Source organism: Labeo rohita, chromosome 17 (genome assembly GCF_022985175.1).
Source record: "Labeo rohita strain BAU-BD-2019 chromosome 17, IGBB_LRoh.1.0, whole genome shotgun sequence".
Classification (NCBI taxonomy): domain Eukaryota; kingdom Metazoa; phylum Chordata; class Actinopteri; order Cypriniformes; family Cyprinidae; genus Labeo; species Labeo rohita.
In genome coordinates this window covers 35,401,118-35,469,495 of record NC_066885.1, presented here as the reverse complement: position 1 = coordinate 35,469,495, position 68,378 = coordinate 35,401,118, and the positions used below count along the sequence as shown (strand labels likewise).

The 68,378-nt window shown below is 41.0% G+C and overlaps 4 protein-coding genes across 5 annotated transcripts; 2 read left to right on the top strand and 2 right to left on the bottom strand.

The window, feature by feature from the left end:
- Window positions 1–14,049: 14,049 nt before the first annotated feature.
- Window positions 14,050–36,597, bottom strand: LOC127180263 (proline-rich membrane anchor 1). Its single transcript, XM_051134278.1, has 5 exons — window positions 36,277–36,597; window positions 35,682–35,829; window positions 32,080–32,221; window positions 28,529–28,655; window positions 14,050–18,476 (listed from the first exon to the last, which is right to left on the bottom strand). Exons 1-5 carry the CDS (start codon window positions 36,279–36,281, stop codon window positions 18,374–18,376), a joined length of 525 nt encoding a protein of 174 aa, XP_050990235.1. The 5' UTR covers window positions 36,282–36,597; the 3' UTR covers window positions 14,050–18,373.
- Window positions 36,598–44,142: 7,545 nt separating this feature from the next.
- exd1 (exonuclease 3'-5' domain containing 1) lies at window positions 44,143–53,901 on the top strand. Of its 2 annotated transcripts, none has more exons than XM_051134276.1 (11): window positions 44,143–44,396; window positions 44,474–44,542; window positions 44,681–44,714; window positions 44,815–44,867; window positions 44,960–45,027; window positions 45,114–45,200; window positions 45,776–45,880; window positions 45,956–46,036; window positions 46,370–46,513; window positions 47,957–48,139; window positions 53,471–53,901. In XM_051134276.1, the coding sequence occupies exons 1-11, from the start codon at window positions 44,261–44,263 to the stop codon at window positions 53,624–53,626; spliced, it is 1,116 nt and encodes a 371-aa protein (XP_050990233.1). In that variant the 5' UTR covers window positions 44,143–44,260; the 3' UTR covers window positions 53,627–53,901. The 2 variants fall into 2 exon arrangements, with proteins under 2 accessions (XP_050990233.1, XP_050990234.1); XM_051134277.1 differs by having other exon boundaries at window positions 53,346–53,612.
- A 5,282-nt stretch (window positions 53,902–59,183) lies between these two features.
- Window positions 59,184–60,673, top strand: LOC127180132 (protein FAM181A). The gene has a single exon (XM_051134097.1). The coding sequence runs from the start codon at window positions 59,610–59,612 to the stop codon at window positions 60,411–60,413; it is 804 nt and encodes a 267-aa protein (XP_050990054.1). The 5' UTR covers window positions 59,184–59,609; the 3' UTR covers window positions 60,414–60,673.
- Window positions 60,674–61,161: 488 nt separating this feature from the next.
- asb2b (ankyrin repeat and SOCS box containing 2b) lies at window positions 61,162–67,862 on the bottom strand. Its single transcript, XM_051134096.1, has 8 exons — window positions 67,189–67,862; window positions 66,201–66,328; window positions 65,771–65,926; window positions 64,619–64,864; window positions 63,772–63,943; window positions 61,969–62,521; window positions 61,706–61,859; window positions 61,162–61,383 (listed from the first exon to the last, which is right to left on the bottom strand). The coding sequence occupies exons 1-8, from the start codon at window positions 67,323–67,325 to the stop codon at window positions 61,187–61,189; spliced, it is 1,743 nt and encodes a 580-aa protein (XP_050990053.1). The 5' UTR covers window positions 67,326–67,862; the 3' UTR covers window positions 61,162–61,186.
- Window positions 67,863–68,378: the final 516 nt, after the last annotated feature.

The following is a 68,378-nucleotide window of genomic DNA, read 5'->3' as shown; positions in this document are numbered from 1 at the left end:
CACAAGTGACCATTCTAGTCAATCAACGTTCTGCAGTGAGTGTAGCTCCACCCATTTGGTGCTCTTTGCTGTGCTAGGTACCCCAACGGAAGGGTACCAAAAAAGTGGTATAGTACGGTTCACTATTTTGGTACCATTCACAACTTTTGACAATGGAAACAGACATAATTGCATACCGAACTGTACCGTACTGAATCGTACCGCTCGGTAGAAACGAGCCGTTACTGGATGCTGTGTGCGTCTATAACTGAAACTTGGCAGCCACAAGAGCAGAATACATCACCCATATTCTCTTTTATACTTTATTCACTGAGAAACAGAACACACGCCGCAAGAGCCAGCTGACAACGACGATTGTCTTCCATTTGTTTTTGTTCTGTAGTCACGTTTAATCTCACGAGTCTCTGTAAGATCTCGTGTCACTGTGAAATCGTTCCTATAATCAGCAAGTGTGTGGTCTTGCGGTCTAGTCAATCATCTAGTGTGTGCGTTCAGAGGATTATAAGGCTAAAAATCGGAAGGAAGGTCGATCTCCAGGAACAGGGTTGAGCCGCGCTGATCTAGTGTGGCCCGTCTAAGATCTTAGTCTCGTTTCTGCCTGCTCTGTAGGCATTGGCCTATAGCTCTATAGACATTTTGCCCTGATATGTATTTTCAGCTGTTGCTCCTTATATCGACAGGTGTGTGTGTCTTTTTCCAATCATGTCTAGTCAGTTGAACTGGCCACATATTTATCTCAATTTAATCAAAGTGTAGAAAACCTAAATTTCAATCATCATAGCAAAGATTCTGAACACTTGTGTCATCTTTCAGTTTTTCTTTTCTTTTTAATAAACCTGAAAACTTGCTTTGTCTTGTTTTGGGGTGTGGAGCGTAATACATAAGACTCCAACATGACGGAGGGCTCTGATAACAACAGCACAATCTGCAGTGCCAATTTGTGGAAAAAGTCTTCGCGTTGCCTTCCTTCTGATCCCAGCGTTAGGAAAGAGTGGATGAACTTCATTTATAATGAAGTTCCTGACCATTTCAGTAAGAACTCTGTCCTTTGTTTACTTCATTTTACCACAGATTTGTTTGCAATTACCCATAGTTGGTACGTTACCCAATGTATATCACCCAACGCTCGTTCCCTTATCTCAGGGAACCAAAGTTATGTTAGTAACTGCAGCGACAGAATTCAACGCAGGATTTTCAAAAAGATTAAAACTAAAAGACGATGCTGTGCCGCCTACATTGGATCTGACAGTGATGTTGCAATTGTGAGTAACTGTTTTCATTACGTTGTCTCTTCATACAGATCTTTCAATATGTACCGAGTTATTTATGTGTTTTAAACCTACATCACAGTGGCGTCCATCTATGAGGAATGAATGTACACTGTTAGTCAATCATAGCAGTGGGCGTTTACTTTCGAGTCTACAATCCACCACGCCTATTCTGGCAGAGCGCTCTGCTGAGGGGGGATAAAAGCAGGACAGATAAAAGCCTATTACTACTAAATTATGTTTTTTGGTATAACAAATTTGATAACATTAAAAGTGGACCTCAGAGAACAGTACAAAACAAAACAAAGGCAGTTCATGACCCTCCTAAAGTCTGAATTACATTAACAGCATAATTTGTACATTGTATGGATACACTGCAAAAAATCTGGACACCTCAACTGCACCTTTAAATCCTGTCCATGAATACCACAAACAGAATGGGAGAAGGGACAGCCCTGGAAGGATGCAACACTTACCGGGAATAAGCTTGATTTACTACAGAGAATGCGGACACATCTGTCCCACTGGACACATAGTGACCAGATGGCACACAAAAGCGGCAGCAGGACCCCATACACCTGTAGTGTCCCCCACAAGACCACCTGAGGAACACGGTCGGAAGTCTTCTCTAAGTCCAAAAACACATGTAGACTGGATAGGCAAACTCCCATGACCCTCCAATATCCTTGTTAAGGTAAAAAGCTGGTCCACTGTTCCACGCCCGGGACAGAATCTACAGTGCATCCGGAAAGTATTCAGAGCACTTCACTTTTTCCACATTTTGTTATGTTACAGCCTTATTCCAAAATGAATTCAATTCATTAATTTCCTCCAAATTCTGTGGACAATACCCCATAATGACAACGTAAAAGAAGGTTGTTTGAAATATTTGCAAATTTATTCAAATTAAAAAAAAAAAATTCATATGTACACAAGTATTCACAGCCTTTGCTCAGTACTTTCTTGAAGCACCTTTGGCACCAATTACAGTCTCAAGTCTTTTTGAGTATGATGATACAAGCTTTGCTCATCATCATTTGGCAATTATTTGCCATTCTCCTCATCTCTTCACCTCGCAATCTCAGGTTGGATGGGCGCAGATGCACATTTTCAGGTTTCTCCAGAAACATTCGACTGGGTTCAAGCCCAGTTTGTGGCTGGACCACTCAAGGACATTCACAGAGTTGTCTATAAGCCACTCTTGCTGTGTGTTTAGGCTCATTGTCCTGTTGGAAGGTGAACCTTCTGCCCAGTCCGAAGTTCTGAATGTTTGGGACTTTCATTAAGGCTATCTCAATATTTTGGTGCATTGAGCTTTTCTTCTACTCTGACAAGTTCCTCAGTCCCTTCTGCTGAAAAACAGCCCCACAGCATGAGGCTGCTACCAGCACACTTTACTTTTGGGATGGTGCTGTGGAGGTGATGAACAGAGCTGGTTTCCTTCAACATGATGCTTAGAATTGAGCTTCATCACGCCAGAGAATCTTGTTTCTCAGAGTCGGAGGGACCTTTAGGTCCTTTTTGCTTTTGTGCAAATTCTGAGTATGTTTTCATGTGTCTTCACTGAGGAAAGGATTGTGTTTGGACACACCACCATAAAGAGCAGATCAGTGGAGTGTTGCAGTGATGTTTGTCCTTCTGTAGGTTTCTTCTATCTCCACATATGATCATGGAGCTTAACTATAGTGACCATCAGGTTCTTGGTCACCACTCTAGACAAGGCCCTTCTCAATCAATAGCTCAGTTTGGCCAGGAGGTGAGCTCTAGGAAGAGTCCCGGTGGTTTCAAACTTCTTCCATTTACGGTTGATGGAGGCTACTGTGCTCATTGGGACCTTCAGTGCTGCAGAATTTTAGATTTTTAGATTTTAGTGAAGCTGCTTTAAATTGGTTCAAAAACTGTTTTTCAGAACGCACTCAATGTATGTCTGTTGAAAATTATAAGTCACCTTTTCTTCACATAAATACTGGGGTTCCTCAAGGATCTGTTTAGCTCTTTTGCTATTTTCTATTTATATTAATGATTTAGGTCATGGAATAGTCTCAGCTAAAATACATTTGTATGCAGACGATACAACTACATACACAGCTGCATCTTCTTTAAACCAAGCTTTACAACAACTACAGAATGCTTTTCAAGTATTGCAGCACTCCTTGCTGGAGTTAAAATTGGTTTTAAACGTAAAAAAGACAAAGTATATGATTTTTAGTCGTGGCAGCACTTAGGTAACAGACAACTGAGTCTAATCGTGTGTCCTTTTTGATGAGTCATTAAAACTGGATAAACATATATCTTCTGTAATTGGTTCCAGTTTCTACCAACATCGGTTGTTGTCTAAAATCAAACACTTTTTAAATGTTACGACTTTAGAGATGGCTGTACACGCTTTTATCACCTCACGCTTAGACTACTGTATTTCACTTTATTGTGGTACTTGTCTACAATTGGTCCAGAATGCTGCTGCCAGATTCCTTCACAATGGTCGCAAATGTGACCACATCACCCCCATTTTGAGGGCCGTCCATTGGCCGCCGATTCAATTTAGGATTGATTTTAAAATTCTCTTACTGGTGTACAAAACTTTACATAATCAAGCCCCTAGTTATCTTTCGGAGCTGTTGCATTTTTATACTCCCACTAGAAGTTTAAGACCCAGTGATCAGAATCCCCTTTTAGTCCCTCAGTCCAGACTTAAATGTAGAGGGGGTAGAGCTTTTCCTGTGGTTGGGCCTCGGCTATAGAACGATCTGCCGCTGGAAACCACCATCCATTGCACTATCCATTTCCATTTTCAAATCCCTTTTAAAAAAACACTTGTTTTATCTGGCCTTTTGATACACCCTTCTCACGACATTGTAGAATGGCTTTGATTATTACTTATGTTTTCAGAAAACTTTTCTGTCATTCCTTTGGTCTTTTAAATTGATGTTTTATTTCAACTTTGAACTTGAACTTGAGTTAGCTCCTATAAATATCTAGTAATTTGGATGGATGAAAGATTAGGTTTTGATATACATATTGATAAAAAAAAAAATATTTAAAAAGCTAAGGCCAAAACTAGGGTTTTTTTGTCGTTTAAAAATTGCTTTCCTTACAGAGCCTGTAACAAACTAGCAGAGAGACTAGTGCATTTTTATCTATGTTTGTTTTTTTATCTCTGTTTTTATCAATTGATTGTGGCAGGGGTGGAGAACGTTGATCCCGGAGTACCGGTGTCCCTGCAGAGTTTAGCTCCAACCCTAATCAAACACACCTGAACCAGCTAATCAAGGTCTTCAGGATACAGGTTGGTATTTTTTTTTCAGGGTTGGAGCTAAACTCTGCAGGGACACTGGCCCTCCAGGATCAACGTTCTCTACCCCTGGATTATGATGATCATTTATATATGCATCGAGCTACTTCTTTACTTAGAAAATTAGATTCTGTTTATCAAGCAGCAATACGCTTTGTCACTGGTGCACGAATCCTTAGACTGGTCATCTTTACATCAGAAGACAAAGTTACATACATATTTATTAATTGGAAAGGCTCTCTTAGGTAAATTATCTTATCTTATCTTTCTAATTTATTAATGTTACATAGAAATAATCATCACACTAGATTGAGTTCTTGTACTCGGTTAATAGTCCCAAATTGTCAAAATTTGGTAAGTGTGCTTTTTCCTTTTATGCTCCTTGGGCTTGGAACAAATTGCAAAACGTACTTAATCTTGACACACTTTGTTTTTCATGATCTGATTTTATTTTATGAATTGTGATTGTGTAAATCGTGGTATTATCTCTGTGATTCTTTTTGTATGAAAATTTATTGTGCTGCCGTCTTGACCAGGTCTCACTGGAAGAAGAGATAGTAATTTCTCAATGTGATTTCCTGGTTAAATAAAGGAACAATAACAACAATTTCTAAAAGAGACTAATGACAAACAGGGAAGAAGACAATGAACCAATTAGAAAACAGAACAGAGAACCACATGATCAAAACAACCAATGAGAACAAGACACAGATAAAGGTAGCACATGGCAGGAAACAAGAGGATCAAAGGAACCACATGACAGAAGCATAGCTAAATATCTAAATAAATGATATGAAAACATGAAATTAAACCAAAAACAGAAGTGACATATCCCCCATTCTAAGGGCGGCACCTGATGCCTTAGTGAAACACCCACCCCAAAAACAAACAAAAAAGTCTAGGTGGATGGAGGACTGGAGGCGGTTTTGGGGGTAGGATGGAGGACCGGACCATGGAGCAAGAGCAGGTCTAGACCGTGGAGCAGAGGTGGGCCTGGAGCAGATTTGGGCCTGCATTGCAGAGTCATGGTGGACCTGAACCATGGAGCACTGACAAGCCTGATCTATGGAGCAGTGGAGGATCTGGACAATGGAGCAGCGGTGGAGAACTTGGACTGAGGAGCAATGACAAAAACCATGGACTGTGAAGCAACCAAGGATCAGGGAACCATGGCGGAGCCAGAGACCCAGGGTGGAGGCGGCAGATAATCAGGACGGATCTCCTTGGCTATGACTGTGAGTTCAGAGATGACCACTGTGGTCATGCAGAACATGCTGGATGCTCAAGAATGACTTCAGTGGTCAAGACAAGACAGGTAAGGAACTCAAAGGCTGGTGCCAGAATGGAACAGGCTTTGAAACGGTCTCTGGAGCGGACTCATGGAGTGGACAGCAGAGTGCAGCCCACACACAAACACAAACACACACACGATGGTGGCGGCCATCACACGAACACCTCCAGAAACATCGGACATGGGACCACCAACACTGCTCGCACCGATCTTAAAGGTGGATCCATGACACTGGCGGTAAGTCCCATCTGTCTTGGCCCAGGCTCCGCATCTGCTGGAGCTTGGGTACTATAGCTGCCCCTCTACAAAAAATTATCCTGGGGAGACTTGAATGGTCCTGAGGAGGGGGAGACACTGGCGTGGTGGTAATGATGGCTGGAGACGTGGTGGCCATGATGTGACGAGGCCCTGAGGTGGGAGCCATGACGTGGCGAGGCTCTCCACGGTCCAGGCCCGCCACCACTCTATGCCATTAGCCAGGCGTGGCGGCCATGATGACTGGAGACTGTGGCGTGGCAGCCATGACTTTGCAGGGTTTCTCAGTTCCCACAGTAAATGAGGAGTCACTCCACAACAAGGCATAACGTAGTGAGAGCCCAAGTGCAGTTTATTGATATCCAAACATGAACGTGACTTGATCATAACTTGGCTTGACAAAGAAACATAAATAAATGTGAACATAAACATGAACTCACCAACAGCAAGGTTACACTGAACAAAGCTAGGCAAAGGACCAAAGAAAGGTGGGCTATTTATAAAAGTGACTAACGACAAACAAGGAACACCTGTGAACAATCAAGACAAAGAACTAATTATCAAAACAACCAATGAGAACAAGACACATAGGCAAAGGTGGGACACGGCAAGAAACAAGAGGAACAGCATGACAGAAACATAGCTAAATATCAAAATAAACAATATGAAAACAAGAACACGAAATTAAACCAAAAACAAATGTGACAGGAAGCCAAAACCATTGAATGTAATTCCACATGCTACAAAGTCTCTTGTGCTTCACTGTCTGAATGTCATCTGAGAGGTCAACAGGAAGCAGCAGCAGCAGCATGTGTTGAGCAGCTGATTTGCTCATAGATGTTCTAGAAGTATTGACAAATGATATGACTGTCAAAGAAAGAGCATCATGTCATTAAGAAGCATGAGGCACGAGCTACACACACATTGGTGCTTCAACAGCTGATTTATGTATTTAGTAATCTGAAGAGACACTGCAGATATCTGGTTACTCTAGCTATACATCATGACTGGATTGATTTTAAAGGAATATTAAAAGCAACATTACTGAATTAGACTGTGTAACTCTGCAAACATACATGATGATGAATCTTGTGCAAAATAAAAGCTGACGTGTTCTTTTTGAAATGCATCACAAGACCCTACCCTCTATTTCAGGGGTGTCTAATCCTGCAGAGCTTAGCTTCAACCAGCTCCAACAGTTTTGCCTGGAAGTTTTTAGTGGGTGCTTCTCCAACAGAAGGCTGCATATCTCGGCTGCCACGTCATCAAATGCCGCCGAAGGGCGTCTCAATCAGAAGGATCCTTGGATCCTCAAACCTTCGTTTCAGGTCCTTGGGAAGGGATGTCTCCTTCACAACCTTCAGTCACCCACAATGCTTTGTACACATTCCAATTCACAAAAATAATCTGATGAAAAACTAGTCAGTTCTGAGCTTGTCTGAATTTATTGAAATGTAAGACAAAAATAATGAGCATAGATGTTTTTTGTAAGTCACTCACTAAATGCTAAACTGACAATAATATAAGCCACTGAGAAGATGTAGACTGCTGTGATACACTGTATTGCATTACTTGAAAGCCACATAATATAAAGACATGTAGTACAAAGGTTTTTTATTTATTTATTTATTTTTTAATTAAGTTTTATTAGTATTTTTGTGCCATGTTGGCGAGGGCAAACACATATGTGACCTAGCTACGTGCACTTGCTTTTTTCTGTTTCCGGTTCCTGTCTGCTGTGCTGCTGAGTGGTTTGCAACTGAAGCTTAGTTTTTTTTTTTTTTTTTTTTTTTGGAATCTCTATCTTACGATCACCCTCTGTTGCTTAAAGTGATAAAATATAGCTAAATTCCCACCACATTTCTGATATTATCTATCAAACTAATCTGACTGATCATTCGTTTTTAATCTATAACCGTGAGTCTTTGTAAATAATCTTCCTGAACTGAATCTCAATTCCTAAGCGTATCCAATAGTTCAGAAAAACGTGATGATGTAACAGAAACGTCTCGGTTACGTATGGTAACCCTCGTTCCCTGATGGAGGGAACGGAGACGTTGTGTCGAGTAGTGTACGACACTAGGGGTCGCCCTTGAGAGCCCAAACACCTCTGACAGTTTTGAGAAAGGCCAATGAAAATTGGGTGTGCAGATTTGCATAGCTGGCCACGCCCCGGACATCCGGGTATAAATAGGGCAGCGTGTGCATCTGCTCACTCGTTCTGATTCTGAGGAGCCGAGCGTCTCAGCTCACTCAGAGGCGGACCAGAGATGTGGCATGGGAGACACAACGTCTCCGTTCCCTCCATCAGGGAACAAGGGTTACCATACGTAACCGAGACGTTCCCTATCTGTCGTACACTCCGAGTTGTGTCGAGTAGTGTACGACACTAGGGGTCCCCGTAAAAACACGCCACATGTCTGACCGCGTCACGAGAGACAAGTGCAGAAGTAACAGGGCAACGTGTTAACATAAGTGCAGCTCACCTCCTCTGTGACCATCCAACGTCCAAGGACTGACCTGTACAGCGGGGTCCTGCAGCCGGGCCTCCCTCAACGGCGGCTGAGTGTCTTGAGATCGTTGGGAAAAATGCCTGCTCCCGAAGGAAAGACATTACGGAGTTCACAACCTGCCCGACAGGGGGGGGGGGTTAGAGTGACATAGTTAGACATGGGACCTGAGGTGGGTCTCACACCCGGGAAGACAGCCAGACTCAGATCCTAGAGAACCTGTTTTCAGGGGAAAACACCGCACCACAAGAGTTATAGGTGGAAATACACATATGGGGCCACATAAGGGGCCACTACATATGGGGCACAATCCAATCAAAATAAGGGTATTCATACCTTGTGAAGGGATTCCATAGCGAGTTTCTCCGCTAAACTCCGCCATGTGCAGAAGTGCCAAAGATGGAGATGGTGTCCAGGGTTCGCATCAGGAAACCTACTGAAACTCAGAAGCGTAATCACCATTAGGGGAAGCGCTTTATGCAAGCTCTACACCAACCAGTGTGCCGAGTCAAGAGTTAGCAATCAAGACTCTAGCTGACACTGGTTCTGTGCGCAAATTATAAAATCTGGCACATGTGTTAGGTGTAGCCCAACCCGCAGCTCTACAGATGTCTGTTAATGAGGCCCCATTCGCCAGGGCTGCTGAGGCAGCGATGCCCACTGGCTCTTACCTCCAGAGGGCAGGGTAGGCCTCTGGCCAGGTAGGCCATACGGATCGCGTTTACCAGCCAATGGGAGATCCTCTGTTTGGAGACAGCTTTCCCCTTCTGCTGTCCTCCGTAACAAACAAAAAGGCTGTTCCGAACGTCTGAAGGGCTGCGTTCGTTCCATGTAGATGCGCAGGGCACGGACTGGGCATAACAAGGTCAGGTTGGGGTCATCTTCCTGGGAAGAGAGAGCTTGCAAGGTCACTACCTGATCTCTGAAAGGAGTGGTGGGGACCTTGGGCACATATCCAGACCGGGGTCTCAAGACAACGTGAGAATCCGCTGGTCCGAAGGGGGCACGAACTGTTCACGGAGAGGGCTTGGAGGTCTCCTTTTTGATGGAAGTGAGCGCAGTCAAAAGAGCCGTTTGAAGGAGAGGCATTTCGACTGACTGAAGGGGCTGAATGGATCTTGTTGTAGACCTTGGAGAACCACAGCAAGATCCCAAGAGGGGATGAGATGCGATCGAGGAGGGTTCAGCCTCCGGGCTCCTCTGAAACCTGATTATCAAATCGTGTTTCCCCACCGATCTGCCCCCCACCAAGTCATGGTTAGCTGATATAGCTGCGACATGAACCTTGAGTGTTGAGGCAGACAGGTGCCTGTCCAGGCCTTCTTGAAGGAAGGATAACACTGATTTGATGCCACAACTCCGTGGGTCCTTCCCGTGAGAAGAACACCAGTTGACAAAGATGCGCCATTTTAGGTCATACAGCCGTCTGGTAGAGGGGGCTCTTGCCTGTAGAAGTGTGTTTACCACTGAAGGTGAAAGGTCTCTGAAGTCCTCCTGGTCGCGTCCAGGGACCAAAGGTGGAGGTTCCAAAGATCGGGGCGCGGGTGCCAAATTGTGCCCTTCCCCTGAGAAAGGAGGTCCTTCCAGGTCCACCAGGTTCTGTTGGGCCAGAAGGGGGGCCACCAAGAGGATCTGTTCCTTGTCCTCCCTGACTTTGCACAAGGTTTGTGCGATGAGGCTCACTGGGGGAAACGCATACTTGAGCCGGCCCCTCGGCCAACTGTGTGCCAGTGCGTCTATACCGAGGGGGGCCTCGGTTAGACCGTACCATAGCTGGCAGTGGGTGGATTCCGGTGAGGCAAAGAGGTCTACCTGTGCCTGGCCGAATCGATCCTAAATCAGTTGGACCGACTGGGGGTGGAGCCTCCACTCGCCACCGAGCGAAACCTGTCGTGAAAGGGAATCGGCCATACGATTGGCTTCGCCCGGAATGTGAGTGGCTCGTAGAGACTTGAGTCTGTGTTGACCCAGAGCAGCAGGTGGCACCCTAGCCTGACATGCTTGGAGCGCATCCGCCCTGGTGGTTGATGTAGGCCACAGTCGCAGTGTTGTCGGACCTGACCAACACGTGCTTGCCCTGAATCATAGGTCGGAACCTCCTCAGTCTGTCCAAGGGCTGAGTGTCTGGCGACACGATGGTGTGATGTTTACTCGAAATGTGCCTTGATGCCACGCCCACCTGGGGACTCGAGTATGAAGCCAGTGCTGCAGCGGTCTCATGTGCATCAAACCCAGTGGCGTGACCGCGGCTGAGGATGCCATGTGCCCTAGGAGCCTCTGAACCTGTTTTAGGGGGACTGCTGACCCGCATCTGAGTGTTGCCACACACCTCAGAACTGACTGTGCATGCTCCGGGGAGAGACGCGCAGACATACTGACCGAGTCCAGCTCTACACCGAGAAAAGAGATCCTCTGTGCCGGGGAGAGTTTGCTCTTTTCCCAGTTGACCCGAAGCCCCAACTGAGCCAAATGGTTGAGAACCATGTCCCTGTGTACGCAAACCAAATTCCACGAGTGAGCTAGGATCAGCCAGTCGTCGAGATAATTGAGAATGCGTATGCCCATTTCCCTGAGGGGGGAAAGGGCGGCCTCCGCTACCTTCGTAAAGACCCGGGGCGACAGGGAGAGGCCGAAGGGGAGAACCTTGTACTGATATGCCCGTCCTTCGAAGGCAAACCGCAAGAACGGCCTGTGTCTTGGGAGGATTGAGACATGAAAGTACGCGTCCTTCAGGTCTATGGCCACAAACCAATCTTGAACTCTGACACACGTGAGAATGTGCTTGAGGGTTAACATCTTGAACGGGAGCTTGAGCAGGGCCCGATTCAAGACCCTCAGATCCAAGATTGGTCTGAGACCGCCACCCTTCTTGGGTACAATGAACCCTTTCTTCATTTCGGCTGAGGGGACAGTTTCTATCGCACCCTTCGCCAGAAGGACTGCGATTTCCGCCCGAAGAACCGCGGTGTTGGGGCCCTGAACCGACGTAGTGAGAACACCACGGAACTTGGGTGGACGCCGTGCAAACTGGATGGCATAGCCGAGCCGAATGGTCCTGAGGAGCCAGCGGGAAGGATTGGGGAGATTTAACCAATCCGAAAAGTTCTCCGCTAAGGGTCTCAGAGGAGTTACATTCGGTGTACCAAGGGTGGGGGTACCGTCGCTGGGAAAGCAGTGTGTGGCCGGAGGTGAGAAGCCCCGAACCACACTGGCTGCTCTGCCCAGGGAGTCCGATCCGTGAGAGCTGTGCAGATGATCCGCCCGAGAGGGAGATCGTCTGAACGAGCTCGTTGTTTCAGAGCATACGGGGGCACAGGTGTTGTGCGACCGTATGTTTCTGATAATGGAAACAGCATCCGACCGTCGAGTAGAGGCGGAGGTGCTGTATATTGTGCCCAGAGAAGAAGGAAATTGCTCTTTTATTGACCATGTGGTGGCCGTCTGCCGTGTGGCAGACAGCCGGGTGCCAATCCAGCGCTCGTCCCCTCGTCGAGTGTGGATCCGGACAGGTCAGATGATCCTCCTTCCCTGGGCTGCCCGTCTCAGGAACGCTGCAGGAGCCTGACGTGGGTTCTTAGTAGCCTGAGGACGGGCTGGCGGTGCCACCTTCCTACGAGTGCTGGCCCGGGGGGCGGGTCTGGCTGCAGGACCGGCAGGTTGCGGGGCCTGAGCCACCCTCGTAGGGGGTCTTCCTCGGCGGGGGGCAGGCGGAGGTTGCTGCGTCGGCTGAGCTGGGCCAGCGCTCGCTGCACGCCGAGGCAGGATGTGTTTAATGGCCTCCGTCTGCTGCTTCACCGTGGAGAACTGCTGGGCAAATTCTTCCACGGTTTCGCCGAAGAGACCAGTCTGGGAAATGGGAGCGTCAAGAAAGCGCGCTTTCTCGGCGTCTCGCATCTCGGCCAGGTTTAGCCATAGGTGGCGCTCCTGGACCACCATAGTGGACATCGCCCTCCCCAGAGCCTGCGCCGTAACCTTCGTAGCTCGAAGAGCATAGTCGGTCGCAGAGCGCAGCTCGTGTAACAGCTCTGGGTCAGGAACACCCTCGTGCAGGTCTTTGAGAACCTTAGCCTGATAGACCTGCAAAATCGCCATAGCGTGTAAGGCGGACGCAGCTTGCCCAGAGGCCGCATAAGCCTTCGCTACAAGCGCAGACGAAAACTTACAAGCCCTGGATGGGAGTCTCGGGCGGCCCCTCCAGGAGGCGGCGTTTTGCAGGCACAAGTGCATCGCAATCGCTCTCTCCACCTGGGGGACCTCCGTATACCCCCTCGCTGGACCGCCATCGAGGGTGGTGAGGGACAGGGAGATAGCGTGCCGTGAACGAGCCGACAGAGGGGCTTTCCACGACTTCGTTAACTCCTCATGCACTTTCGGGAAAAACGGGACCGGGGAGGAACGTGGCCTCGAGTCACGTCCACTGCCCAGGAACCAGTCATCCAGCCTTGAAGGCTCAGGGCTGGGCGGGGGAACCCACACAACCCCAATCTCCTTGGCTGCCCGTTTTAGTGCGGCGGCCATTTCGGCATCCGCCACAGACTGAGACTCTCCCGCCGGAGCGGTAAGTTCAGCCGTGACGTCAGCCTCTGACGGCTCTCCCTCCGATGCTACAGACCCTGCCATTTCCTCAGCAGGAGCCCCGAACAAAAGATCCAGCCCGTACTGAGACGAGCTTTCAAAATCGTCCTGAGACTCCATCGGTGGACACACAGGGTGAACGGTTTTCGAGGACGTACCCGGCAAAGCATCGTTCAAACCCTGCCGCTCTTCTTCAACGCACATCGCTGCGGCCTCGTACCCGGAAGTAGAAGGACCGGAGCGGGAAGCAGTTGAATGGCGCCGCGGCTTCTTCGAAAAGAACGCGGCTCGTGAGCGGAGCGTGCCCAAGGGCATGTCCTCGCAGTTCTGACAACCTCCCTCAGCGAACGCTGCTTCAGCATGCTCACGCCCCAAGCACTGAACACAGCGATCGTGCCGATCGTTAGGGGAAAGGTAGAATCCGCAACCAGTTGGACACGGACGGAAAGGCATAGTGAAACACACAATCCGCCCGTGGAGCTCTTTTTTTAGAAAATTTGCTCAATTAGAGGAAAATCTTCTCCTGAAGATCGCCGTCGACGCACCCAGGGGAACTCTCACAACACGAGCCGTGTCAGAGAGGGAGAGACCGCTGTCTGTGCCGTAGATCCAACGACGAGAGAGGTGAATGTTGCCGCTTCTCACACAGAGATGCTGCATTCGGCTCCGAAGAACAGAACGAGTGAGCAGATGCACACGCTGCCCTATTTATACCCGGATGTCCGGGGCGTGGCCAGCTATGCAAATCTGCACACCCAATTTTCATTGGCCTTTCTCAAAACTGTCAGAGGTGTTTGGGCTCTCAAGGGCGACCCCTAGTGTCGTACACTACTCGACACAACTCGGAGTGTACGACAGATAGGGAACTATGGACTCTTTAGATCAGGGGTCACCAAACTTGTTCCCGGAGGGCTGGCGTCCCTGCAGAGTTTAGCTCCAACCCTAATCAAACACACCTGAACCAGCTAATCAAGGTCTTCAGGATACAGGTTGGTATTTTTTTTTCAGGGTTGGAGCTAAACTCTGCAGGGACACCAGCCCTCCAGAATCAACGTTCTCCACCCCTGGATTACGACGATCATTTTTATATGCATGCAGCTACTAAGTATACTTAAAACTTCCAGGTAGGTGTGTTGAGGAAAGTTAGAGGTAAACTCTGCAGGACACTGGCCCTCCAGGAACAAGTTTGGTGACCCCTTCTTTAGATACGGTTGCTCTTTTATGCTTAAGGAAGATAAAGGAAAACAGTCCGACACCTTGGTATAATGAGCACACTCGTGCTCTAAAGAGAGCAGCCCAGAAAATGAAGCACAGTTGGAGGAAAACAAAACTAGAGGTATTTCGTACTGCATGGCGTGAATGTACCCTATCCTACAGTAAAGAATTAAAACCTTCATACTGGCTGTTATTAAGCCTCTTGTTAAAAAAAAAAACAAAAAAAAAAAACAACTTCACCCCAAAGAACTAGTTCATTACAGACTGATCTGGAACTTCTCTTTTCTGTCAAAGATACTAGAAAAGCTGACATCCTCACAATTATGTTCCTTCTTAGAGAAAAATGGTATCTGTGAGGATTTACAGTGAGGTTTTAGACCGTATCATAGTACTGAGACTGCTCTCATTAGAGTTACAAATGACCTGCTCTTATCTGATCATGGTTGTATCTCTCTGTTAGTGCTACTGGATCTTAGTGCTGCGTTCAACACTATCAACCACAACATTATTGGACTAGAATAGACTAGAAAAATTTGTGGGCATTAGTGGAAGTACATTGGCATGGTTCAAATTTTATTTATCTGACCGCCATCCAGAGATGTATAAAGTACTAGAGACCCAGACTTGAGTAAAAGTACAAGTGCTCTATCAAAAAAGTGACTTGAGTAGAAGTTGAAGTGCTCTTTAAGCACCATACTTAAGTGGAAGTACTAAAGTATTCAACATTTTTTGTACTTAAGTTTTGCAAGTAGTTTATTTTAAAATTTACTACTCAAATACCGAAAGTAAAAGTACAAGTATTGTGTTATGTAGTTATTAAAGAAAGCAGTCAAAAGACATCATATAAAACACTACACTATAATAATGGGCACGTGATTAAGCAGAACGAAAAGAAACATGGTTTACGATTTATAATATATATATATATATATATATATATATGATGGGTCAAAAACACCATTCAGCGTGACAGCCTTTATGATAGCCAGCTAGTTAACGTTAACTGAACATCGCAGCATGTTATGAACCGCGCGTACCTAACTAAAGTGCTCTCAATGCAGGCAGGCAGCGCTGTCTTCTTTGATCGTCTGATTCGCTCAATGATGAGCCAGCTTATTCAAACCTGTGACAGAGCCATCTACTGCTCTGGCAGTGATAATGTGGGTTTGGAATGATTCGCAACATTTTTATAATTGCAACGAAACACCATTCAGAAAATGCAGCACATAAAAAATCTATCGGAGTAAAAGTATTAAACTCATCGAAAATATGTACTGAAGTAAAAGTGGAAGTAGGAGAAAAAAACAATACTCCAGTAGAGTACAGATACGGCCTTTTAGTACTTAAGTACAGTAGTGAAGTAGTTCTACTTCGTTACTATACATCTCTGCCGCCATCAATAACTGCAGTATGGAGTACCTCATGGCTCAGTACTGCGGCCGTTACTTTTTACGCTTTACATGTTACCCTTGGGAGATATCATCAGGAAACATGGTGTTAGCTTTCACTGTTATGCTGATGATACTCAGCTCTATATTTCCTTGCGGCCTGAAAAAACATACCACTTCGCAAAACCAACAGAATGCTTAGTTGATATAAAAAAACTGGATGACGAGTAATTTCTTACTGGTAAGGCAATTATCAAGTAATAACCAGAAACACTGTCTAACACTCGATGGCTGCTCTGTTAATTCTTTATCATCAGTTAGGAACCTAGGTGTGCTATTTGACAGTAATCTTTGCTTCAAATTCCACATTTCTAGCATTTGTAAAACTGCATTTTTCCATCTCAAAAATATATCTAAAATATGACCTATACTCTCAGTGGCAAATGCCAAAACGTTAATTCATGCGTTCATGACCTCACGGTTAGATTATTGTAATGCTATCGCATTATAGTCCCTCACGTCCTCTGCGTTCTCAAAACTCTGGCAATTTGATAATACCTAGAATATCAAAATCAACCGCGGGCGGCAGGTCATTTTCTTATCTAGCGCCCAAGCTCTGGAACAATCTACCCAACACTGTTTGGGATGCAGACACAGTCTGTCAGTTTAAATCTAGATTAAAGACCCATCTCTTTAACCTGGCTTACACGAAACACATCAACATATTTCTATAATTCAAATCCGTTAAAGGACTGTTAGGCTGCATTAATTTGGTCAACCGGGAACACTTCCCATAACACCCGATGTATTTGTTACATCGTAGAAGAATGGCATAGACGCTAATATAAGTCTTTTTCATTCTTATTCCGAGGTCACCTTAACCACCAGATCCAGTCCGTATCCAGATCAGATGGTGGATCAGCACCTAGAGATGACCTCTACAGCCCTGAATGTCAGCAGAGACCAGATGAGCCCCAGAGACAGATCCACAGCAAAGACCTCATCACCTAGACGGTCATCAGCACAAGACCACGGGAACCAGATGAGTCCTCTGCAAAATCTGACTTTGCTGCAGCCTGGAATTAAACTGCTGATTCATCTGATCAGAGGAGAACTGGCCCCCCGACTGAGCCTGGTTTCTCCCAAGGTTTTTTTCCTCTATTTTTGTCACCGATGGAGTTTTGAGCGCGCCATGCGCAGCTTGCATGCCAGTGGTGTACATCGCTGCGTGTGGGCTTTGGTCGACGCAGTTTAATAGTTTAGCGCATTCCACATCCTGAGTGAAAGGGCCATTACTATAATGTCTCATTCTAGTTTAATGCAGAGAAGGGTTCTAACCTACAAGCCTCAGAAAGACTGATTTAGGAAGGACGCAGCCTTCCATTTGAGAAGAGCTCAGCGAGGTCAAAGACCTTGATTACTTTAGTTCAGGTGTGTTTTAATAGCGTTGGAGCTAAACTCTGCGGAACAATGGTCCTCCAGGAACAGGTTTGGACACCCCTGCTTTATTTAAACAAGGCTTCATATCTGTTCAAGCTTCCCACCAACTAGTGGATTTAGAAAATGTAGCTTTGCACATCTATGACAAAGACTGTGGGATATGCCGTTCAATACCGTAACTCCTTTAATTTCCAGTAACCAACCTGGAGTTTTTCACTGACAAGACAAATTTAGATTTTCTACTATATAAAAACATATGCAAGCAGATAACAGTCATGAAGGCTGGTTTTCTGTTCTCAGTATTTACATTCATGCATAATTTATATACCACTTTATACATATAATACATTGTGACTGCCTGCTGAGAATTTATTCAGCACACTTCACAGTGCAAAAGAAAATCTCATATTTCTTAGGGCACTTTTTTGAGAAAGGCAGTTGCACAGACACAAGAACAACAAATCCAAATCCACTGCTCCAACATATCCAAGTCTGTCCGGCACATCAGCAAGGTCAACAACATCAGTAATTATCTTAATTATGACCTTCCTGGATTATGGGTCAACATAAATCCTTCCAGCCTTATAAGTGCATCAAACTCGTCTGCTGCTTGACCCTAACCTGACATGTAATCACCACGCAGCCAAGAGCTTTTAGTCTGTTCAGATGCCCTCTCTGCCTGTTACAAGATACGTTAGTAGCACATTTAGTGTCTTAACCTTGAGACTGGAAATATCCAAAGCATCACGTGCTGAAGAACGGTGAGCGGTGACACACATTGACCTGTGCCATGCGCATCACCTTGTGCAACGACATTACACACCCCAGAAATTACACTTCAGAAATTTCCAGTCCAAGTTGCATAAATCATTGTGTAAATTAAACTTAAAAACACAAGACACATGTTAACATAAAATGAATGACTATATGAAATCTATTTGCCAAACATTTGTCATTAACTGGGTTTATGTGATTTTACCAAACTAGCATGCAAATGTCTTTGATGCAAATCGACACAGCAGCAGTGCAATCTGCAGCCCCGTCACTTCAAATTGCATCCGGAGGGGCTTTGGATCAGTTTGCATTATTCTGACCTCATTGACTTTATGATTAGCTGGAAATATTTCATATTTTGGATTTTACACACTCCTCGTGCCCACCACAGCATTGTTGGTCTTTTTGAAAGAGCTAACTGCATCTTCTCCACAGTTTGTTCCATTCTTCTCCTTCTTCATTGGTTTCCTGCACACAACATTAAAAAAACAGTAAACATTCTCAGAATTTGCCATCTCAGACCTGAAAGAATACAGACACGCTATGAAGATAAGCCGTGAGAGAAAACACGGTCACTTTGTTAATGTTTTTCAAGCTGAACATTCTGTCCCGCTCACAAATCATTTCTACGCCCCTAGCTATGATCTGAGTTATCCTCAACCGTTGGTGTATGTGTTATTCAGCACGGCCTATTTATATCCTCCTGCTTTCATTGCGTCTCTGGTCATTATATTTGTCCAGTGAGCCTGCGCTCCCTACAGCGTGTGCGAAGCAGGACTGGACTGAATACAGTCGCGGAGTCTTTGTTCTGAACACGGCTGTACAGTTGCTCTATTGGCGCTGCGCTTCCTGAAGGTGCATTAGGAAAAGCCATCAGCCGAACGTCCCGCGTGGATCCACATCAAAAGCGGTGCGAGCATATTACATGACCATCAAGCAAACGGTTACATAAACGGTAGTGCAGTTCCTTTGGATAAAATATCCTTTCCTTGAGCTACTGCTAATTAAAATATCATCTGTGGGTTCCAACAGCAGGGATTCACTTTAAATGAGAAAACTGCAGTAATTGGCATGAAATACTAAACTTCATCTTAAACTATTTACACAGCCATGCTTCAAAACATACCTAACCAGCATATGCTGATTTTTGCAGTGCACCCAATAATGATGTGAAACATGGATGTTTTACATGTCTAAAGTATATGAAGTGAATAAACGTTCATTTCAGTCTTCATTCAAAAGTTGGGGTTCATGCATGCTGTAGCGGCCACCTAATGTTTAACGTTATTTATGTTAAGGTCTCTTTAAATATATTTTGCTCTAAGTTTAAACGCTTTTTTGTTGTGAGTGTGCACGCACAGAGATAGAGTCGACAGTGAGGAGAGAGATGGTCGCTCTGCTGCTGACTGCTACAATGCTCTAACTATCTTTCTTTTTGTTTGTCATGTTACCAGAGTGTTTTATTTACTGTTTTGTACTCGCCCTCTCGCATGTGTGTGAGAGGAGTGCACTAGCGTGAACAACTATAAAGGTACATCGAACGGCTGATTGCCTCGAGTTTTCTTTCCTTGTTTCTTCTTGTTTCATCTGGGTGGACTCTCTGGCAGATTTTATGGTGTGTTCACACCAAACGCAAATGTAATTATTCACACGAGTAGATTACATACAAAGTCAATGCAAAGACACAAATAGGGAGGGGTATATAACTGCAGCTTGGAGATCTCCAGATGGGGGCGGGAACTCCAAAACAGGGTGTGTGCTCCAAAATAGGGTGTGGCTTCCTCCCTTTGACAGACAGGCACATGACACGCATGAGCAATTTTCCCCCCAATCCACTTCAGCGCAAACTCCGCCCCACAGCTGATTTTAAAGATTTTATTGCTTGTGTCAATTACCTACCCTATGCTACACAAATGCTAACCCCTAAACCTACCCCACACCTTACCCTAACCTTTACCAGTGAAACTGACTGCACGGCGGGATTGGCGCTGAACAGCGTGACAGATAAACAGTTAATAAGATTATGCGATATGAGACTGTCAGGGCCGCTCTGTAACTCCCCAACCAGACCTCACCGGAAAATTTGACCTTTTTAGTTACATTCAGCATGACTACCCCCTCCTACCCTGCGAATTTCAAGAACCGGGACGCCCCCGTTGCTTAAAACAAAGCGATAGAGTAAAACCTTTTCCCTGCTCTTCACTGGGACAGCTTGCGGGAGATCTCGTGGGTGATTCCCGTTTATATCATTAACCACTGGCCACGAGCTTTGGGGCTCTGCTCTCACTGAGGATATTTATTTATATAGCATAGTTTATTTTATATGAGAAAAACTACAAACTGTTTATTTTATAAAGTTTAGTTTTGAAATGTAAGTCAATAACAATAGGCTGAAGCCAGAGCCAATGGGGAAAGTCTTTGCGCGACGAGACCCCACCCCATTTTGGAGGTTCTGCCCACTTTTGGAGTTCCCGCCCCATTTTGGAGATCTCCGGTCTGCAGTTTTATATACTTGGAAATAGGGGCGAATTTGCCCACGAGTAATCTAGAGCGAGTGATGCGATGCGCATATTTGCTTCATGTATGGTGTGAACGCACCATTACAATGCATACAGTGTATCAGCGGCTCGTTGGTTTTCGGTGCGAGTCAAACTGTTTCCTCAGTTCAGTGACTGTCGGAGGAACTGGTGCCCTGAATGATTCATTCATCAGAGGATCAGAAACGTCACTATTTGGTCTCATTTCCAGTCGGTGTGGCTGTTTTGGTTGAGTAACTTGTAGATCTGTGCTGCTCTATTTCAAATGATTCAGTCTGATTTGCTGAACTGGTTCAACCAGTTCACGAAAAAGAACCAGTTCAGAAGAATGATTCATTCGTGAATGGGACCATCACTCTGAACCATTTTCTTCTGAGGCTCTGAATTTAAGGGAATAATGCCATAAATAATATCCGGTTTCTTACACACACTGATCGTTTCACTTCATAAGACCTTAATACATCGTCGGGAGTCATGGGTATTAGTTTTGTGTTGCCTGATATGCTTTTTTTGACTCTCAGAGTTTACGAATCACCAAAGACTACGGCTTCAGCTAAAAACTTTACTGTCTTTACTGTTCTGCTGAAGAAAAAAGTCACCTCAATCATTTCGACGAGAGGGCGTAAATGAACTATCCCATTAATTGAGAGATAAATTAAAATGTTTAAATTGATCACACCACAGTAAATGTATACATCTTCACTTTAAATTATGTCAATTATAATTTAAAAAATCTTTAAATTAGAAGCCCATGAACAAAATTTGTTTCAACTCCCTACAATTAGGAGGCACAGCATATGCTCGTGTCCCAGTGGGTTGGAACAGATGGCTGGTGAGATGATTTCACTGCTGGCATTATTGATTAGCTGAAGCTCTTTGATTCTTCACTCAGGTTTAGCATACAATCCACTGAAAGCAGCCCGTCGTTTGCCAGCGATGCAAAAGAGCAATACCTGCATGTGAATGACTCCGGTAAAGGCATTTCCCAACTAAATTATCAAAACACAAAACATGTCATCCTGTAATGTTGTGTGCAAGATTATTCTCGAACTTAAAGAATCTGAGATCAATTGCTACTGATGATCAGACCTGCTTGGCTTCATTTTTTTTTAACATTGTTCCTGAAACGGTCACATTACACTGGGGTCCCCCAATCGCCCATTGGACAACCCATGGTTTTGGTAGCACCCAGGTTCCTCAATAATAGATATCAGCAGTTGACATGTGGCAGGTGGTGACACAACACTTCACAGAGTTAATAAATTTTTTATATCAAAGCTGTTCGAGTGCAGTGCCCACCCGTGTTTGAAGTCTGCTGGAGGACACAGAGAGGATGCGCATGCTGTAATTATGCTTCAAATCCAGTCAGATTCTACTTCAAACTGTAGAAGGTGCACATTGATAGCCCAAAGTCTGTGTTTTTGTTTCCTCTTTTTTTTTTTTTTTTGTATAATTTATGTTCATGTAGATCAAATGATTTCAGTCATTTTTAATCATGTTGAGACCCAAAGATCTATTGGGTCATTCTGTGTCAACTAAATCAGACTAAGTCCTCGGCTAAACATTTTGATGTCAATGATTTTTTTTTTTTTTTTTTCTGGTGAAAGAAATACAGAAATGAAGAGTGTGTGAGAGACCACAAATGTTTCAAACTTTGAGGTACAGCGTTTTAAATAGTGACTGCGTTAAATAAACACCTAGCACTGAATACTACTTGATCTAGGACTACACATTACATTTAACAACAAGCAAATATTAAAACATGTATTATTATTATTATTATTGTTATGTTGAAAACAGCTAGTTAGATTTTTTTTCAGGTTTCTTTGATGAATAGAAAGTTCAGAAGAACAGTATTTATCGCAAATAGAAATCATTTGTAACATTATGTCTTTATGATCACTTTTGATCAATTTAAAGCATCCTTGCTAAATAAAAATATTAATTTCTATAATTGTGATGCAATCTAGGAAAACCCAACACATGGTGAAATTTTACCTTTTTTCGATACCATATGAAAGCTGGGTTCAAGCCCATTCCTTTTTATTTTGTCCATAGCTTGAATGTAACAAAGGTTATGGCTGATAGCTTTGATTTTCAGGAATGGAATTTTGAGAAAATGGGTTTAAAGTGAGACGGCTTTTACTTTCAATTCAATTCAATTTAATGAGAGCTATCTGTCAGCAGTGCTATACGGTATCATTACACAAACAGACTAACATATTTCTGTTGTTTATCATGGGCGTAGTCTCTGAACTTTTGATCACCCCTTGTATGTTTAGACAGCACAAATAGTGTACCTTGTAGTTTACATTTAGAAAAGTGAGTGCAGCGCAACTGATCATGCACTTGCATAAAACAGACTCCTCCTCTTTAGTAACTTCATCATCTGATCCTTCTCTGGATGTGAAATAGTCCATTATAACATTATTTAGGGCACTGACATCACCAAGATTGATCAGACTAAGACTAAGTAAGATTGTTTAGTGATCGTTTAAGTGAGCAGCTACAGTACTTCAGACTGCGTTGTTCTCTTGTGCTCTGCTATCTCACAATATTAAATAAATAAACCTAGTTTTGACAAAAAATTGACATTTGACCTATTTTTTCTATTATTTGCCTGAAAATGTCCCACCGCAACATATAACATATAGTGGGCATATATATATATATAATAGAGAAATGTTTACAAAATTATTATAAACGTGCACCATGACTTGAAAGTCATTGAGGACTTCAAAGACATTTTTGCTCTCAATGAGAAAGAAGTGGGCATAATTCACTTAGTGGAGCATGTTATTGACAAGGGAGATGCCCACCCAATAAGAGTAAGACCACAGCATCTCCCTCTGGTCCAACAGGAAGCTGTGGATAAGGAATTGGAGAAAATGCTACAGACAGTCATTGGTGAGATTTCAGAGAGCCTGTGGGCATCGGCAGTGGTAACTGTGCTGCAGAAAAATAGTTCCAGAAGCCGATTCTGCATAGATTATAGGCAGCTCAGCACAGTTACAAAAAAAGACTCATATCCTCTACCTAGAGTGGATGAGTCCCTTGACTTTGTGCCTGGTTCCTCCTGGTTCTCCACCCTTGACTTGAGGAGTGGCTACTGTACCACTGTCTCCTGAGTCCACTGCCTAAACTGGATTCTGTGCAAACAAGGGTCTCTGACAGTTCAAGGTCCTTTCGTTTGGGCTCTGCAGCACTCCCTTCACGTTTGAACAGCCCATAGACAAGGTACAAGGTGTCCCTTGCTGTGAATGTTTTGTATTTTTGATCTTCTAGACCATGGTGAGTTATTCTATGAAGCACAATTAGGTTGCCTTTTTAAAATCTGGCAACTTAAAATTAGCCACTGGGGCTAACTCTGGATTATTTACAGTATTTTACTGTTGATTAATGAGCACTGTCCCTATTAAATAAATAAAGTAGGTGGCGAAACATCTTCTAGACCATGTGGAGTCATTCTATGAAGCACTTTTATCTCTCCGTCAGGTGCTGGGAAGAGCGGCTGCAGGTTGCATCCAGATATGTGCCACTTTATGAGGAGAGGGATGAATTTCTTGGGGACACAGGTTAAAATTAACACCATCAGAGACTGGCCAACTCCTACAAACCTGAGACAATTGAAAAGTTTTCTGGGACTAGCCTCTTACTATAGGAAATGTGGAAAGGGGTTCTTGTGGATAGGGACGCCACTCTTCCGCCTACAACAGAAAGACCTTACCTTTGTCTGGACTGATAAGTGCCAGAAAGCATTCGATGCCCTTTCGTTTCGTGTGTAAATGCTGGAGTGCTCTTTCTGTCAGAAAAGTGGATGGATCCACTGAAGAAATCATGAATGTGTCGTACCACGTTGCGTGCAGCATACGGTCACAAAACCCCTCTGTCGATCTGTTTTTTGTCCTTTTGTGGACTTCAGGAGGTGGTGGGTTCCCGTGGAACACTGTTTTTGGTATACTCCATGTCTGAAACTGCCAACTTCCAGAACTTCCAATATCAACCATATGGCAATGGCTATCGACTTCATGCTAAGGAAGGCTGTGCGTCAAGACAGTTGCAGACTGAATTTCATGCAATTGTACGCCGTGACTCCACATTGCCATGAGGCATCCGCATGAGATGTCCTGTCAGCAGAGTCATCACAATGTGTGACCTCCACATTGATAAGAATAGAAGGAGGCTTGTCCAGAACATGAACAAGTATGTGGTGCATGCCAACAATCTGGCATTGAAGTCACATACAAGGACCTACGCCAGGTTGGAAGGAGTCTTTTTAGTGCATCCTGAAGAGACGCAGCAGCTGAGCGATTTTTTTCCTACAGTCCATGATGGACTATTTAATCGCAATGGTTCCGATGCTGGGACAATGTAAACGGAATAGGTCTGGTCACGGATGAATGCAATGTTACATGGGGAAAGTGTTATAGCAGAAAGGGCCTGACAGAGAAAAGGTGGTGGCATACCACCTTAGCAGTGTCTTAACAAGAGTGGGAAGCAACCTGCATGTGGGGCACTGAGGGTGGTTCACACCAGAGTGGGAGGACAGATGGCAACTGTTAGTGTGTAAGGCACTGAGGGAAGCAGTGCTAACAGCTTGTCATGGGGGTACGGGGAACGGCCATTTCGGGGTGTCCGAAACACTCTGCTGTCTTCGCCAAGGGTTCTACTGCCACCAGCACAGAAGGGACGTGGAGGACTTCTCACACAGATGTGATGCCTGTGCAGCCTATGACGCTCTTGATGAGTCTTATGCTTAACTTCAGCAGCAGGCTGTAGGAACACACATGTAAAAAGAGTAGCTGAGGACATCATGGGCCTCTTCTCCAAGACAGAGGTAACCATTTTTTCTCACTGCTATGAACTTCTTTACAAAGTGGCTTGAGGCCCATGCAATTCCGAACCAGGAAACAGAGACAGCGAACATGGGATTTTCAGCAGGTTCAGTATGGCAGCGGTCATCCACAGTGACCAGTGGAGGAATTTTGACACCAAGCTGTTTTGCGGCCCAGTGCAAAAAACATGCACAACACCACTGCACCCACAAAGCGATGGCCTTGTTGAAAGATTCAACAGAAGCTTGGCCCAGCAGCCAACCGTCCTTACAGCTGACCATCAGCGGGACTGGCACACTCACCTTCCTTTCATTCACATGGCCTACAGATTAGGACTCCACTCTGTGCACCCTTGCTTTGCAAATGTTGGGACGTGGGCTTTATGTCTGGGAAACCCAGCTGGACCAGAGTATGCAAGGCAGTTGCAGAGGAAACAGAGATTACCCCTTACAGAGGTAACCTGACCATTTCTTTTCAAAAGAGGAAGTCTAACCCCCTGGCCTCCCAAAGCAACATAGAGTGAGTTGAGAGTTAGTAAAAGAGAGGGTGAGAGCATTGAACAGCAAGTGTGCTGTTTTTTTTCTTTTGTGTACGTCATGGTTTGCAGCCAAAACAGTAACCCTGCAGTTCATTAATAAAGTTGCAGAGTGACTGAGAACTCGCCTGAATTTGTTAGTAGCGAAACACTACAGTATTATAATGTTTGCCATTATATTACTAATAATAAAAAAGCAATTGTTTTAACCTTTTTATGTCTTTGTTTAACAGTTCTATATGATCATTAGATAGACTTCTAAAGGAAGGAAGGAAAGGACGTGTGGCCAAGTATTGTGTCCCATACTCTGAATTTGTGCTCTGTATTTCACCTATCTAAGTGCACACACACACACACACACAGTGAGTAGTTAACAAACACACACAGCAGCTGGGGGTTCGGTGCTTTCCTCAAGGCTTTCACTTAAGTTGTGGTATTGTAGGTAGAGAAGAGCATGTTTCTACCTAGAGTGTACGTTTCCTGCCGGTACCGAGACTCAAACCTGTGACCTTTGGGTTACAAGCCTTACTCTTTAACCATTAGGCCACAACTATCTATATTAGACAGAAATGTTAAATGGTGACAATGGCGAGAGAGACTGTGAGCGTTATGTACGCAGACGCTGCCATTCTCAGTGCTGTCAAAATACAAGTCCTGCCTCAAACACATTGGGTGAAAAATGTCAAATATCAGCCGATATATCAGTCGACCATCATACGATACTGCGTATGTGAATCCTTGGTAGATCCACAGACAGTTAAAATAAACAAAATCTCTTCTTTCAAATATCCCTGAAAATGCAGAATCTTATGAACACATTACTGACAGCAAGTAAATGTGCCTCAACTTGACCGTTTCAGTGTCTTTTGGGTATTTAGACAGGTATGTTCAATTTGACAGATGGAAACAAGAAATATTTATAGTTACGACAATAACTGTTCTTCAGATATTCCTTGTGAAATACAATTAGTATAAGCCGTAAGCAAAGTGACCCACAATTGTTTTCTGACCACAGAGTATTTACTCATACAGCCACACTGAGATCCCAGCGTCTGTGGGACTGAACCAACAAGGGACATGAAATAAAGATATCAAAAGAAAGGTTTGTTGGGAACTAGAATTTAAAAGGATATTAAATATGTCTTTAATAGTTTATGGGATTTTGAACTGTCACCACTGGCAAAAACGCAACAAGCATTGCTAACGAACTTCACTAGCAAACATAAGCCTACAAATCTGTATGAAAATAAAATGATGCTGGTGCCATCTTTCTTAAGTCATTTTCACAAAATCTGACTCCCTCTAACTACCTCCAATTTGCAATTTAATTTTTATTTATTCAACAGTCCTCCTTGATTGTTCCTGTCACGGCGAAATTCCTTAGCTAGTGCCCCTTACCAAAATGTAGCATACTTCAAGTTTATTTCAAGTATACTTTTTACTTTAAGTACACTTAAGTAAAGTTCAAGTATATTTTTAGGTATACTTTATGCAAGTATACAAATATCAGTGTACTAGTAGTATACTCGTAAGTGTAGTATTTTAATACTCCTTGGGACTAAATTGGCCCACTTTCTAGTATATAAAAGTATACTTTTAAGTATAGTTTAAGTATAACAGTAGTAAACTTTGAGTACACAACTAGTTTTACATCAGATTTTTTTGTTTGTACTGCAACTACACTAAAAGTGAACTTATAGGTACACTGATAGTTTATTAATTAAATACTTGTAGTAGCATTTTTAGTACACATTGAAGTATAGTCTCAGTAAACTACTAGTTTAGTAGTTTTATACTGCAAGTATACTCGTAAGTTTTCTTTAAGTGAACGTTACATCATACTTTTGAATTCAGAATGATAATCAAAACATAGATCAACACCCCAAAGCTTGACAGTCGTTATTACCTCTTCATGGGTCGACATTTTATTCCATAACGTTACACAGTTTTGATGCTGTTTCATGTCTGATGATCGTGTTAGATTACATGTGGAAGCATTATGTTTCGGTTTCTTCTTCACTTGTGTTTTTTGGAAATTCTGTACAGAAGATCTGTAATAGCAATAGTGAAAACAGATTCTAGGAGCACAAGTATATGTCAAATATATTTAGACTATTTCTAAGTATGTCAAGTATACTTAAATGTCATTTTAAGTATATTTCTGAGAAGTACATAAAAAGTAGGCTAAAAGTATACTTTCCTATTTTTAGTTTAAACAAAGTGTATTAATAGCACACTTATAAAAGAATAAACTTATTTTTAATAAGATAAAGGAGGAAGGAGTCATACGACATTCACATTCATAAGTGCTGTGTGACCAAATCTCACAACATAATACGTTTTCACATGTGAAAACCACTACAGCAACCTTTCATTTACATCACAGCGTGGCAAAACCACACTTGTACTAACAGCAATGAAGCAACACCCTTCATCCACTCCTGCAGAACTGCAGTTTTCTTGCATCTTTTGCATCGTTGGGAGACTGGTTTGGGCGCAAACCAGTAAAACTGGTTGTTTCAAGAACTTTTATCAGCAGATTGCCCTATACATTGCACATTATGCACTATAATTAGGCAAATTAAGCACTAACTCCGTGACAGCATTACATACCTTTTTATGGCCTTGTAGCAGATAATGACAGTTAGCAAAAGAAAGACAGCCAAAGCACTTCCTGTCGTCCCAACCACGATGATCTCCATCCACCAGGGCCTCAGCAGAACAGCAGGAGCTGAAGGAGCTGAAGGAGTGATCACACATCCATGCATCAAATTCATGATTAAACCTATTCACACATTAATAAATATCAGCACTGTGTGTAGATAAGCTCAATCTAAGGTATTTATTTTCTACGGCATACCTAATGTATTTACTTCAAAACTGCCTTTTACACAAGCTGAAAAATATTTATCAAAACATCTATAAAATATTGTTTAACAAATCAATTACTTAGCAAAATTTAGAAAAAATTATAGAGTTTGTAATGGCGGTGAGAGCTGAGGGAGATGACACCTAGTCACATAAATAAATGACGTGGACTCGTATTAAGTGTTATAGTCCCTGTGTGCCTTGTTTGTTGTCACAGTAACCCTTGCTAGTTGTCACGGTAATTAATTAGTCTTACCTGTTGCTCATTAGCCCTTTGTTCTCTTGTGTATTTATAGCCCTAGTGTTTGCTTGTTACTTTTTCAGTTGTTGAATGCATGGATCGCGGAAGCGGGGGGGGCCAGCCGGGCCTGGGCCTGGGCCCGGGTAACTTTTGAGGTCTGGTACAAATTATGACATACAAAAATACGTAGGCTACAGATTCATATGGATTAATCATTAAAAGATCGCAATCTCGATTCAAACACACGTAATCTTATTGCTATATGAGTTTAATTTTGCCATGTCTATAAAACCTTCGAAATCGCAATCACATCGGAATAGTTAAATCTGCTTTCGCGCAACCGCTGATCCAGAGAGAGCTCTTTTCATGCAAGTTAAGCTTTATGTTTGTTATGTTATGTTTGAACAAGCTTCACGAGCAGAATACCTAAAAGGTACAGGCTGTGTTGCAAACATTAAATAATAACGGAAGTATTGGGATAAATGTTTATTAAAGCCCTGCACGGGCCTCATATATATGCCCTAGCCCGGCCCTTATCCGACAGCTTCTCAGAATTATCGGCCCGAGTCCGACCCGAGCCCGTCTTTTTTTCCCCTTCTCCCAAAACAGCTTATAGCAGCCACTGTTTCATCTATTGAAATAATTCAGTTTTGTGTCTAATGGCAAAGTGATTTTATTTCATTTCATTCTTTTGTTAAGTTAATTTAGAAACAAGTTTGAAGCATTTTTTGTTCAACAATTTGAACAATTTTGCCTTCTCAAATCATCACGACTTGCCTAAAATAAAATCTATAGATATAGGCCTAAAAGAGTTCAAGTATAAAACAACGTTAGTTTCAACGTTAAATTTAGATAAATGTGTGCTATTAGGCGCATATCCAATCGTTTGTGCGGAGAGTGGAAGCTAAAGCCGCTTTGCAGGACATGGAGGCAATTTAAAATATTCCATCATTTGCTCATCAAGGTAAAATCATTCGGAACTGTTAAGGGTCTACTTTTATGTACATTTTTATTTATCACAACATCAACAAAATGTTGCAAACGGTGCTTTTAAAGAAAACAAACATGAAGCACTTTCTAATGCCTTAATGAAATAAAAATACTCTTTCACAAAAACAAAAATTCTTTCAGTGTAATCTGTAAAGAGGCATTTCTTTTGCTTTTGCCGGTGCTTCGTGGCAAGTTTCAGCCAATCGCGTGCGCGTGAACGTGGAAGCCAAAGTCTCATGTTGTTTCCACCAGCGTGGAAATTTGTTTTCATCACCATAATTGGTGTATGTATAAAAATAAGGAGAAGCCTAAAACAGGCCCGAACTATGTCTGAACTCTGACGTGAAAATTGTCCCGAAGCCCGGACTCATTTATAACATTTTAGATATTTATAAATGGACTCATTTATAAAATTAAATAAAACACTTTTAACTTATAACTATACTATTAATATTGTTTTTTAATATTAAAACGTAGACTAGCATGTGGGTGATTGAAGGGTGATTACTCACAAATCTGTATTTTACAAGGTTTTTTAAAGATAAATTTAGATATCTTTCCAAAAAAACCTGGAGACTCCAAAAGGACACCAAAGAACCAATTGATCTGTGAATAAATACGGTGTATGATCTGTGTGTCCAGAGTGCACATATACACTTCAATCAGTGAGGAAAAATGCCGTTACTGACAATAAAATGCAGCGTTACTATAATTTATTATAACATTATTATAATTTTATTTTTCAGTTCGTTAGCGTACCTGTATTTGACAAACCATAAACTCTAGTGTGAAGGCAAACAAGCCGTCGTTTTGAGTTCCTTTGGAATTCTTCAGCTTTTAAGAAGTGCCGGTTTCTCCGGTAGTAGGCGGAACTAATGCGCAAACAGAAATCTTATTGGCTGGCGCTCACCTACTATCGTCTCTGTTTTGATTTCAGCAAATCAGTTTGAGCGAACACAGACAACGTGATTAATATTCATGAACCCAGCAGCTCATTAATTCTTAGTGCATTTTATATTGTTATTAGTACTAGAATTCGTAGTAGTTTTGTTATCTTATCAGTATTATTTTTCATCTCCCCCCCTTTTTTTTATAAAAACACTAAATTACAAACAATATCTTTGGCACCACCACCAGTCCTAAGTTCAGTCAACGTGACAAATATGCATTCATACATGGTTATTCAAAAAATTAAAGTTCTAATTACACATACAAGATATCAGATATTTAATATTAGTCTGGAAAAAAATGTAATTCATTTAATTTAAATTTCATTCATTTAACATATTTAATATTGGGGACATCCAAGTTATTTTACATATTTAAACTTTTTTTTTTTTTTTAAGTAACACAGTGGTTACTTTCCCTGGTAGTTAGATACTTTTTATAATGATATAACTCAGTTACTATTTGTGAGAAGTAACTAGTAACTATAACTAATTACTTTTTTAAAGTAACATGCCCAACACTGGCATTAATAGAACAAACTCAAGCATGCTTACTGTACGACTCCTGTATGTCACTGCAATCGTCTTTACCTTGATTGCAATCCTCATCCATCAAAACTTTACTAGAGAGAAGCTGGTTTACTACTAACTTTAGCAGCGAGAAGCCGGCTGAGAAAACGGAGTTTGCGCATGATACCGTGGTGAGATGTTTTGACTTTCTGTTCAGTGCGCTGGCACGTGACGACTCACGATCTCCAGAAACAAACACAGAATAAAACAGAGCTCGTGTTTAAAAGTGGAACACGCCGGAATAATTAATTCAATGCAAACACAACGTGAGTCTCTATTCTCCCTGCCATCTCTGATGTAATCAACCTGGTTTTCTTTACATTAGCTCTGTTTTGGACTGTATTGAATGCATTTCCTTTTTTTCGACGGCTCTCGAAATATGCTGCGCATCCATTGAGATGAACTGGAATAGTGTGCTTTAAAAACAGAGACCAGTACTCTCAGGAATGTTCATGACGAATCAAACCAAGCTATTTATTAACCGATGGCTAATGACAGACATTGATTAATTGCCTAGCATGAACACGTGATGTGTAGTGATGCCTCACCCATAGCGATCAGTCCTCGCGGTGGAGGAGGAGGAGGAGGTGGAGGAGGTACAGGAGGGTACGTCCTACAGTGGCACAACACCTGGCAACCCTCAGCTCCTCTGTTTATGCCGTGCTGAGAGCAAGACGTCTGGAGCTCCGCCTGGAGGAAAGAGAGAGAAGAGAAGACACTGATGCTGATTATCCAAAGTGACACACGCAGCCTATTACAGCCTCAGAGATCAGCGTCTGATTCACTCACCAGCCCAGAGCCTTGACCAGCGAAACGCAATAATATGTCACGCAGCGGTTCAGTCTCATGGTAATGCTGCCTGTCCGGCAAAGGTTTGATCATAAATTCCTCTGGTAAGTTGATTGATAATTCAAGTTATTTTATTACTGCTGAACTTTAGCAACTGTATTAAAGTTCTTCCATCAAGAGCAGTGAGTTATTTTTATTTTATAAAGATTAAAAGGAACAGTTCACCCAAAAATGAAAATTGTGTCATCATTTACTCACTCTCAAGTTGTTTTAAACTTGAATGAGTTTCTTTCTTCTGTTGAACATAAAAGTTATTTTGAAGAATTTGGGAAACCAACAGTTGCTGGTCCCCAGTGACTTTCATTTTTCTTCTACTATCAAAATCAGTGGGGACCAGCAACTGTTTGGTTACCCACATTCTTCATAATATCTTCTTTGGTGTTCAGCACAAGAAATAAATTAATACAGGTTTGATACAACATGACTAAATGAGTAAATAATGACAGAATTTAAATTTTTGGGTGAACTATCCCTTTAATGACAGTCAGCAGCATGTTTAGTACCATCCCTTTAAGAGCTGCATGCATCTGTTTTTCTCTCAACTGTTTACTTTCACTTTAGATATAACTAACTGTGTTTATATGTAAACCATGTGTTTGTGACAGTATTAGTGCAATCAAATGATAGTAATCAGGTCCTGTTTGTCCGCCTTTTAGTGTACGCACGCTTCAGGTGTACGCGCTTTGACAAAGCGCATCAGACCAGCACGCGAATGATGGCTTTAAAGCACACGCAAATAATGTACTTTTGTGACTGCGAATAAGTGCAGTGTCTCGTAAATGTAACTCTACCGCTGAATTAACATTTGATGTGAATGTATGTGGCCAGTTGAAGTTAGTGCTGGAGCCGGGAGACATAGCAAATATGTCATTGTTTGAGATAGATGTTGTGTTTTGTTAGTCGATGTTTCATTATATTACTAGCGTTGCCTCCTTTGTTCACTATTACACCACCGCATATTGCATCTGACACTGGTGTTGCTTAGTTTTGTAACGTGAGCCCACACTTTCGAATGTTTCACCCTTGCCGCCATAACTGATCTTCTGCACGCAAACACACACCACACACGCACATGGATATCACACGCACGTCGAGCAAACGTCGCCCACATCATTCAGTGAAGGAAAACAACAAGCAGCAGCTTCTAATTCGCCATTAACATTTACGTATACTGAAATAAAACAACGCAAGTATCGATAACAGTATCGTTTGTCCTGAAGCTTATCATTAGTCCGGTATTGACCCAATTATGTACCGGTCTAAAAAAAATACCGGTTCTCGGTACCCATCCCTATTGATAATGCTGTAACAGTAACCTAACATTTATCCTCTTTCAAAATCATTGTTGTTGTATAATTCATCAATTAGTATATAATTAATTAACATACAGGATAAAACAAAGGCTTTAAGCTACAGGTTTAAGTTACACTGTACGCACAATGTTGGCAATAGAGTTTTTCTTTCAAATGAGTCACAGAAGAGCGTTTACGTCTCTGTTCAACACAAGCTATTTTTCAATCCAAAGCTGTGAATTTAAATTAAAAAATTGCATGAAACATTTGAAATAAAGTTTTCCTTCCATGTGTTCAAGAGAAGAAATAAATCAAAGTTGCTGTAACCTGGGAAGCTGTGGCTCTTTTTTCCTACAAAAAAATGACTTGTGTCTAGTTTCTAACTGGTTAGTCCACTTATCCAAGACAAAATCACATGACTTCCTGGAAATGGACTGAAATATCACCCTTTAATGGAAAAGCTGTGGAAGTGTTTTGTTCATGTTTATAGGCTGGGGATTATTTGTCATTTTTGTATTCTTTCTGGTGTTATAGAAACGGCCACCCTAGCAGTAACTAACACCGACGATCAGGATTCAGACCAGCAGAAGTCGCCCACCTCCTTCAGCGCTGTAGTGGGAGGCTCTGAGACTCGGGGAGAAAGAATACATTACCACTGATCCTCAGCCGCTTCCTATGGGCTGTGTGGGTGAAAATGTACAGTATGTAAATAAGGCAGAAACACATCTACAGTATGTAGCTGCAGCTCTAAAACGAGCTTTGGATCTCATTAAAACCACTGACCACAGCGATTCGTTCAGTCTGTATTTGTTTGAAATCCTTACGGAGAACATGAAGAGGTGGTGAGTGTGTTTGCGATGAATAATCTGCTAATGACTTCACACAGCTCCAGTCACTTTCCCTGCTTCTCCACGGTCGCAAAATAAGTCATTCAACATTTTAATTTTGGACACGCAAGCTGTACTGTACTGAACTCATCAAAAGTGTGATTCAATCGCAATCTGGTATGGCTAATACAGCTGATATAAACATATGACATGACTGCTGAAATATTATCAGGGAAATAATTCTAAGGTTGTTATACTATCATCACAGTCCGAAAACCCTGCTGAAAACAAACAATAGAAACCATCACAGAATTTGTAATGGTTTTACTGCTTATAATGGGAATTGTACTAGTTTTAATGGAAACTGTAATGTTGCCTGTTGGCCTTCTATTGGTGGCTTGTTAAAACCACTAAAACAAATGGAATACGTCCCAAAACGCACTATAGAGAATCATTGTTTAATGGTTTCAGTGGTTAAAAGTTGACAGTTTGTTTTGTTTGTGATGGTATTGGTTAGGGCTGCACAATTAATCAAATTTCTAATCGTGATTACAACTACAGATGCCACAATGTAAATGTTCAAAAAAAAAAAAAAAAAAAAAAAAACACTTCTTAATCTGCTTAATCTGCTGTGTATGTGTGTATTTTTCTACATTTTTTCTCATTTTAATTTTACATTTGTACTTTTTTTATATTTAAGAAGAAACTATATATTATATGATATTATATATAGTTATAGTATATATTATATTATATATACCATGTGGCATGCAGTTGCTTCAAACAATGGTATAAAGCTATTTGAAACATCATTCAGTGTAAACTGTGATAATCATAATTAATAATTGCTAATTACAATTTCAAGGGCATAATCGACAATTATGATATTTGTCAATATCGTGCAGCCCTAGTATTTTTAGTGGAAACCTTTAGACCCTCTGTGATGGTTTCTATTGTTTTTGTTTTGTTCTGTTTTTTTGTTTGGTTTTATTTTTGTTTTTGTTTTTTTAGGAGGGAAGGATGTATTAGAAATTATTTAGTGGGGCACATCTGTATTTCACTAGGGCTCGTGACCCAGTAAAAAAAGGGTCGGATGCCTTTAGTTAAACAAACCTCTCCAATGTCTGAACAGTGCCGTCAAATGATCAGTTAAAGTCTGTAGGTGACTTCACTCAAACGTACCTGACACAAGAGAAGATACGACGAGAGCAAACAGTGACCAAACACAAAAGGCCAAAGGTGAGATCGGAGCGGGTCCAGCATCCCTCCTTCGCTCCTGTGGTGGAAACGCTCTCGACGCTCATGCAGCACTGAAGTGATGTGAAGAACCCTGAACAACACACACGTTTGTTTTTGTGAATTGTGGGGACTTTCCTTAGACTTCTATAGTTTTTATACTGACCAAACGATATTGTCTATCCTCTAACCCAACCCTAACCCTAAACCTACCCCTCACAGAAAACATGTTTGCATCGTTACACTTTCAGATAAACATCATTTACTATTTTTAATCATTTTTTAACATTATAGGGACCGCAGGCCGGTCCCCACAACGTTAAAAATGTCAGGTTTTACTATCCTTGTGGGGACATTTGGTCCCCTCTATGTAGCAAGAACAAGTCCACACACACACACACACACACAGTTGCACTTTTACCGAACGCGCTGTTTCATGAAGCAATGCCTCCATCTCATTGACGGAAACTTCATTCAGCCGCAAAAAACTCTTCATTTTCATTCGGTGACTTTAGTTGAGTAATAAAGTTGTTTGACGTACCGCATGTGGCGCGACTCACCGCGTCCTCCAGCTCATCACTGTAAACACGCTCTTCATTACTGTCGATTAGTCACGCTGATCGATGAGCCTTGATCAGTTGACAGAAGACCGTTTAACTCCATACACGATCCTAAAAGCAGCAGCAGACCCTCCAGCGGACAGTCGGTTCAGCACAGACAGAGAAACCCATGGTCAGGTGCATCAGCATCACATCAGCGATTATTCGCTCAGCAAACCACAGACTCTTCAGATACCTGCAGACATCGCGTGCTGTTCTGAGCAAACACACAGTGTCATGCTGCCTGATGCGAGTCTCTCGGATACACGGGTTGCGTAATTCCGCTCCTCCCTCTCTACTCACTTCTCTAGTTCTCTAGTTCGTAAGAGTGTTTTCAGAATCATCAGATCATCTCTCAAAAGTAATCATGTCAATAGCCAGTGCCATCTGACAGACAAGTCCTTGTGCCGTTGTTCACATAATCATTATGTTTAGTGTAATAAGTGGAATAATAAAGGCTAACATCATTGTGGATGATAAGAGGCATTCATTATTTTATACTTTTTAATTGTTACCATCAGGTCGACGATGTTCAAAAAACATTTTAAATGTTTTAAAAACATTTTAAAACAAGTCTAAAATTTTCTCATTTATTCCCCAAGCAATGAAGTTTGTAAAATGTTCTTCCTCTAGTGGTAGCTGATGGTCAGTTAGACTGGATATTTTAATTAGATTAATAATATTAAATTATTGTTTATATTTATTTGTATATATGCCTACTGTGAAAGGTCAAATGTCTGTGCGAGTGTATGCTGCAAACATAATTTCCCTACAGGGCTAAATAAATACTGAACTGAATATGCCGTTAGTATAACAGTACAGTATTTCCTGATGTACTGTGGCTACGGTTTGCATGACAATGACTGAAAATGCACAAGGCTGCACTTTTTCTGTATTATATCAGTTTCAACAGTACAAATTTACACTTTGTGTACTGTATGTGGGATATTGATTGCAAGAGACTGGACAGTATTCACAGTCATGCTTTCACTGGTGGATCTGTCAACAAATTACAGTACAACATTATACATAAAGAAAAAGACAAGACTCTCTCTTTATCTACTGTATGATGTAAAGTGCAAGTGGACTACTGTAACACGAATGATTACAATACTATACAATATTACAGTACAGTGCACATCATTTGATTACCTGTTCTGTCTACAGACGACTGAATGATTGTGAACGTGGTCCATAATAGTGTCCCTTATTTCATCGGAATCAGGCCTACGTCCTTTGCCTCTTCTGCCTCTCTCTCTACTCACATCCTCACTCCTCTTCTTCTTCTCGGCTGTTTGTTTCCTTTGTGTTCTTCCAGTGTTGTGCTCTGTGTGTATGCTGGTCAAATGTAGCTTTATGAAAAGCATATCTGACCTATTTAGAGAACTGGTTGATCATTAGTTAATCTAACACTTTACATTACACTTCATTAAAGAAATTCAAGATTCACCGGTGCAATTAATTAAATTACGAACGTCTTCACAAACAACTCTAAGAGATACAGAGCACAGCATGAATGAGTACATCCCCTCTAAATAAATATAAAAGATGTATTTTCTTTATGATCACTAATATAATTAATGGAAAGATGACAAAACTGAAATGTATTAAACATATACTTAATAAAAATAAACTATATATATAATCTATCTATTTTCTGTAAAATAAGTAAATTAGCCAATTTTGTTTAAATGAAGGACTGCAGAAATGAGTACACCCTAGATTTCATTCAGTAAATGTATAATATGTGATCCTGAACTACAAAACCAGTCACAGCCAAAACTACATTGTATGGGTCAAAATGATTGATTTTTCTTTTATGCCAAAAATCATTAGGATATTAAGTAAAGATCATGTTCCATGAAGATATTTTGTAAAATTCCTACCGTAAATATATCAAAACTTAATTTTTGATTAGTAAAATATGCATTGCTAAAAACTTCATTGGGACAACTTTAAAGGCGATTTTCTCAGTTTTTCCATATATTGAAATAGTTCTATCTCGGCCAAATATTGTCCTACAGTAGGTAATTCGGTGACACTTTCTTTGAAGCCCGTATTTATAATATATTATAAGGTTATTCTTAAGGCATTATAATGAATGCATAATACAAAAAAAAAAAAAAACACACTAATAATATGTTTTATCATCTCATGAATAATCATAACAACAATTATAATCATTGTAATACTGACATATTTGTATAACTTTTTAAGAGTATGATTATTTATAACACACAATGAACATCATATTAAATCTACTTAATTCATGATGGACTGTATCATATCTTGACATTGTTTAAGATCTGCAGTATCTTACTGCATCTTGTGAGTGAGTGGTTAGGTGTTGAGTGTTATTTGAGTCTTTCCTGTGAGGCTGATGTTAATGAGGCTGATGTGAACTAGTTAATACTTTCAACTGAAAAAAAGAAATGTTTATATATTATGTCCCCATTGACTATATGCAACTACATGTCAACTAACTTTTTAAAGTATTAGTAGACTTAGGTTATGGTTAGGGTAGGTAGAATGTAAACGTACTTGCAAAGTTATTTATAGTCAGTATGTCTGTTGGGGAACCATCAAAATAAAGTGTTCTATATAAAGCATATATTTAGCACACATACTATTAATACTCCAATGACCGCTAGCATCATCAAACTGATATTACAATAAAATAGTTCAAAGCAAATGTGTCATATTACACATTCATCTGATCTGATATCTGATCTTATGGTTGTTTGAAAAAAATATATATATATATATTATTATTGTTATTATTATTACTTATAAATGGTCTTTGTCTGCTTTAAGTAAAGTAAGATAAGTAACATCGCAAGATATGAGACTTATAATACATTATAACTATGATAAATATAATCCATTGTAACTTAAGTGGATGCAACATGTTCATTGTGTTATAAATCATCATACTCTATAAAACTATAACCACAAATAAGTAAATATCATAATACATTAAAACTGAATATTCATGAGGTGATACAATTATAATATTATAAGTTTTTTTTTTTTTTTTTGCATAATGCATTATGTGTTCATTATAGTGCCTTAAGAATAGTCTTACAATATATTATAAATATGGGCTTCATAGAAAATGTTGCCCTACAGGCTGCATCATACTCTGTGAGATAAAGTGTCACTCTTTTCATAGCTTTTGCCGGCTCTGAGACACTTGCATGGTAATTCTCTGGCTCTTTTTTTAGCATAAATTCACTCATCACTAAATGAAAACTTAAAGTGAAGACCTGATTATTCCAGGAGCCTTGTCACAAGTCCATTGTTTTTGAATGTCAGTGGTAATTTTGCTATATTTTCACACTTAAAACAATAATTTGGTATCCCTCTTGCACCATTGTCCTCTTTTGTGTTAAGAAATAAATCTCCTGACAGTTTTCTCCCAAGTGGTTCGATTGTTGACAGCATTAAGTCTGAGTATGATTCAGTTTGCTATTTAACACTTTTAATTGTCAGGAAATTACTTGTCTTTAGCTACACTAAACTATTATTATTATTATTATTATTTTAGTTTTATTTAGTAACTTTCAGGAGGGTGTACTCATTTTTGTAACAAAGCATTAGATCACTTTGATAAGAAAATTCCTGAATAATTTTGTCATTCTTCTTTGGTAATTGATCGAGCAGGCTTGTTGCAACATTATATCTCCAAAGAACCCCAACGTGTCTGGTAAGTAAAGAGTAATTGCTGAATTTGTTGAGTTTTAGAGGGGGTGAACTTATTTACACTGTGCACTGTATGTACAGAGAAGATGCTTGACAGATTATGACAGCTAGTTTAAACATTTTGCATTTAATGACTTCTGCAAACTAATGCCTTGATGTTTCGAGAGGAAATACTAATAAACAGAATCAGGATCATATAATTTTAGAATGACATTCACAAATGATAATGTATGAAACAACAGACAATAGTACATGATGAATTACGTGAATGTGCCAAAGCATTGCTGATTTGTTCAAAAGAGTCAGAGATATTAAGTGCATAGAGACTAGATGATGTAGAAAAGATTTTTTTTCTTAACTGAAAGGGAATATAATAATACAGTGCTGGAAAACTGCGCCCTCGTGTGGCGTCTGATTAAAAATGTGATATCGGTGACTACATATAACTTACTGTGTGTGTGTGTGTGTGTGTGTGTGTGTGTGTGTACACTTGTTTTTACTACATTGTGGAGACCAAATGTCCCCACAAGAATAGTAAAACCTGAAATTTTTGACATTCTTGACATTTTTGGCAGGTCGGTCCCCACAATGTTAAAAATAATTAAAAATAGTAAATAGTGTTTATCTGAAAGTGTAACGATGCAAACATGTTTTCTGTGAGGGCTAGGTTTAGGGTTTGGGTTGGGTTAGGGGATAGACAATATCGTTTGGTCAGTATAAAAACTATAGAAGTCTATGGAAAGTCCCCACAATTCACAAAAACAAATGTGTGTGTGTTTCCCCTTCTAAAATACTTGTGTTTCCAGAAATCTTTGGTAAAGTATTACTTTTCATCATGTTGTGTGGGTACAAACATTCACTACAAGGTACTTTAATCTCTTCATAAGTATCTCTTTTATTTACACCAATTCTTTCAACTCTTTACAAACCCCCGCATCACAGGTAGGGAAAACCAAATCAATTCAAAACAAACAAACCAATAAACTCAAAATAAAGAGACAAATTAAATCAAAACCATGGCAATCTGTTACACAGCAATATTCAATTATAACCACTCTGGTCATTGAGGTTCTCAGGGCGCTCACCAAACCCGATCAGCCTCTGTGTGCGCTGTTCTCACCCACTGATCCATATATAATCACTGATCCATATATAATCACTGATCTATATAATCACTGATCCATATATAATCACTGATCCATATATAATTACTGATCTATATAATCACTGATCTATATAATCACTGATCCATATATAATCACTGATCCATATATAATTACTGATCTATATAATCACTGATCCATATATAATCACTGATCCATATAATCACTGATCCATATATAATCACTGATCTATATAATCACTGATCCATATATAATCACTGATCTATATAATCACTGATCTATATAATCACTGATCCATATATAATCACTGATCCATATAATCACTGATCCATATATAATCACTGATCCATATATAATCACTGATCTATATAATCACTGATCCATATATAATCACTGATCCATATATAATCACTGATCTATATATAATCACTGATCTATATAATCACTGATCCATATATAATCACTGATCTATATAATCACTGATCCATATATAATCACTGATCCATATATAATCACTGATCTATATATAATCACTGATCTATATAATCACTGATCCATATATAATCACTGATCTATATAATCACTGATCCATATATAATCACTGATCTATATATAATCACTGATCTATATAATCACTGATCCATATATAATCACTGATCTATATATAATCACTGATCCATATATAATCATTGATCCATATATAATCACTGATCTATATAATCACTGATCTATATAATCACTGATCCATATATAATCACTGATCTATATAATCACTGATCCATATATAATCACTGATCTATATAATCACTGATCCATATATAATCACTGATCCATATATAATCACTGATCCATATATAATCACTGATCCATATATAATCACTGATCCATATATAATCACTGATCCATATATAATCACTGATCCATATATAATCACTGATCTATATAATCACTGATCCATATATAATCACTGATCCATATAAATCACTGATCTATATAATCACTGATCCATATATAATCACTGATCTATATAATCACTGATCCATATATAATCACTGATCCATATATAATCACTGATCTATATAATCACTGATCCATATATAATCACTGATCCATATATAATCACTGATCTATATAATCACTGATCCATATATAATCACTGATCCATATATAATCACTGATCTATATAAATCACTGATCCATATAATCATCACTGAATCACATCCATATAATCACTAATCACTGATCCATATAATCACTGATCCATATATAATCACTGATCCATATATAATCACTGATCTATATAATCACTGATCTATATAATCACTGATCCATATATAATCACTGATCTATATAATCACTGATCTATATAATCACTGATCCATATATAATCACTGATCTATATAATCACTGATCCATATATAATCACTGATCCATATATAATCACTGATCTATATATAATCACTGATCCATATATAATCACTGATCCATATATAATCACTGATCCATATCTATATATAATCACTGATCTATATAATCACTGATCCATATATAATCACTGATCCATATATAATCACTGATCCATATATAATCACTGATCTATATAATCACTGATCCATATATAATCACTGATCTATATAATCACTGATCCATATATAATCACTGATCCATATATAATCACTGATCTATATAATCACTGATCCATATATAATCACTGATCTATATATAATCACTGATCTATATAATCACTGATCCATATATAATCAATGATCTATATAATCACTGATCCATATATAATCACTGAATCACTGATCCATATATAATCACTGATCCATATATAATCACTGATCTATATATAATCACTGATCTATATAATCACTGATCTATATATAATCACTGATCCATATATAATCATATGATCCATATATAATCACTGATCCATATATAATCACTGATCCATATATAATCACTGATCCATATATAATCACTGATCCATATATAATCACTGATCAATATATAATCACTGATCCATATATAATCACTGATCCATATATAATCACTGATCCATATATAATCACTGATCTATATAATCACTGATCCATATATAATCACTGATCCATATATAATCACTGATCCATATATAATCACTGATCCATATATAATCACTGATCCATATAATCACTGATCTATATAATCACTGATCCATATATAATCACTGATCTATATAATCACTGATCCATATATAATCACTGATCCATATATAATCATTGATCCATATAATCACTGATCTATATAATCACTGATCCATATATAATCACTGATCTATATAATCACTGATCTATATATAATCACTGATCCATATATAATCACTGATCCATATATAATCATTGATCCATATATAATCACTGATCCATATATAATCACTGATCTATATAATCACTGATCCATATATAATCACTGATCCATATATAATCACTGATCTATATAATCACTGATCCATATATAATCATTGATCCATGTAATCACTGATCCATATATAATCACTGATCCATATATAATCAGTGTTCTCACGCATTTTTCGTTCTGTGCATCATTAAATTTGTTTCGTGCGTGTATGTGTCTAAATAACCCAAGGTTCCTCCCCTGACCCCGCTTAGCCAGAGCACTCATTACTATAATCATAAGTCTTTTTGTTTTTATGTTAATTATATCTTTGAATTGGTGAATTAATATTTATTTCTATTTTTAATGTCTGAATAATGCTCTCCTCATAAGGCCAATATTATCTTGCAAGAAAAATCTTTATCAGCAATTAAAACCAATAGATAGATTGACCTACACACATTTCACGAGCCCAAATTTGTATTACAATGAAGAGTTTATTCTTTTATATTACAGACAGTAGCGAGCTGTGAGCAGCGAATCAGCCCGTGATTTAAGTGACCAATCGAATGCTCGGAATCGCCCGGGGGGCGGGGTTTGCGCTCAACTACCTGAACCAGTTCGGTGGGGAAACACCGGCCAAACGTCTCGTTATTTCGCACAAGCGCAGAAATTTCACCGGTGCATTAGAAGCGTCATTAGTTTCATTGACAGGCCGGTCATGGCGACATCTTCAGAGGAGTGCAGGTTTCTGGATGATTTGAAGAGAAAACGTGTTAAAATAACTCTGTTCGATACTCAAATCACCGGCGTCATCAAGCGCATCACTCAGAAGAAGACCGTGATTTTAGAGGACGGTAAGGCCTCATCAACAGATCCGTTTAATAACGACACCTTTTAAAATAACATTTTTTTTCTATTTTCCTTTTTGAAGTGTCTGAAGTGAAAAGCGGACGGAAATTTCCAGGCGTCAAAATCATTTTCGGACACGAAATTCGTAAAGGTAAATTGCATAATTCCGTTTTGGTTCAGGCGCTTCTTTATAAAAACATTTTAGCAAATAAAACAGCACATTAAAACGGCGCTTAAGTGTATGCAGTGTTTGTTAGCTAAGAAATAATTTCTCTTTGTTTTTTCAAAGTGGAGTTTACCCATTCAGCCAATCAGGACACGCTGTGAGTGTCTTTACACCAATGGACGTGTTCGAGTCATTTAGTCATTAACACTGCTCACCAGCCTTTATTTGTCAAACTTGTTCATTTGTTGTATGTTCAGTGGTAATGAAGAGTACAAATCCGAAATCCACTCGTTCAAGAAGACGGGACTAGGTAATTGTCCTCATGTTAACTGTGAATTGGACATCATCTGTGTTTTTTACCTTCGGTCGGTGGATTATTTTATCCGTTTTCTTTTTTCTCAGATGATGTACATGAGGACTGTGTCAATTATGTGGTGATTGATGAGCTTCATGAGAAGTTCGGCCCAGCAGTGAGTTCAGTGAACCAGTGTTGTGTCTCGTCTCCGACCTGTTCTGTGTACGCACAGGATCTAATATGTTTTCCTTTGCTTTTCAGGTTATGCACATCCAAGCACAAAAAGTCATCGGGGTCGGCGCTGATGTTTTTGGACAGACTGCACAAGAGAGACTGTGCTGGCTGCAGGTTAGAAGAATAGTAAAGCAGCTTCACATTAAGAAACAGGACAATAACAGCATTAGCACTGTAAAATTCATTGATTATCAAACAAATTCTGTTTCAGCTCTGCTATGAAATTCATTTCCAAATTCTGTTTTATTTCTGTCTAAATTCAGTTTCTAGTTTTTGACATTATAGTATTTAAAATGAATGTCTAATTAATTGAAATCATGGAACTTAAGTTTTAAAAACAATTTATTAAAAGTTTAACAGAAATTACATTTTCCTATGAATTTTTTTTTTTTTCTGAATTCAGTCTGTTCCATTTTAATTTCTATGGATTCTTTAAAATAATAAAAAGCACGTTTTAGGTTTATTCATCCAAAATTTGCCGAATTCCATGACGTTTCGTGTTATTCATTAAATGTAGTTTTTTGACTGGATTCTGTGATTCCATCTGTGTTCCTCTGTGGAAGACTATAGTAATGTCATTCAGCTCAATTCAGTTTGTTCTTATTCAGTAGTGTCAGTGCCGTCAAATCGATACTGAATATAAGCTCTTTTAAATTCCCTTGTGAATGCGTGTGAATAATTTTGGACAGGTGGCCACTAAGAAGGTAGTGTACCTGTTTGATGTCCTCCTGCTCGGTGGACAAGCTTTTAAAAACGGCCTGTCCATGATAATGGAGAATCCCCACGTCCTGAAGGTGAGAGGACTGTTGTGATGTCAGCAGACGTGTGGCAGAGGAACCAAGCGCTCACCGATGTTTCTGACTCTTCAGGTGGTTCACGACTGCCGCTGCGTTGCCCGATGCCTGAAAGCAGAGTTCAGGGTCAACCTCACCAACGTCTTTGACACTCAGGTACCGTACGCCTGACCTCAGAGATCACGCCACACAGCAGATCCTGATCCTGGAGAGAAACGCCCACACCTGAACCTGATCGTGCATTAAAAACTACAGACGTGTGGATGGAGATGGAATCTGGGGTTCACTAGCCCTGCTTTAAGATCAAGTTTATTGCTACAGCGCTTGGTTTCAAAACAAATAGGAAAATAACAGCTTAAAATTTCAGTTCCAGCTGTAAAGCAATGGCAGTAGTGTCATAATTAAGTTCATGTTTGTGTTCAGCTCTGTTCACACTAGATGGAGTTCTCTTCGCTCCCTCAGAAGTGTTGACGTGTGTTGCTGCTGCAGGTCGCTGATCTCATGCTCTTCTACAACGAGACCGGAGGTTTCCTCCCGGACCGGGTCAGCTCCCTCCAGGAGGTGCTCAGACTTCACCTCAAACTCCCCACGACTGACCTGTTACCTCTGTGGACCAAAGAACTCCACCGCAAGGTCATGTGTTGAATGCGTTGGGCAGATGAACAGTAAATGTGTGTCAGTAATGCATCATCAGTATTGAGCTTTGCTGCTGATGCCTCGTTAGCAGTTTTTCCTACAGGATTCGTTAACCCTATACGGGTCATTGAAATGCATCGATCTGGGACACGCTTTGAGATCAAAATTAGGAGCTCCAGCCCCTTTTTTCTTTTGTAGCAGGATTCAAACCTCTGTTTAGCTGTGAATGTGTCTCAGTCACATTACATTCACACTGGTGTTTTCAGGAAGACAAACAGTTAGAGTTATAATAGGAATACATGTTTTATTATTATTATTAATTTTATTATTAACTTCATTAATATCTAAACAAATTAATACATTGTTGTAATTCATCTGCACTGTAAATTCAAAATGTATATATTTCATAAGTAGGGTGCAACGGGCTAAAGATACACCTTAAGAAAAAATGTGCTGTTCACTGCCACTAAAATTGCAGAAAAAATATATACGTTTGTGTGAAACATTTATGACGCAACATATTTTGTGTGACAATAAATCATACAAATTGTTTATTTTGATTTAAAATCTTATAAATGTTTGAGGTGGCAAGGGGGGGCCTTTCACCCCACACACGGGGTATTAATATTTGTATTAATACAAATACTTCAGCTAAAATAATTTTTAGTAATTAATTCGTTTTTTTTTTTTCGTTTTTTAAATAATGTCTAAGTTAGTACATGTTCAAATCAATCACTTTAGCAAAATGTATCCTATTTTCTGCTTATTTTGAGAAATAAAATGTTTTTTGTTAAAAAAAAAGTCATTAAAATGTTAATATAAAAAATATTTTTTAAATCTAGAAACAATTTTTAAAAAGTAAAGATTCTGAAAGCATTGAAGTAGTTCTTATAATAATTTAATAAAGATTCAAATTAATTATTAATTGAGATTAATGATTAAAAATTGTGAAGATTTTTGTCTCAAAATATATGCATCCATTTTAGCGATTCTCGTTTGCTACTTAAATTTACAACATTTTAAAAAACATCAAATATTAGATCACGTCAGCACAGAATCAACTTAGTGCTGCTGCGCGTGATCACGTCAAGCATCAGACAAACTTGCACGTGCATCTTGAAATGTGAATGTTTTGGAAAGTGCTACGCCACGTTTTTGTGCCCTCTAGTGGTTTTGAGGAAAATAATATCAAAGGTGCCTTTAGCCCTGTTGTACCCTATATTAAATGTTTTATAGTTCAGTCGTAAAATTACAATTCTTGTGTCTTTATTTCTTTGTTCTGTTGTGTTTATTAGTGCTTTTGCTTGTAGTCTGCTTCTTATTTTATTACGGATTGTTATGGGACTGATCCCGTCACTGTCTTCGACATGAAAATGTGACTGTTGTTGACGGATCTGTTCGCGAGCACGAACTGTCGTAAGACGTCCTCTTCCCTTGCAGGAGTGTCCTGAGGTGTGGTACGTCCGCCCGTCCACTCCTGCCCTGATGAACGTCATGGCCGCCTCTGTCTGTCATCTTCTCCCTCTGCGCCTCGTGCTTCTCGATGCCCTGATGTCAGATTACACCATTCTGGTCGATGCCTTCATGAGCAGCTACCACAACCAGTCTGTTCATATGGAGCAGGTGAGGACACGCACGTATGGCTTTAATATCAGAATTGTTTCATTATAAACATGTTTACTAACATGATTCATAAACGTGTCACCTAATTAAAGTAGTAGTTCAGCCAAAATTGAACATTAGCTGAAAATGTGCTCGCCCTCAGGCCATCTTGATGATGAGTTTGTTTCAGATTTGTATAAATGTGTCATTCCATCACTGTCTCACCAAAGGATCCTCTGCAGTGAATGGGTGCCGTCAGAACGAGAGTCCAAACAGCTGATAATTAGAGGTGGTGAAGTGGATTAATATCACAATGTGTGATGATATTGCCATTTACTAATTTAATTAGCTATATTGTTAAAGCTGCAGTCCGTAACTTTTTGTGTGTGTGTGTCATCAAAACGTATGTAGTTGAGTACATCATGTATCCATTTCCCAAACCATATTTTTTGGCTTATCCTGAATCATTCTGGTAGACTTGTAACGTTTTTACATTCAGATTATGTCCGACTGGTTCTGATGGGAGCCGCTGTGGAGTAGCCCAGTACCTGCGTGACTCGTCATAGACATAAAAAGACGAGTAATGCTACGCTAACAGTCACAACAGGAAAGCGCAGAAAAAGAGATGATCTACGCACCGACCCAAAACAAGAACGGCGAGTTTAGATGGTACACAAGAACTAGAAGAACCGCCCGCTTGTTTTAAATCAGTGGTGTGGTAAAAAAAAGATTCGGGTTCTGGAGATGCACCAGTTGACCGGCTATAAATCGAAACTAGTTTTTAGTTTAATTTTGTGCAATCTCTATTCCAGAATTGCACACAAACTGCACTGCAATCATTTCCCAAAATGTCACTGGTGTGAAATTTTTGTGAAGTCTGTAAAGAGAAGAAAATACTGTAGCAGGCAGATCAAGCTCACGGTTTGTGTTTCTTGAAATATAAGAAGACTGATATGTGGGGTTTTATATGAGTGTGTCTCTGAGAGGAACTGACCGTCTTCAGAAATCTTTCTGTGGCATTTTCTTTCTTGCCTGTGTAAAGGCACTTCAGAGAATTGTTTGTAAACACATTATAAATGTTAGAAATAATGCATATTATATTATAATGTTAGAAAACATAAATTAGAAATGCATTGGAGAAAACACATTACAAACATTGTGAATTATGTAGTACAGAGTTGTGGAGTTAGACTGTTAAACCGTTTTTCCCCATTTCTGTGTTCAGGATATTTTGGGCGAGGCTGAAATCATGTCTCTGACGCCACTAACACTGTAATGACTGGAGTGCATTAGCGTCAGTGGTTCACCTGCTCAATCGCCAGCTACTGCCATTACTAGCGGTGTGCGATATGATGATATGTAATTTGCGAATGATTAAAATGTCCCCACGATTCACTTTTTCGGAAATATCGTATCGTGCGTTAGTGGACGTTCTGTCAGTTGGAGTTCTATGGCTTTCGCCTACTTCCCAACATGCAGTGCTAGTATGTGACAATTTGAGGCTCACGTTGAATGACTGTGTGTTGACTTGTATACGTTTCTGATGAGTTCAGTGAGATTTAGCAGTGCAGTGACAATGGATGAAAACAGCGAGGATTTGGTCTCCAAAAAAAAATTCAACATCAGTAATATGGAAATGGTTTTTACCCAACAGACACGGCGCAAACAACAGTTAATTGCAATATTGCAATGATGAGTCGCATGTCGGGTGGCAACACAACTAGTCTTTTTAATCACCTCCAAAGAAAGCACCTGAAAGAATATGACCAACAGAGTGTGAGGAGACGCAGAACCTGATTTTACCAAGTATGACATGTTCCGGGATCAACATTGTGATTAACCAATCAGGTTTGAAAAAACAGTTTATAGTTTTTGTGAAGTTTAGGCTTTACAGTCAGTGTTTGGTGCTTGTACATCAGTGTCATTCATCTAATCAATCAGGGATTACTCATGGGTAAGGTTAGGTTTAGGGATGTGGTCAAGATTACATTTTTGGATTAAGATGTTGTTCCAGGGTCAACAAAATATGTTGACCCAGGAACACCTCTAACTCCGCAAAATCAGGACGTGCTGAGGAGACCCCACACGAGTCTAACAAAGGAAAACATTTGAAAAGGGAACTCAAAACAAGTAAGCACTGGAAGACATTTTAGCTGGCCAAGGATGTGACTCCCATAAAAACTGCGGGAAATAAGGGCTTCGAAAGACTGCTCTAAGTCATGGATCCACATTACGAGATACTCAGTTGCAATTGATTTTATTTTATTCTTTCATCCAAGACCATTCCACGGCTGTTTTGCACAATGTAGCAAGATGGAATGTAAAATTCAAAATGTGAAGTTTTTTGCTAAAACAGTTGATTCGTGTTCTAGACACACTTCAGAACCATATTTAGGTCTGACAGTTCGCTTTATTCATGACAGGAAGCTGTGCAGTGCAACATACTTCCCACAAGATCACACGGGGGAGCTCAAAGCAATTGTGATTTAGGCTAAATCTATACATTATTTTATTATTGTTTTATTTATAGATTTATTGAAAAAAAAGTTCCAAAGACCCTTGTGTTGAGTGCAATATATCTGTCTGCAAGGAAGTCATCAGTACCTTCTCTTCAACTGGAAGAAAAAAAGAGGAACAAGTAATGCACAAACTGAGCTAAAACGACGTCAACAGAAACTCATCACCGAACAGTGTGTTCCAGACTCAACATGACTGAGAGAGTTCTTGACCAGGAAAAGGCCATTTCTCAGGTCCTAAAGGCAGGAAGGAAGAAGAGACATTTGGTCCCATAATGTGCAGGGTTTTTATTAAAGTAACAAGGAAAACCAAAGATGAGGAACACAGGAAAACAAGGAGCAGAAAACGCAAGTAAAACAGCACCATACACAACCACAATAGAGAGACGTTACTGTATTGCTGTAGTACAGTCAGTATAGTATACAGTATTACAGTACAGTGCACATTGGTGAATTACATACCAGTTCTGTAAATGATTGAGGACACGGATGTTTGGATGCACTCTACCTCTCTACCCCTCCACCGCTCATCCTCACTCCTCCTCTTCTTCCCAGTTGTTGACCCTGTTTGTTCCCTTGTTCTTCCATTGTTCTTGCTCTGTAACACTGTACATTCCCCTTTATTAGTGAAATCCGAAAGTCATCAATTCAGGACAATTTACAAACAAGTCTAAGAGAAGTGTACAGAAAACATGCTTGACATTAGATTTATTATTTTGTATTTAATGACTTTAGCAAAGAACTAGAGCCGTGATGTTTTGAGAGGAAAGATCATTTAACAAAGAACCAGTACGATATATTTTGATAATGACATATGCAATTAATAATCTTTGAAGTAACGGACAATTGTACCTACAGTAATGAATTGCATGAATGTCCCAAAGCATTGATGATTGATTGTAGGATGTGCACAAGTGACTAGATGATGAGGAGCTTGGACAAGTCGAATTTCACTTGTGATCTGAGAAATGTATTAAAGAGCCTGAGAAAAGTTTTGGGCTCTCAGGGGCCCACAGCTGGACGTCTTAAAGAGCACCTGCCGTTCTTAGCTGCATAAAAACAAGAGTTCACATCATTCACTCGCATACACTACCGACACTATAACGATGCAAAAATGGTTGAAAGCTCTATCAACTTGTAAATGAATTAAATTCATTTAGTACGGGGGAATAAATACAAAACTAATCTTATTAAAAACTAAGATTATCGTTGTAGTTGTTGTCTAGGGTTTTCGGAGGAACAGGCATGTAATCAAATGAAGCTGTGTTTTTTCTCCTGCAGCGTTTAACTCTGTTTATGTTTGATCAGTACCTTGAGGGGTCATGAGCTGCCTTTTTTTATTATAATTTTGTAATCCCCCTCATCAGAACGCTGTGTTTGCTAAGGTGTTACGGTTTGTAAACTTGGAAGTGAACGTTCACTGCAGTGATTGGTGTTTGACACTGTCCTTTAGTTTCAATCTTTCTGAAAATCCTGTTAAATGGTTCCTTTATTTGTAAACTAATCCACGGTAAAATGAAATGAACAAAGGATCAAGTTCTTACTGATGTGGTCTGGAACTTTGTTAAAAATCCACTCTTTCCTAACGTCTGGATCAGAAGGAAGGCAATGCAAAGATTGTGTTTTCCCAGAACTTTGCACTGCATAGCATCTTGTTGTTATCGGAGCATCTTTATTGTTTGGTTTCTGTGTAGACCTGTGTTTGCATCTCTTGTTTTTTACACTACGTGCATGAATCGGTGGGCGGGGCTAAACTAGGGTGACCACCCGTCCTGCTTTGCGTTGTACCGCACAACATTTTCACCCCTTGTCCCGCACGTCGCATATTGGAAAAATGTCCCGTGTTTTCATCAGTTCGTTGGTTTTTAATGATCATATTAAGGAAATGTCCATGTGTTCTTTTGTCTTTTTAAGAAAGCTTTATTTATTATTTTTGCAGCATAGTTTCCGTGCAAAGGATTTGTGGATATCGTGAAAAACACGATATTCTCCATTCATTTTAACCAATTTAAAAAGGTCAATGCTGCCTACAGACTCGACTTTCTTATTTTAATAGTTAATTTGAGACCGTTTCCATGGCGTTATTTTAATTACAAATCTCTATTAATTATCAATTATCAAAATGTGCAAGCACACATCTCTTTTCTCGCAGGTGGATTCTCTTTACTCTCATAGATAAAGACGTGCTTTCTCCCACTTGCATGTGCGCACTCAGAAACTTAAATCAGCACATGATAACGAATGTAATCAGTATTGCGTAACTGTCACATCTGTGTCCCGCAACAGATCTATTGCCAGGTGGTCACCCTAGGCTAAACAGGCAGCGGGTGTTGATCTTCTTCTATGGTTTGACAGACTGGCTTCAATACAAGATGTTTTTGGACTGAAGAGAATTTTTAGATTTCTGAAACTTACAGGATGTTTTTTAGTACAGTGATCTCATAGACTGTATGTATGTGTAAGGGAATTTTGGTTTCTCAATTCATAACCCCTTTAATGAGTCGTCTACGCTGTTATCCAGTCACGGTGAGTGTTTTTTTTGTCTTATGTTGTTTGATTTAGTAATGACCTAATTTTAGAGAGCAGTATTTACTGCTCACTGAAAATACCAACATGTGCTGAACAAATCAAATCCAACCTTTCTCACACTTTAGACTGATGTTCTGATTCATCATATTTTATTTTATACTGAAGTAGTTTCCTCTTATCAGTGCGTGCCAGATTTCACAAAGATTAAAGAGACTGAAATGGATGATTCGTGGAGACAGGGCGTCATCAGTGAAAGTGCACTCTGAGTCCCAGAGCTGTGTGTGATGTGTTCTGTGTCGTGGAGCAGGGTGAATGGACGCTCCCTGAGGAAGCGGAGGAGCTGCTGTCAGTGCGGCAGGAGCGGATGGACTGGGCCGCTCGACGATACTCTATGACCGACGCCGGCCTTCTGAAACGCTCCAGCTTCGACACTCAGGCCGACTCTGCGTTTGACATGGCATGACATGTTGTCCATGTATCAGTAACTAATGTTAAATGACCTGATAACCCCGTGAGAACTCTTCGTCTGATATAGTTGAGCACGTTTGTCATATTATTACTTCCAAAAAGAAGACAAGACTTTTGTTTGATCTTTTGATTGATCTTCACTCAGCTCTACCATGTGAGGAGTGTTTTTGTATTACATGTAAGGCTCTTCTTTAGTTCTGTCGACTTTCTGTTAGTTCTGTTTGTTCATAGTGTGAAGTGCATAGTAATTAAAAGCTTGTTTTTGCTTAATCTTTCATCGTTTCCTGACTGTGCGAGTCCGTACTGGTGATCTGACACTTTTGTGAGATGAGACAGCTTTCTGCTCATGAGCTTGATGTAAGCGGCCAATAGGGGGCGCTGTAACAAAGGAAACATGTTCTGGGTGTAAGAATAGGGCATATTACAGCTCACAGATGACTGAGACAAACTCTAACATTTGAACAAGATCAGTGTTTATATTGTGATATTTCTGATCTTCTGTTGGGGTTCAGAGCTCTGGCCTGGGTTGCACCGGGTCTTCATGTTCCTTCTCAACTATTCAAGACCCTTTTATAGAACATTTGTGAATGTGCATCATGACAGCCATTTCTACAGAAACTGCACGACACTGAAACCTGCCGTATGCGAATCGTTGCCCTGTTTCCAAAGAAATGAATGGTGAACATGCGTATTTAATAGCAACCAAGTCATTTCTTTGTACACTTTATTTACGGTGTCACCGTTGTTTCTATAGATTCATTTCATGTCGAATCAAACAGATTTCATAAACTTCCCCCACTCAAATTTTTGAATTTGTTAATATTTTTTTTCTGTAGAAAGACAAACATATATAGTTATAAAAGCCAGAATATGACATGTCACAGATGTGTATTTATTGAGTAATCCACTGTTTTGAAGAAAGGGGTCAAAAGTTTCATCTGAGATTTGGGGCTAAACCACAGTGATGCAAAAATTATTTTCAGAAGATGGCAGCATCGGTATGTTTTATTTATTTTATTTTTTTAACACAGAGATCGGTAGCTCTATTAGTAAAATCTGCTGACTTTAGCTGTCTTTGTTTCATTACATGACAATGAGGACAGTTCAAAAATGGCAAAAACAAACTTTGCATGCCTGTAACTCAAGAAGTATTAAAAAGATCTTGATATCCTTTTGGATTCTGGTTCTTAAGACATTTTCCAATTTATATCTTTATTTTAAAGACCCTCGATAGTTCAATCCCAGAGATATGAAGATCTTAATGCGGATTTATGAGTAAATTTGTAAATTGTACACACCTTCAGTGGTCAAAAACGAAATGTGGGTCACTTTGCATACAGCTAATATTTTTCATAAAGAAAAATATCTTAAGAACAAATAACTAGAATAACTTGTATCTTGTGATTAACACAGTTACACAGAGCACACCTGAGTGCCATAATTGTTGCTTTTCCAGAGTTCGCATGCCTGCAACTCTAAAAGTATTTAAGATGTCTTAATATCCTTCTAGATTCTGATTCATAATAAACTTATGTTTGGAAGTCTTAATTTTCAAGGCCCCATGTAGTTCTTTCCCATCAATATGGGGTTTTCAGAGCAGCTCCATGTTCAAATGGAGTTGAGTTTTTTCCATTTTCAGTCATGGAAAACCAAACGGTTCAGTTTGCACACAGCTGATGCTGCATTTAAAGAGGAATGTCTGACAAATAAATAATGTTTAAACTAGAAATGTATCTTATTTCCTTCTATCAAAATACTTGCATAAAACATAACTCTCTGAGTACCAAAAATCCACTGAAAACGGTTGGGTTGAGGCACATGAACTGGCTCTCAAAGGTGTATTTATAAGAGTCTATGTTCAAATCAGTTTTAGGGATATTTGAAAGGTTGGATTTGGTTTATTTTAACAGCTTCTGAAGCTAGCAAGAGTTTAAATATGCAGTATATTGTATAACTATGCTACATGATGTCTATGAGACTGAACCATATAGGGCCTTAAAATGACTCCAAAAGACAAGTTACAGAAGTAAAATAATCTAAAATGAAATTGAGATGTCCTTAACACCTGTACAGCTAAGAAAAAGGTTTGTTATTGGCACTCAGCGGGGTGTGTTGTATTCTCTTGTTTTGATTGTTTTGAATTATATTTCTAATTTCAGTATTATTTGTTCTTTAGACATTCCTCTTTAAACACAATAACTATCAGCTGTTTAAAAGGTTGCCTACTTTTGGCTATTGACCATTGAAAATGGGTAAAATGCAAACATTTGGACATGGAGTCAAATTGGGGTCCCATTAGCTATGGGAATGAACCATATCGGGCCTTAAAATGATGATTCCAAAAGAAAAAGTTTAATAAGAATGGTAATCTAGAAGAACATGAAGATATCTTGAATACTATCAGCGTTACAGGCATGACAACTTTAGAAAAATATTATGTCTGGCACTCAGACGGGTGTGTTCTATGCAACTGAGCTGATGGAGAACAAAATGACATTTCTACTTTAAATATTATTTCAGTCAGGACCACTCTGATTAAGATTATTGTAGAGGTCCTGAACATTATTTTGGCAGCAGGCTTTGCTCTGAAGGGTTCAGATTCTGAGCTGTACACAAGCAAACCTCACTGAGGTTTGAAACCAAGCAGCCCAATGCATTTACCAGATTTTTTTAAATATGCAACCGATATAAAATTCCATGCAGAAGTGATAAAGGTCTGTAAATGAGACTGGACGAGATTAAGCAACAATTATCTGATAGATGATTTCTGTGAAGGAGGTGCTAGTGATCATGTGCCTGTGTAAGGAGGAGTTGGGGATGGAGAAGAGTAACTTATATATCTTATTTAATTGTAGTGGAAGGTGTTACGATCAGCTGAGCGTCAGAATCTAGAAGGATATTAAAATATTTTGAACACCTCTAAAGTTACAGGCATGCAAACTCTGGAAAAATAATACTTATGGCACTCAAATGTACAACTGTGTTTGACAGAAAATTGCAACATACATTTCTAGTTTCAACATTATTTGTTCTTCAGATATTTCTCTCTAAAAGAAAAAAAACAACTATCAGCTATTGGTTTTTGACCACTGAAAATATGAACATTTACCAATTGAGCTGCATTAACATCTCCATATCTCTGGCACTGAACCATCGAGGGCCTTCAAAACCAGAATCTAAAAGGACACTACAATATCTTTCATTATTCTTGAGTTACAATCATGCAAACTTGAGACAAAGAACACAAGAAGTGCCTTTTTGCTATTTTTGAACGGTCACCATTGGCATATAATAAAACAAAGATTGATCATTTCAACAGATTTCACTAATAGATCTACCAATCTCTGAGTTCACATCAAATAATGATGCTGCCAGCTGTCTAAAGTCATCTTTATACCCCTGTAAACTGGCTCCAAACCTCAGAGGAAAATTGCCAAATTGCCTCCTCTATTAAACAGTGAATTACTCAGTGAATATACATCTGTGATATTTAATATTGTGTCTTTCATCACTATAAATGTTTGTCTTTCTAAAGAAAAAATATTAACAAAATCAATAATGTGAGCGTGGGCCTCTGGTTGAGTCGACATATAAATGACCCTATAGTGATTTACACAAAACAGATCGGTTCAAAGCAGCTTCACGTCTGCTCCTCCGTGTTGTTAGAGAACTGGTATAGTTTCTCTTGCCCTAAAGCTTAAAGTAAGCACATCCATGCAGGAGCACAGTATATCAGCGCAGCGTTTCCTGTAAAATGAGTTGATGTGCCTATTGTCAGTCCATCTGCCCAGCAGTCCAGTCATCCATCTTCTTCAGGCTGTCAGAGACGTCGCCAGGCTTTTATTAGGACAAGCCTTCATTCACACGCACTTCAGAAGAGCAGAGCAGTTGTTTCACTGGCTTTTTTTTCAGATGGACAGTAGAGAAACGTGGACAGAAAAGGAGCGTCAGAGGAAGAGGAGCAGAACATTGTTAGATTTCCTGTGGTCTCTAGTGACCCTCACAACATTCACACGCACCATTTACTTGAAAAGACAGGCATTTAAAAATATATTTCTTACAAGTTCTGACCTGTAAAAAAAAATGAGCTCTTCACATAATACATGTCAAAAATATTTCAAAAATATATATTCATTATAAACTGCCTGTAAGTTTAAAAGACTGTTCATTTACATGACAGTCACACTTTTTAAAAGAGGCTTCCCCATATGTTTGACCGTGGCGTTTAATAAATCCACGTGATCAGATTTGATCCTAAACGGCATGGATTTATAAAGAAATGACATGAAGGCGTTCTTATACATTCACTAACTAAAGCGCATGTGTGCAAAGTTTTTTGTCACTAATATACCAGTAATTAAAAAAAATTGAAGTATGATCTCAATATACATTATTATTATTATTACTATTATATGTGCAAATGAGTAACTGCTTTTGTAGTAGTTATGTCACTGAAATGAATGCATTATTTGTCATGATGTTTAGTTTTTCATTTGTGGCCGTTCTGCAGGTTGAATTGATGCACTGATGAACTGTGGCTTGTAAAGTAGGATGCATTTGGGAGCATTTTCAGAGTATGGATTTCATCAGAAGTCGTTTAGAGGAACCTTTCGGGAACTGGTTTGCGTTCACATTTAGGATCGTTCTATGTATGACGTTATCGGTGAAGCCCCTGGTTCTTCTGAAAACTAAAATAAGACGCGTCTTAATTTTTGGTTGCTCTAGATGATGTTAATGCTTGTTTCGTCTTATGTTTGACATCGTTTGAAGTCATCTGGAGGACCGTCGTACGGAGCTCTGAGCGCCGGTGCTGACGGAGCAGGTGCTCCACCGCCGCTGCACATCTGAAGCTCCTCCGCCGGGGGGGGAGGAGGAGGAGGAGGCGTCTCGACGGGACGGGATAGGTAGCCCTGCTCTCTTTCCCCCTCTCAATGAGGGCCGGAGCTCAATTAGCATTTCACAAGTCCCTTTTTCCTTTTCTATTGCAGCCTTCCCCGTGGTGCCGGTGCTTTTTGCGGGGATTGTCCTGTTTCTGGCCCTTGTTGCCGTTGGCAGGGTGACAGTATTCGAGTGTGCAAACTTGTGCTATTGTCCCCCCGCCAGAAGGAGCCATGGAGACCCACTAATATGACACAGGAAAATGTTTGCTGATGGCAATTCTATGGGCTTTGTCTAACTCTTTCTCTTTCACGACGACTCGATTTAAGTCTCCGAATGTTTGACTACAAATGCGAGAGTGCTATCCGGCTCCTCCGCCTTTGTCCCGTGAGGTTTGAATGAGTAATTCAGCTTTTGTGTGGCTCGATTGAGGGGGCAAACAGAAAGACAAGATTCTTGAGCGCTCAAGCCCCCTTTCCATGGTTATGCGCACATCTCCTCAGCGCCTCCTCCTCCCCCGAGGAGCCCGCTCCTCCTGACATCACTCCGAGGTGAAGGGCACAACTTCAGAACGGGACGGCCAAAAGCGAGCCGAGGAGCGGCTCCGCGGCCGCCGAGCGACACCTCCGCCCGAACCGTCTTCCTCAGAAACTCCGTCGACTCGAAAACGGGCCGCGGCCGGAGGGAATGGGCGAGCGCGGGGAGGGTCGGGCCGCCGCTTCCACGAAGAAATATTGCATCTGCCTGCTATTTTCCCTCAGGGATTTCCATGACAACAATTTGGGGTGGCAAAGAATTCGACACCGGGATCTCGGTGGCTCATTGGGGTGCATTGTGAGGAAAGTGAGGTCGCTGATTGGCTCAGGAAAGCACCATAACTACACCGAGTCTATAGTCATTCAGCTTCTTTGAGTGCCTCGGCTATTATAGAGGCCAGGCGAGCTGGACATCACTTCAGCGGCTTTTGTTCGCAAGTATGGAGCAGGGCTGACGCAGAACGCCTCGTTCTCGCGACCGTTTCACGCCAGACGTGGATGTCAGGGCTCTACAGAAGTGAAGATGTGCCGTTCCTTTAAACGCGGGGTGCTGCCGAGGTGTGAATGAGCGCGATGGCGAACTCTGACAGCGAGGTGAAGACGCTTCTGAACTTCGTCAATCTGGCCTCGAGCGACATCAAGGCGGCGCTCGACCGATCGGCGCCCTGCAGGCGCTCGGTGGACCACCGCAAATACCTGCAGAAGCAGCTGAAACGCTTCTCGCACCGCTACGCCAAGATGCCTCGCTGCCATTCGCACAGAAACGGCGAGCCGACGTTTCCGAAGCTCTCCGAGGATAAAGCCGCCGCGCTCGCCCGCGACGGGCCGCACGCCAGCGGGAGAGACGAGCGTCTGAACGCGGATCTGAGCCCGAGCTCGGAGGACGAAGCGCGGTCGGGACAGCTCCCGATGCGCAAGCGGCAGCTCCCGGCGTCCTTCTGGAAGGAGCCGCAGTCCTCCTCCGGCAGCCGAGAGCGTCTGGAGCACTTCCTTAAGAACAGCGCGAACGGGACTGCGCGTGTCAGGTCGCCGGCGACGAACGGCGAGAAGAGGAAGATGATTTACGATGACTTGAAAGCGAGCCCGCTGCTGTCCGGTAACGCGGAGCCGCCGAGGAGGACTGTGGCGTGCGCGTGCTCGTGCTCGTGCTGCTCGCTTCCGTACCGCGGGCTGCACGCGCTTCACAGCCGCTTTTTGCTCCCTCACGCGGACGCGGCTTTCAGGAACAAAACGGCCGAGAGCAACATTGAAATAGCGCACAACTTGATCGACGGACTTCACAACAACAGCGCGCATGTGGTCATCAAGCCGATTCCCACTAAGCCGGCGGTCTCGCCCTCTATTTTCAGCGTGTTCGGCTTCATTTAGCTGGAGGAGGAACACTAACACCGATTAGAGTCACTTTAGCGAACTGTACTCTGTTTTAACCGATTACTGACACGCGAATGAGGATTTAATGATCGCTCGCCTTTAAGCACTTGAAGTACAGATGTAGCACGAATTAAACACTGGTGTATTGGTTTTTATGGGCTTTAGTGAAACTGAAGATATTAAAATATCATTTCACAGGAGTAGACGGTCTTTTGTTTTTGTGTGAGCACAGCTTTTCAGTCGTTGACTCAAACGCTCTTCTCTGGACAGCACGTGTCGTTCTGTCGGATGTCTGTGGTCTGACCGCAGTTCATTAACAAGTCCAGTGGAATCAGCTCACTCCTGTTCAGCTCAAACATTGCTGAAACGGCATCATTTATCTGCCATCTAGAGACTATTTATTATTTTTGAGTTTGAGTAAACCTGATCATAATCCTAGTCTAAATTAGCAGATTAAAACTGGTAATAATTAACTGTTTGCACTGTCTGTTAATTAAAGGAAGGACAGCCTTTCGAGAAAGCAGCACACGAAAGACACAGAAGTGTCGAGGAGAGCACGTTTATTCTGTGATCACCACTCTCATACTCAGATGATTCAGCTACATAAAACTGCGTATCCCACACAAACATGAGTAATACTTCAAGATAAATTAAAAGTCATAAATACACAAAACACACCGTCCACAACAGACACACAAATCTCACAGGTACCCGTTTAAATATCCAGCAGAAATCTCGTTTCAGTGTTGCTGTTGTTCACTAGTCTCGTGCTAAACGCACGCCGATGCAGCGAAGGCAGCGTGCCCGTGGAAGTGAGGAATGGAGCAGCTTCTGCTGCTGCTTCTGGAGCTCAGGTATCGCAGCATTCGGTCGGGCAGCGGCAGCGAGTGAACCGATCTCAGTCTCTGCGTCCCCAGCTGCTCTCGGATCTTCAGCCGACAGAGATGCATCAGGGCTCGAGGAGACGCTGTAAAGACACAAACGTTCACATTGATCACATTGACGCACAACTACTGTAACAACATCAGCCAGAAACCATCACACACATCCCTGGACAACAACGACGCCGTTCACACAGTAACTGACCACAAGTCACTTTCGTATATAAATGAAAAAGTAACTTAAGTTCCTACATTTGATTTAAATCCAAAGTTGAATGACCAGAATTGTCTTCTGTGTGCAGAACACAGAATGAAAATAAATGTCACTCTTTCTTTAAATGGGTGTGGTTGAACTGAAAGCATGTCGTTTCACTGGTAACTGTGTTGTGGGTCATAATGCAAACTCACATGTTTTCTCCTTGATGCTCGTCCACTCCTGTTTGTCCAGAAGGAGGTCTCTGATCCTGCTGCAGAGCTGAACGTTTCCTACGTAGTCCAGGAGCAAATCGATGAACTGACCGGCTGAATGTCTCCAGCAGGAGGACGAGATCCAGTCACAAAACTGCAATCGAACAGACAGCTTTAGATTCGGCACAGTCAGAAGCTAAAACGCACTGTAAGGCTACAGAGAACGGCTTGGTCAAAAATATCTCACGACACTGAGTCAATACCTGTAACTCTGTTTTAGTGCAGCTTGTGTTTCTTTGGCTTGCGTGACTTCTGAAGTTTGCGTCCTCTTCGCTGTGACGTCTGTCGCATGTAAAGCAGGCCTGAGCGTCACAGCCGTTGTCCAGCAGATACTGCAGGACGTCCAGCTGATGCGCGTACAGCAGCACGGCCGGGAAACCCGCGGTCGGGCCGGGCGGGCGAGCGTTGACGTGAGCTCCGTGCTCCACCAGCACAGCCACGGTCTTCAGACAGCCGTGACGCGCCGCTAACAGCAGCGGGCTGAACGGGTCTACGTTGGGATCGGCGCCGGCCTTCAGCAAGACGGCAGCGGCCTGCGTGTTCCTGGCAGCGACGGCGCAGAACAGAGCCGAAACGCGGCGGTCGTGGTACCTGGCTGAGCGCTCGTGAGACAGTTTGCTGTTGACATCAAATCCCGACTCGATCAGCAGACTCATAACGAGCTGCCGGTCGTGCTCCGCCGCCAGATGGAGAGGAGAGATGCCGCTTTGTCGAATCCTCGCCCGGCTGGTGATCGGGAGCAATAAGGAAACAATCCTGGGAAAGACATCATTTCAGAGCTTAATCATTCCATCATATAGACACTGTCAAACCTCTTTACAAGAATAGTTCACCAAAAAATGAAAATGTATTAATTAGAGGAGTTTGTTTCTGTCTCACCAACGGATCCTCTGCGGTGAATGGGTGCCGTCAGAATGAGAGTCCAAACAGCTGATAAAAACATCACAATAATCCACAAGTAATCCGGACCACTCCAGTCCATCAGTTCACATCTTGAGAAGACAAAAGCTGAAACAAATCCATCATTAAGATGTTTTTAACTAAAATACGAGTCCTTGATCCATCATAACGCTTCCTCCAGTGAAAAAGTGGTCTGGTCTCAATCAGGAGAGAGAGTCTTAGGTCGCTGGGGTATGTTTGTAGCAATAGCCAACAATACATTGTATGGGTCAAAATTATTGATTTTTCTTTATGCCAAAAATCATTAGGATATTAAGTAAAGATCATGTTCCATGAAGATATTTATTAAATTTCCTGCCGTATATATATCAAAACTTAAGTTAATTTTTGATCAGCAGTATGCATTGCTAAGAACTTTAAAGGTGATTCCAGATTTTCAAATAGTTGTATCTCAAATATTGTCCTAACAAACCATACATCAATGGAAAGCTTATTTATTTATAAATCTTAAAAAATCTTCAAAAAATTAATCCTTTTAAATGGTTTTGTGGTCCAGGGTCACATATGTGGCTGGATTTTGATCTGAGAGACAACAGGAGATGGACTTTTTCACTGGATGAAGCGTTATTATGGATTATGGACTTTAGTTATTTTAGTTTTAAACATTTTCATGATGATTAGTTTCATCTTTTGTCCTCTCGAGATGTTCACTGATGGACTGGAGTGGTGTGGATTACTTGTGGTTTATTGTGATGTTTTTATCAGTTGTTTGGACTCTCATTCTGACGGCACCCATTCACCGCAGAGGATCCAGTGATGAAATTTCTCCAAATCTGTTCCCATAAAGAAACAAAAACTCATCCTAATCTTGGATGGTCTGAAGGTGAGGACATTTTCATCAAGTTCTCATTGTGGGGTGAACTCTTTGTGTAAAGCACAGCGGTGGGTTACAGTAATCACGTTAGCGGCTGTGTCTCTGTCCAGTTGTCGAGCTCTCGTCAGAGGCGTCAGACGCAGCTGTTGTACCGCACGTGACATTTGCTACAGCACACAGATCGCTGCTGTAGTTCTGTACCCCGTATCGCTAGATCAGACTGAATTCTTACTCTTTGTGTCCGTGCTGGCTGGCGATATGCAGAGGCAGGAGTCCGGCAGCGGTGGCTCTGTTGGCATCCGCGTGATGTTTGAGCAAAAGCTTCACGGTTTCTCCGTGTCCGTGTCTGCAGGCTTCAGTTAACGCCGTGTTCCCGTCACACGTCTGAACGTTCACACCAGCACCTGACGGGACAAAAAACAACAGCTGTTGCTACTGATCCTGGTGTTTCGACCGTTTTGGTTTTAGAAGCCAATCCTCAATATATTGAAATAAATGTCTTGTAAACACACATGATTTCCTGTTTGGTGTTTTGTATCTGTTGCTGAAGTGGATCACTGTCCTGGTTTAATTATTTTGTACTATGTCTTTGATTATTTTTAGTTAGCTATCATATTCGTTCATTTATTCATGTCACAGTAAAATACTAATTTTAACTTCAGTTTAAAAACTCAGACATACTCAGATCAAACGAATCAGAACCTCTTTGGCTGCTCACACCAACGCTAATATCTGAAGAAATCACACCAATGACTCTGTTTGGCGTGACTGATGGAGTATGTTTGTGATTTAGTAAATGTTTCCTCACAGCTTACAGAACTGAAAACAAAAAATCACCACTCTCTGGAGGGAAAACAAGATGTTTAAAGTGAGCTATTATTAGAGAGTACTTTATAACATGGCTCTACTACACAAAACACAGAGTTTGTGCTGAAGTTTTTACAAACAGTCACATTAAAGTGAACTGCCTAGTACTACTGATATTATCAGAAGATCTCAAAATGATTGCAAAGAGAGAATCTATATAAATATATATATATAACTTAAAGAGGCCTGTTAGTAAACACAAGGTTGAGTACCGTTCCGGATCAGGTAAGCCAGAGTTTGTGTCCGTCCGTGTCGCGCCGCTTCTATAGCGGGTGTGACGTCATCGGCGTTGCGGGCGTCGACGGCGGCTCTGGCCTGCAGGAGCGTCTCGCAGAGCTCAGCGTTGTCTCGTCTCGCTGCTTCGTGCAGTGCGGTGCAGCCGCGATAACAGCGCTGATTCACCGTCGCGCCAAACGCAAGCAGCAGCCTCACCGTGCTGATGCACTCCTGCTCACACGCTACACATGACCAGACACATGAACAGCGAGGTGTAAACAACTCTAACTAAACTTGAGCTGGATAATGACAGTGTTGGCTACTGTAGAGCTGCTGTACAGCTGATCCGAATTTGTTTCATAACTGATGACCACTTTTACTGAACTAAACTGAATCAACACCTTTAGTTAACCACAACATGAAATGACCTCAAAATGTGCTGATGAGTTTTCTGTTCGTCGTATTTGTAGAAATGTGTCATTCCATCACTGTCTCACCAATGGATCCTCTGCAGTGAATGGGTGCCGTCAGAATGAGAGTCCAAACAGCTGATAAAAACATCACAATAATCCACAAGTAATCCACACCACTCCAGTCCATCAGTGAACATCTTGAGAAGACAAAAGCTGAAACAAATCCATCAAGCGGTTTTTAACTAAAATATGAGCCCATAATCCATAATAACGCTTCCTCCAGGGAAAAAGTTGACTGGCCTGAATCAGAAAACATATGCACAGATCAACCACCATTTGATTTTGATCTTAAGGATTTTGATGTAAGAGACAACAGGAGATGGACTTTTTCACAGGAGGAAGCGTTATTATGGATTATGGACTCGTATGTGAGTTAAAAACTTTTAAAAGTTCTTCTCAAGATGTTAACTGATGGACTGGAGTGGTGTGAATTACTTGTAAATTATTGTGTAATAAGTTTTTATCAGACGGCACCCATTCACTGCAGAGGTTACAGCGGTGATAAAACGACACATTTCTTCAAATCTGATGAAGAAACAAACTCATCCTAATCTTGGATGAACTGAGAGTGAGAACATTTTCATTTGAAATTGTTCTTGAAGTAAACTGGGGTGAACAGTGACACTATTGTTTTCGTGGGGCAGACACACAAATGAAGCACCTCAGTGAAAGTACCTTTATAAAGAGGCGTCTCTTTGTTTTTGTTGTTGATATCAGGGTCGGCTCCCGCTTCTAGAAGACTCCTCACGCAGTCCAGGTGTCGCCCGTGAACGGCGAGCAGCAGCGGCGTCTGCTCCTGTAGCGTGCGTTTGTCCACGCACACGCGAGGATCTGTCAAACACAGCACGTGAACACGCTTCATTAGCACACGCTGCTGGATTACTGCAGATGACCAACCGTGACTAACACCATAAAACACTTCAGGGCCCAAGCCAAGGCATAGGAGTAACTCAACCCGTTTGACGAGTTTTTTAGAAATTCCTCAGAAAGATTTGTGACGAAACACTCCCGTGGCTCTTCCAACCCCGGGGTCAACGTCTTTTGTCTAATGCTGATTTAGTTGTCAGCGCTCTGTCTAGAACAGGTGTATCCACACATCTCTTACCTTTCAGCAGAGCCTGAACGCAGTGCGTCTGGCCGCGGTGAGCGGCTTCATGCAGAGCCGTCCAGTCGTCTGAATCACACGCTTCACTCACGGGCTGCACATGTGCTCTTCTGACTGCACAAATCATTCTGCAGGATCAACAGCAGAAGACAACGTTAATTAAAAAATAATCGAGGTATTTGTCTGTTATAGCAAAGGCCAGGGCTAGTTGTCACATGGGGCCGTCGCCACTAGGTCTAACTTCATAAATGTTTGTTTATCAGTGCTTTTTAAAACAGTCTTAATTGGAACTATTTGGTCAATTCTGTCATCGAGGCTACATTTACAGCATCATCACATCTCTGTAGTATCTGTTGAGTATTACGTGAACTAAATAAACACATACAATAAGACAAGAGTCAGTATGTCATGAAGACAATAAGGACCTAAACGCAGAGCTTGAACTGTGTTCTCAAGACAAGGGTCATTCTCATGTCAGATCGGGGCAATTTGTCACAGCTGTTTTACTTGTTATTTTAGAAAATTCTATTTGGTGAAATGTCTTTTGGCCAAAAAAAAAGTTTTTTTTTTTTTTTTTTTTTAAATATTTTTCCTTTTCATTAATTGTGTTTCATAGTGTGTACATTTGGCCAAAAAGCCCGTGATAATAGCAGTTCCACTGTGACAACTTACCCCATGGGACAGATTACCCGCTGTAGAGGTCGTCGTGTCTCTGTGTACTGCATACAGTTTGTGTTTACAGAGACATTTCAGAATCACCCCACAAATACCGACTGGAGAAGAGAAAAGTGTGACAACTAGCCCCGGTCTCTTCAAAAGATGAATAAAAGAGCGTCTTTCCTCAAATCCGAACTGACAGCTGAAGATCGCGCAGACACAAATCACACACCCGTCAAACACAGCTCATCTGAGATGTTTTTCTGTTAATGAACTAACTGCGATAGTAAACAAACACAGTAAACACACACAGAAGGACTGGAGGACTCACTCTGACGGGTCCGTCGGCGCGTCGTCGCGGTCTGCAGCTCGTCCGGAGGATGATGTGCTTTTCTGCGCCGACGAATTTCTTTTTGTGTCACTTGATCGAAATAAGGCGATGTATTCGGCATAAGAGAATCGTGTCATCGTGTTATTGTCACACGGCGCGCGTGGACAGACAAAGACGCTCGTGCGTGTGCGCGTGTGTTCGGTCACTCACTGGCGTCCACACACACACACACACACACACACACTCGAGCGCTCAGCTGTTCGCTGGTTTAATTTTAGGTTCGTCTTGACACGTGAGGACAGAGTTTACCTTATTTGACTACCCCCTCAACCAGCTCCGATAATACTGGATAAACCCAGACTGGAATTATTGAGAAATGAGGGAAACGTGTTGATTGAGCAGATCAGAGGCAGTCGCTCGTCTATTGTCATGGCCTGCAGTAAAATGCCCGAGGGCTTTTGTTCAGGTTCCTCAGGAGCTTTCCTCGGAAGTAAACGGAGAAATACAGAGCTACACAAGAACTGACCCTTCCAGTTCAGATCATTGAGAGCTACAATGTGTCCTCATTCCTGCCACAGTCCGCTTTAAAACCACTGGAGATGGTGCGATAATGATATTTGTGTAACTGTTTTAAGTCTCCTACTGTCACCGTCATGGATCAGATGCGGACAATGGAGTTATTCAACCTGTTTCAAACGGGTTTTGCGTATTTGCATATGTTTATTATTAGGTCATGGAGCATTTATAACATTTGAAAAATCCTCACGATGACATAAATATAACAATGTGAAATAAGGATTAGGTTAATGATGTGTTTTCAGATGTTTGTTTTTGTCTGCTCCACTCATTCTGTGAGATGGAGCAGCGAGGTTCAGATCCTCCAGCTGAAGCCTTTTATGGACATACTCCACTCTGTTTAGCTTCACTTCCACTCAGCCTCATTACAGCAGGATTTATGAAGTGGAAAGACATTTTTCATCTCTGTTACGTTTCCATTATAGACACTCAGAACACACGTAAGGGTCGCACAGGTACTTTAGACATCCGAGATTGAAAGTGTAATCAAACGGGCCTCGGTTTATATGTGAAACGCTGGCGTTAAGTTTTTACATTTCCAAGACCCCATGTGAGGGTTTGACATTTTCTGTTTTGCGCTGCGTTCATCTGTAGTGTAGCCATGAACCATGAAT

Bases quoted from the DNA above. Each gene is read 5' to 3' on its own strand.
- exd1 (XM_051134276.1), top strand. From the start codon at position 44,261: ATGGCGACATCTTCAGAGGAGTGCAGGTTTCTGGATGATTTGAAGAGA. The intron at 45,881-45,955 runs GTGAGAGGACTG...CTGACTCTTCAG, and splicing joins AGAATCCCCACGTCCTGAAG to GTGGTTCACGACTGCCGCTG. The intron at 46,037-46,369 runs GTACCGTACGCC...TTGCTGCTGCAG, and splicing joins CCAACGTCTTTGACACTCAG to GTCGCTGATCTCATGCTCTT.
- LOC127180132 (XM_051134097.1), top strand. From the start codon at position 59,610: ATGAGCGCGATGGCGAACTCTGACAGCGAGGTGAAGACGCTTCTGAAC.
- LOC127180263 (XM_051134278.1), bottom strand. The intron at 28,656-32,079 runs GTGAGGCATCAC...TCACTCCTTCAG, and splicing joins GCGAGGACTGATCGCTATGG to CTCCTTCAGCTCCTGCTGTT. The intron at 18,477-28,528 runs GTATGTAATGCT...TGTTGTGTGCAG, and splicing joins TGCTACAAGGCCATAAAAAG to GAAACCAATGAAGAAGGAGA.
- asb2b (XM_051134096.1), bottom strand. From the start codon at position 67,325: ATGACACGATTCTCTTATGCCGAATACATCGCCTTATTTCGATCAAGT. The intron at 64,865-65,770 runs GTACTTTCACTG...GGTCATGTGTAG, and splicing joins AGAGACGCCTCTTTATAAAG to CGTGTGAGCAGGAGTGCATC. The intron at 61,860-61,968 runs GTATTGACTCAG...GTTCGATTGCAG, and splicing joins GCACTAAAACAGAGTTACAG to TTTTGTGACTGGATCTCGTC.